Source organism: Leptosomus discolor, chromosome 12, assembly GCF_034619465.1.
Source record: "Leptosomus discolor isolate bLepDis1 chromosome 12, bLepDis1.hap2, whole genome shotgun sequence".
Taxonomy (NCBI): Eukaryota; Metazoa; Chordata; class Aves; order Leptosomiformes; family Leptosomidae; genus Leptosomus; species Leptosomus discolor.
This window is the reverse complement of record NC_141402.1, coordinates 23513312-23584258: the sequence shown is the minus strand read 5'-3', so window position 1 is coordinate 23584258 and position 70947 is coordinate 23513312.

Here is a 70947-nt window from a genome sequence, read left to right as displayed (position 1 = left end):
GGGAGCAGCAGGGCTGCGGCCAGGGACTCTCCCGGGGGCTGGGACATGCCCGAGGACGCTGCCCGGGGCTGAGGGCCCTCACCCCCCGGGGGCCTTGGGTGAGTGGAGACCCCGCAGATTCTGTCCGTGAGCAAGCCCTCGCCCGTCGGTGAGTGGTTGCAGGGTCGGGGCACCGGGCGTGGGCCGGTTCCCCCTCTGTGAGTGGGGTCATCGTGCCAAAAGGATCGATGGTGAAACTTGGGCATTCTTGGGCCAAGCCGCGGAGTGTGATATTCCCAGCTGACCCCGAGCTGTACTGCACTCTGGTGGAGTGCTGGCTGCGTGGGGTGGGAATAAATCCCCGTTCTGAGCGGCTGCTCCGTCCGGTTTGTAGGTACCTCCAGGACACGGGGATGCTGGGTCCCCCTTGTGCTCCCCAAACTCCTGACACACCCCCCCCCCCAAGCAAGCGCTCGGCTGGGGCTGTCGCTGCCCCAGGCACAAGCACCTTGTAAAGAGCTGAATTAGTTCTGTGATTCCTTGCTGTAGGCAGCATTCAGGCTTTGTGAACCTTCATCCATTGCCTCACACCTTGGCATGGGTGACTCAAGGCAGTCGAGCACCGCGCTACAACACAGTGTTAATCGATCGGAGCCTTTTCTAATCTTTTTCCCATTTCCACTTTCAAGCAGCAGTTTATTAGTTCAGTGCTCTGTAGTTTAGAGGGGGGTTTCAAATCCTCAGCTGTCAGTGAAAAATCCATCAAACAGCTGAGGTAGATTACCTTATTTTAGTCATCTAAGAAAAAAGAATCTTCAAGGTAAAAGGTTGTGCTGTTGGAATCCCTGCCGTGGTGAAACACAGCAGAGGGCTGGCTTTAAGAGTGCGGCTGTCGGTTTACTTGGTGCTTGACTTCCTCTGCAGTTCGCCTCAGGCCATTCTTCTTCCCTCCTCATCTGATTTTCTCTCCCCCTCGGAGTTCAGAGGCAGCAGCATTAGCAGCCCCCAAAGTCTGCTCTGCCAACCGCTCTTCTATGTTCATGAGCCAGGACAGGAGAGACGGGAGGACAGGTTCATGCTCCGAGCTTCTCAGCAACGGGGGAGGAAGCACAGCACAGCTCAGCTCAGACCCTTCTTCCACCTCACGGGCACTTTGAAGCTGACCTGTCTTCCGAACTCCCGCAGTACCTGCAAGCTCAGTGCTGCTGCCAGTGTCTGCTCCAGCTCTCCAGTGCAGTGGGTGCTGGGAAATGCCACGCTCTCGCCCGGCAGAAGGCACTGGCTTCCTTCCCCTTGTCCCCCTGCTCCTCCTCAGGGCAAGCGAGCTCTGCCCTCACTGGGCCCGTGCATTGTTACCCCAGGGGCACCCCAGCTTGCAGCAGTGAGACCTGCGCTCACTCACAGCTGGGAGGGGCTTGGGGGGGCAGTTCCTGGCAGTCCTGAACGGCAGCTCGTAGCCAGTGCCGGGCTAAGTCCCTTTCATGATCATCAATAAGCAAGTCCTGTTTGTGTTTGTTTTTTTTTTTAAATGATAATAAGGAAAGTGACACATGACGTGCGGAAAAGACTCTACAACCTGCAAGGTTACACAGGAGGTGTGTTTATTGCGCGCAGATGCATGGGGGATCGCTCCTCCACACACGGGCATACCCACCGTGGCCGCTTGTCAAGGATTTATACAGTTAAAACATCACCTATTTCGAAACGCCTGTACATATTCATGATCTACCCCTGAAAAGGCAGTTCCTTCTGGTCACTCCATTTCCATAATCTCTGCCTCGGGCTCCTCCTCGGGGCGCTTGCACAGTTCCTCCTGGTGGTTCTGGGCAGGGGTCTTCAGGGATGAAGGCCGTAGGTCTTCCTCGCTGTGTACTCCTCACCTCTCCCCTGGAATCTCTAATTTGGCTGAGCTTGCAGTCCCAAACTGGTTTCAGCCTGGTCTGTCCCTGTGTGCACACCTGGCTATCTCCTCTTTGTTCTTGTTTAGAGATGGATGTTAGCGAGCCCTCCTTAGCCCTTAGCTCCTCCTGCCTTTGACGCCTTTGAGCCATGAATTATGTCCTTGTTTCTGTCTTTTCTGTTTCCCTTATCAGCTTCTTTCTCAAGCAATTTGCAGGGGTTAGTGACTAATTGCTTACTTGCCTGCATGTTAGTTCTGAGAAGCAAATTTTAATAGTTTTAGCTTTTTCTATGTAGCTCCCTATTAATATTTTTGATATATCTTCGGTTATAAAATATATTTTCTATATGGCCCCCTATTAATTCCCCCCTTTTCTATTGAGTTAAGTAAATTCTTTTACTTGCCTGTTCTATCTGATCAATACAATGCTTTGTACATTGAAGTTATTCTTCTAACTATACGCCAAACCCACATATATAGGGTCACTACTAGAATAATAAAACAGCGGTAGCTATCAACAACACTACTATTGGATGCATTAGGAAGTTGAAAAATCCGGTGGCTGATGGTGACCACCCGAAACGTGTATCCCACTGCGGGAGCTGCGTGAGGACACTGACACGATCAATGTGATCTAACAAGTGAACCTTTATTTCCGTGTTTCCAGTGCAATTTATAACCCTCGACCACACCCAATAAATACTGATTGGCTTCATCGCAAATAACAGCCCATAGTCCAACCCGATTGGCCACATTGCGAGTCGTGTTCAAGTCACGTTCACAGATGTTCACACCCATCTTCTTCAAGAAATTAAAACTGCGTCATTAATGGTGGCTGTCTCTTCTTCTGCACCTGCAAGATATTGATGCCCCCTGCACCGGAAGTTGTTTATGCTTTCCGCAGTTCCGGTACGTCCCAGCTCGGATTCTCTGGAAAGGCTGGATTGTTCACATGTCCCTTATTTCATAAATGTCCTCCCACACCCGTTAGTCCCCCATGAGGCAAAAACCCAGCCGCATCAGCTGGAACCAGTTCCCCCATGGCCCGCTTCTAAAGCTGTCACTGCAGCACAGCAGCATCTCCTGTAGCTTTGGTGATGTCAAGGGAATGACCTCCAAAGAGAAGTGACTTGTAGCCAGGTCAGAGATGTACCAACTCTGCCTTCAACTGGGCTTGAAATACCTTGTATGCTTTTTGAAATCTCTTTGAGCTGTATCTCTGAGTGACAGCGATTTTTCAGCGGCAAGTTTCTCCAGTTGGGGAATTTTTCTGAAAAGCATTCCGGCTGTGTCTGCAGGCAGAGAAGTCTTTTCAAACTCAGATCAGTGCCGATGGCTCACCTGAGCCTTTCAGGAAGTGTCGCTGCTTGTAGAAATGCCATAATTACTCATTAGCAAATGACTTTCTAAAAATGGGTTTTAGCACAGAAACTTGTAGTAAACTAATGTATTTTTAATGGTTTGAAGTTTTCCGTTTCAGCCTCATTCCTTAAAATGAAACGACCAGCTCTTATCCCAAATGAGTGTGTGATAGTGAAGGCACATATACCAAGGTAAAACCTCATGACTGGTAGCTGGAACAAAGTTAGGTGCTGCACAGTTAATTCCTGATAGGGATGCAGGAATGTATGAGGAAATGAATTGTGACCATGTGTATAGATAGATCGTTTGTGTTAAGGCTGGAATTGAAATAGAGCATGACGTGTAGCTTTTCCCATAGCAATAAGGCTGTGCTCTCTCTGGTCTATGGCACCCAGACTGTGTGCTGCAGGCCGAGAGAAGAAATAGCAGAAGGGTCAGGACATACCCCCAGGCAGGCTACTTAAGAAAGGAATACAACAACTACACCAGTGTCAGTCCTCCGCTCTGCTTGAACAAAGGTTCCTGAGTTTTCTTGCAAGGCTTGTTTTGGTTTGGTAGGTGCCCGGGGTTGTTGGTTCGAGTGCACACAGGAGGAGCGGTGTGCACTGTGCCACCTCCTGAGGGGGGAGAAGAAGTAAAGAGGTTTGGGTTCAGCCTGATGCTGAGTAAGCTGAGTGCACCGCAGCTGGCAGGGTGGCAGTAGGCCTGTGTCCCTGGTTTGCAGGCTGAAAATTCCCAGCTTCCTTAACCTCAAAGGTTGCTTAGGGCTCCTGGAGAAGCCTCAGGTCAACTGTGAGGCAGGGAACTGGATTTTTTCTCCCTGATCAAATTCACATTCAGCGATTCCTGCCCTTGCCCAGATTATTTGAGATGCTCTTTTTCTCCCTACATGCCTCGTCTGCTGCAGGAGTTGAGATCAGCTTGAGCACTCAGAGCTTCACGGTGTCTTCAGGTGTCTGAGTAAAACTGCAGGAGGTTAAAATCAGGCACCTGGAGTTGGTCCCATCTGTGTTCACTTCCTGGGCTCTTGGGCAGAGGCTGTTGCCCCTGAGCTGGGAACAGTGAACAGCTTGTGATGGACCTCCTGAAGTTCCTCAGTTCCCAGCTGGTTTTATGAAAGTGAATCAGCCCCAACAGGGACAGGATCCTTCTGCTGTTGTGTGTGGAATCACAGAGTGCAGTGAGAGCTCTCAGCTGCATCCAAACAGGAGAGCTGATAAGCAAGACCTGTGTTTGCAGGTCAGGTTTTTGGCTGATGGCACACAGTAGCTGTTGGGTTTAATAGTCACATTTAGACCCCATCCAGGGAGTTCTGCGAAGCCTGGAAACCAAAGGATGCTCTTTCACATTTTCGTGAATGCTTGTTTTAATAGTGCAAGGCACGCAGCAGCTTCCGTTCCTGACAGGAGTTGAAATACCTAAACGTACTCTAAGGGCATTAAAGGATCGTTGATCATAGAGTTAACACCAGTCTGAATGTAGATATGATTCTCGTTTTCCATGTGTGGAGCAAATGCATCCCCTGTTGCTCACGTTCTTTCCAGCCGATGCAGAACTCACAGGAATGAACCATTTTCCAGCCAAGAGTGGCCTGAATATTTCTGTGACGGTGTTTGTTTTCTCTCACTGGGATTTCCTTCCACCAGGCTTAGGCCTGGGGCCTGAGGGACAAATATTGGTGCGATAAACGTCCTTTGAAACGCTGGTTGGACCTCCCCAGTTTCAGCTTTAAAAATACCCAACAAACCAAATCCTAGGCATTTCTGTTTGCTTTTTCATTTGTTAACCAGAGTGCCTCAGTTTTCTTCAAAACTAGAGCATGTTTTCCAAATGCTGCGGATCTTCTACAGTTTCAGGCTGCTAAGTCATCTGTGTGTTGTTCCGTCATGTATGTGGGAGCCCTGGATAACTTGAGGGTCTCATTTTCACAGACTGCAGCTGCAGCTGTATGCCAAATCCCTTCTTGTTTCTGGGTACATTAAAGAAATTGAGGAGCTTATTCCCCCTTTGCAGCTACTGCAAACGCTCATTTCCTTTGGACTGTACTTGCTTTTCTCTGCCAGCTGGATCGCAGGAAAGCAAAAGAGACGTGACAAGAAGGTACTTGAGCTTCCCCTAGAGCTTTTGCTGTGGTCGTAGAACTATTTAAAAGATGCAGTACCCAGCTACAGATGTCTCTGCTGATTGGTGTTCTGTGAAGAAAGGAGCAGCTGAAAGAGCTCCCTTTGTCCCAGCACTCCTGTTTCACAGCCAGGCGAATGGAGCCAGAATAAAATTCCCAAGGCTGGCATGGGTGCTGTGTTCCTTTACCGCAGGAGAAGGGACGTCCCTGGGGCAGCACAATTTAAACGCAGTGAGGACAGGCCCTCCAGCTCACCGCTGTGCCCGCTGCCTGAGGGCAGCTGCAGATGGGTGGAACAAGGCTGATTTTGTGACACTTCTGTTGTGGGAAAAGTAGAGAAACTTCCTTTTATTGTTTTTCCTCTAGGATAGTTCATTTGCCTTTTTAGGCCTGGAAATTTTCCTCTACCTTTAAGAGGATAAGAGCAAAGTCCCTTTGGCCACCGTCTCTTTAAACGCCAGTAGCGCAGAGCTGTTCTTGTCATGGCGGACATTTGTATGGAAGACTCCTAGGCCTATTTCTATTATTATTGCTGTATATTTGGGACATATTCTGCAAGTTTAGGTTCAAACAGTTCAAAACATTTGTCTTGCCGTTCTGAAGAACGTCTTACAAAAGCAGAATGAACTCATCTGTCCAGCTTCGCAGCGTGTTAGACCTTGGTTCCAAGTGAACTGCCCCGGATAATGCTCGCCCCATGTTTTGCAAAATTACGTTCTAATTCCTTGGCCTGAGGTCTGTCAGGAAGACTTGCTGATCTGGAATTTGGAGACTGCTGAAAGACAGAGTTGCGGGTGGCTCCTGTCTGCCCAGTTATGTGTTTTCTTCATAATATATTTGTGCACGCAGCTAACATGTCTGTGTTGAAAATGAGGTTCCAAATGTTTCTGTTTAGCCAAGGAATAAGCTGATGGATCTACTTTTTTATCCTCTAGTTACCATTTTTATCTAGAACAGAGGGAAAATCTGGACTACCTTTGTTTTAAGGAAGCTGTACTTTAGGGAGCAGTGAGCACTGCAGGGATGCATTTTATGTCCGAATCCTTTGAAATAATACAGCTGGACCAAGTTCACTCTTTAAAATAGCCAGGAAAGCTGGTGTCGATGCACAGAGAAGCCAAATGTGCTTTTGCTGATGAAGTTCCTCCTAACTAGGTCAGCCACTGCAATCAGCTGTCGAGGCAAGATCACGTTGATGTTGGAGTAGCTGTGGCTGCATCAGAGGTTTTTTGTAGGTAGAGAAAAATCATCTCTAACCCTCTGCCAGGGAGGAAACTGGCACTGGAGGCCGGACCTTAAAAAATGGGCTCTCTGTGAGCAGTTCTGGGTAAGAAAGAAACAGGTGGAGTCTTGTGTTTCTTGTCACTCTAGGCGATGGATCTGATAGCGACCAACGGGACACCAGAGCTGCAGAACCCCGAGCAACTGTGCGCTGAGTTTCGGGCCTTTTGGAGCTGCTGCCTGGAGGTGGACGTGGGCAGGCGAGGGTCTGCCCAGGACCTTCTGCCGGTAAAACGCGAAGCGGCTGCAGGTGAAAGAGCTGCGCTGTGTCCTGGTTTTCTCATCAGCTGAACTCGAAGGCATCAGATGGAGCCCCCTCGTGTTAGTCTCCACTCTGGGTGCTTTTCAGCTGAAAAATCAGTGGAATCCTACAGTGGTTTGGGCTGGAAGGGACCATTAGAGGCCATCCAGTCCAGCCCCCCTGCAGTGAGCAGGGACATCTTTAGCTGCATCAGGTTGCTCAGAGCCGCATCCAGCCTGACCTTGGATGTCTCCAGGGATGGGGCTTCTGCCACCTCTCTGGGCAGCCTGTGCCTGTGTTTCACCACCCTCAGCGTAAAAAATTTCTTCCTTATATCTAGTCCGAATCTGGCCTCTTTAGTTTAAAACCGTTACCCCTTGTCCTATTGCAACAGGCCCTGCTAAAAAGTCTGTCCCCATCTTTCTTCTAGGCCCCCTTTAAGCACTGGAAGGGTGCTAGAAGGTCTTCCCGGAGCCTTCTCTTCTCCAGGCTGAACAACCCCAACTCGCTCAGCTTGTGCTCACAGGGGAGGTGTTCCATCCCTCTGGTCATTTTCGTGGCCCTCTTTTGTGTTTTGGTAGGAAGTTCAGGTTTACAGGGTGGCAAAATAACTGCAGTGGAACGATAGCAGGCGCAGAGGCCTGAAATGGGGTTGGGGACTGGTGTATGCCGAGAGATGAGCAGGGAGGAACGCAGTGAAGTCAGTCCCAGCCAAGCGGACAGAGGTTTGGCGGTGGGAAGGAAGGGGCTGCGGGTGCTCCCTGTGAGCATCAGAGGGGCCCCGGCTTGTCCCTCCTGCCCCACTTGTAGAGGTTTCTGCCAGCGAAACGGGGATGGCTGAGCAGGACTTGTCACAGCTCCTTCTGTTGCCTGGCATAGTCGAGTAGATGAAAACTGCTGCAGGTTTGGTGCTAGGTTTTGTGGCAGATAGGGGGTGGCACCGTGTGCCCCTTGGCTGTCCCTGCTGTGAAGGTGCCAGCCAGCGCAGGAGGGGCAGGACATGGGGTGGTAGACACTGCTGTCCCTGCAACCCAGATCTGAGTGCATCAGCGCTCTGTCACTTGTCTCCCTGCTCTTCTCTCGACCTCAGTGGCCTTCAGAAGAACACGTGAGCCTAAATATTGCTGGGATAAACATTTCCTAGAGGTACTGGAGTTCCTTGAGGTGTGGCTTGTGCCCCTCATCTTTTCTGAGCACTAAAAGAGCCCGTGTCTGTAGCAAACAGGAACCTAAGTGAGCATTTTGAGGTTCCTGAGAGGAACAAGGCCCTGGGACAGCAAGCAGCGTTCCCAGAGCACTGGCAGGGCAAAATTGCCAGCAAGCTGAAGACACCTTGATAAATGGATTAATCGAATGACGGGCCATGTTGGCCTGGGATAGCAAGGGACTGGAATTGCAGACGCAGGTGCAGGTGGTCCCCTATGTCCCATTTCTGCATATTGCTGGTAACCAGCAGAACACTGCTTGAGCCCGTCAGTAACTGAGTTTGGAAAGTAATGGTTCATTTCTTTTTTTTTTTTCCTTTGGGCAGCATCCATTTTTAAAGAAAGCCCAGCCTCTGCCGCTGCCAGCCACGGGGCCTGCACGCCCTCATCCCACAGGCAGAGTGTTCAGCAGGGGTTTGTCAGGGCTGTCCGATCCCAGCTTCCGCCTCCCCTCCTGCTTGGAAACCCCCCGTATTGCTGACACCCCCACCTCCACCCCCCCTTGAGAGGCCACCATGCCCCACGCCCAGAAACGGCGGCTCTGTGACATCAGCCCCAGGGCCAAGGCCATCAGAGGCAGCGAGACTGCTGCGGGCAGTACGTCGGCGGCTGCGCTGGAGGCAACAAGACCTTGTTCTTGCAGCTGACACTTGCCGCTGGCAGCGATGAAAGTGCTCGCCCTCCTCGTCCTGCTGGCCGTGTGCCGGCCTGCGCACGGCATGTGGGACAGCTGTGGGTAAGTGGGCCGAGGCTCTGGGAGGGAGCTTGAGCAGCCCTTGACGGGCTTCACTGGAGGGGGCCCACGCGGCCCCTGTGGCCACTCCACAGCTTCCCAAACTCCCTGTGGGAGCCTCAGCTCCTTGACAGCTCCCAGGCTGCTGGCACAACCCGTCTACGGGGCTACAGCGGACAGAGGGCTGGAGGCACAGCCACGGGGTTCCCTGGCCCTGCCGTCCATGCAGCCCCTCGGGGGGAGGGAAGACGGCTGACCTTCAGCCTCAACAGCAGCACAGCCGTCCAGCAGCACACTCATGAGTTTCTTCTTACACCAGGACCTGCGGGCTCCGGCCCATGGCGGCTAGCTACGGCATGTCGCGCGTCGTGGGTGGCACGGGTGCCCAGCCAGGGGCCTGGCCCTGGATCGTCAGCATCCAGAGTCCCTGGGGCCACGTGTGCGGAGGGTCCCTCATCAGCCCGCAGTGGGTCCTCACAGCAGCCCACTGCTTCAACGCGGCCAGGTAAGGAGGAGCAGGGAAGGGGGCTATCCCCACAGCACCAGCAGGCGCCCCGTCCGCAGCCCCACGAGCTCCTGCCATCCCGCTGCCTTGCAGTATGCCCGGTGCCAGGGCACTGGCGAGCCCAGCTGAGAGACTGCTCCGCAGAAGGCTGGGCTCGTGCCACCGCTTCCTAGCAGCCTCCAGCTCCACGTTCCTGGTGCCCAAGGCATGCTAGGGCAGTGGCACCCTCCGCAGCGCTGCTTTCCTCCCTGCCTTGGGAAGCAGAAGGCAGGGAACCGCGGGGCTGCTGCAGCACGTGGCTCCGCTCCCTCTGAGGCCTCTCTGCATCTGCCTTCCAGGTACCTCACCATGTGGCGTGTGGTGATCGGGGCCACCCACTTGGCTCAGCCGGGCCCTGAGACCCAAGTGCGCGGTATTTATCGGCTGATACTTCATGAACACTACAATAACGTCACGGAGAGGAACGACATCGCCTTGCTGGAACTGGACCAGCCTGTCCAGTGTGGCTACTACGTACAGCTGGCCTGCGTGCCCGACGCCTCACTGAGAGTGTCAGAGCTGACGAGCTGCTACGTCAGCGGTTGGGGTGCCACCATGGCAAGATGTGAGTTCCCAAAGAGTATTCGTGTGCCGAGGGTAAGCTCGGCACGCTGGGGAGGCGGGCTGGGCTTCTGGGCAGCGGCGGCGGCGAAAACCAGAGTCGGGCTGCGGGGACGTACGGCCACAGAGAGATGGGCCCGAGCCATTAGCCAAAGCGAGAGGGAAGGGCAAGCCCGGCACAAGGCCTCTGCAGGGGCAAAGGCAAGCCCTAGGGAAGGGCTTCGCCCACACAGGGGAGGAGAAGTGGGAACAGAAGGGCTGCTGGCTGCTAACTCCTTCCTGTGCTCACAGCTGGAGGATCGACTGCTGTCCTGCAGGAGGCCCAGGTCCACCTCATTGATGTCAAGGTCTGCAACAGCAGCCGCTGGTACAGAGGGGCCGTCCACCCCCACAACGTGTGTGCCGGCTATCCGCAGGGCGGCATCGACACCTGCCAGGTAGGAGCGTGCTCCGCGCCAGCCCCCAGCAGCACAGGCAGCCCTGTCGCCAGCGCCCAAACGTCCCCCGGCGCGTGTTGCGCCTGCCGAGTCGCCCTCCTGCCGCTGGGTCCCCACCGCTGTCGGGGCTTGCCTTCCCTTCCCCGTCTGCAGGCCCTTGCCCAGCACCCCTCTTGTCCCAGAGCCCCGGCACTCTGCCCAGAAAGGCCACCCAGTGCTCTTGCCCCAGCCCAGAGGTCTGCATCCCAGTCCTGGAACATCCCCCTTCCACACCTCCAGGATCAGTGGGCAGAGAGGAGAGAGCGCCCTACCTTGCAGGCCCACCACCCCCTCCCAGACAAGGTCCTGCAGGCTCCAGCACCTGAGCAGAGCCTTTCTGGGCACTGGGTACAGCTCTGGCAGGTGCCAGGAGAGAGAAGGAGCCAGCCACAGTGCTGACAGGGGCCACCCAACACCACCAGAACCCTCTGACTCTCCTCCGCTCCGCTGCAGGGTGACAGCGGTGGTCCTCTCGTCTGCCAAGACAAGCACGCCGACTGCTTCTGGCTCGTGGGGGTGACCAGCTGGGGGATAGGCTGCGCGAGAGCCAGGCGGCCGGGAGTCTACACCTCCACGCAGCACTTTTACGACTGGATCCTGGTACAGATGGGACTGCACCCAGCAGTCCGGGCTGCTCCAACGGCGCGGGCATGGAGTCATTTTCTCACCGCCTCCACCCCCGTGCAGAGGCCAAGGCCGATCCCAACACAGTCGGGCACGTTTAGCTCCTGCCCATTCCCACTCCAGAAGCTGGTGGAGTTCTTTACTCGGGTGCAGGAGCTCCTGCAGGTGCTAAGGGGGAAAAAGGCTTGAGCAGCAAGAGGAAGAGGATCCAGTGCAGGCTGCAGAGTAGCACCACCCTTTCCTCCTGGGGCAATGCCTGCTGAGATCCAAAGGCAGCCTCAGTGCCAGTGGCCTGCTCGGTCCTGCCCACGCTCCTCTCAGGGCACACACAACTGCTGCTCTTGACTTAGTTCTTGAAATAAAGTTGACCATTTTCACAGCTAACCAGGCTTCAGTCCAGTCTCCTGTGCAAGGCAAGGACTTCCACGCCCAGCACCTGCAGAACGAGGCTGCAGGCAGACAAGTCGGTCACACGGGCAAAGAGTCACTCCAAAAGCTGAAACCGTGCCCGGTCTGAGACGAGGGTGCTCAGAGCCACCGTGGGGTGGAGAAGACTGGCTAGAGGGAGGCTAGCAAGAGGAGAGGAGGAAATGATGTGACACGCAGCCAGCGTTGGGGGTATGCCTTAAGGCATGCAAGCTGAAGATTAGGGCCTGCCGGGAGCCTTCGCTTACTGAAGACACCGTGGGAAATGCCTGAGCATGCCAAGAGCTATTGCTGCCTGTAGCAAAGCGAGTGCGAAGCTGACGGGAGTCAGAGTGCCATGAGGAAGAGCCGGATTTCACAGGTGGTTAAGGGGGATTGGTGTGGGAGGTGGCCACACTTGACAGATAACTGAAGGAAGAGCTGGGGTGGTTTTGGGGAGAGCAGTCTGGCAGGGACAGCAGTACCCAGGAAAAAACTGCATCGGTAATGCCGTGGAAGTGTGAGGTGACCCAGCTAACAGCGCCTGAAACACCAAACCTGTGGACGGCTGTGGCAAACCTGGGAGCAAGGGGGAAAAAATACCCGCGGGGAGGTCCCTTGCTTGGGAGGAGACGGGCGGAGAAAGAGGGGAGTCAAGGCATTTGAGGGGCATGTATAGGCATGGAAAAAGGAGGGGAGGGGGGGATCAAGGAGCCAACCACACAGAGGCAAACTGCTGGTTGGTGTGCTTGTTTGACTGAGCCCTGCAGGTGATCACCGCAGTGCGTCCTACCTCCTCTTGGAGAGCGATTCCCACTCCTTCGTGTGCGGCCCCACTCTGCACCCAGGGCACGGGTGGCTCCAGAGGGCTGGCGGCCAGCAAGGGCAGAAGGGAACACAGGCCACAGCGCCCCAGCGGTGGGCAAGAGCGAGTGTCTCGGGCCAGCTACTGTTCGGAGCGCTGTGTGTTTGTGCAATTCACTAGGGAAACCAGAAGCTGGACTAGCTCACGAGCAAAGGAGAGAGACCCTTGCAGTCGTGCAGATGGCGTGTGGTTGCAGCCCACCCGGTTTGTTGAGCTGCCCGGTGGTGCCGATCCTGGGGAAGGCTCAAGAAACGGCGGCTGCCTGTACCTGCAGGCGGGCAGTGGAGTGTGCACATCGGGAGCCAGCGGTGGTTTGTGCGGCTGTTGAACGGGTTTGGGCTTTCAATGTGCCCAGCCCGGTACGCCTGGTTCCTTTCTCCTTGCAGGTTGTATTCAGAGCTGTAATGCTATTTTTTAAAAAAAGCAAAAGCAACCAGCAAACAAAAAAAAAGCTGGGCAATTCCACCCTGCAACTGGTTGTCTCCCCCAGGCCCTGGCCACCCTGCCAGGCGACATTCACCACCACCAGCAGGGTGCAGGAGCGGGCCCGGGGCAGGGCTTTCACAGGCCACCCCTATTTTGAGCCTCCTGGCCGTGCAGTTCCTGGGCAGTGCTCAAGCAATGGCAGCAGTGCCCACAGCCGGTATTTTTGATCTTTCTCCCTTTCTCCCAGGCTCTGGCTCCCTGGTTTCCAGCTGTTCTCTTTCTGCCTTAAAGCCTGTTGTGCTGCTTCTCTTCCCCTTCCTCACTCTGGCTCCTTGTCCCCATCTTTTTTAGCCTCCTCCCTGCCTGCCCCGGCCCCTCGTGCTCCCCCTGCTCCCCCACCCCGGCGGCCACCGTTGCTCGGTCCCTCTCTGCCGCCCTGCCCCACACTCCCCCTCCCGCTGGCCCTCAGGCTCTGGGGGCTGTTTCCCGCCCTGCTCTTGGCTTGGGGGAGGGGCCATGGGGCCCGCGGGGGCGGGGCAGGGCCGGGGGAAGTGTCCCTGCAGGGGCAGGCAGCAGGAAGAGGCCCCGGGGCATGCTGGGAGCTGTAGTCCTGGGGCAGGGGCTGCCGGGCGGCCATGCTGGTGCCGGGAGGTGCAGGCTCTGCTCCAGCCATGGCCCGTCTGAGGTGAGGGCTGGGCTGCCCCTGAGGTGAGCCAGGCCCTTGCACGGGGGAGGGGGTGTCTCCTGCCTGCTGGCTGCCCGGGGGTGGTGGGTGGGAGCTCCAAGCCGGAGCCGGGTCAGTTGGGGCATCCCCGGGGGTGACCTGAGAGCTGGGGAGGGGAAGGAGAAGGGAGACAGACCCCCCAGCACAGGCACTGGACACGCCGACTCTCAGAGCCCCCCTGAGCCCCCCCAGCCCCGCTCCCCCCCTGCAGCTGCCCCGTCCCCAGCCCCTCCCCTGAGGCCTGTCCCGCAGCCCCAGGCTGCCCCACGGCCTGTCCTGGCAGCGGCGAGCGGGGCCTCGGGCAGGCCCAGGGCTCTGTTAACCCAGGGGCCTTCAGCAGCCGTGCGGGGAAGGAGCGGGGTCTGCAGGAGCGGCTGCAGCAGGAGGGGCTCCGGCCTGGGGCCGGCTGTGACAGTCAGGGTTCTTTCCCTCTGCCAGAGGCCGTGCCAGGGGCTCGGTGGTCTGTTCCTGCCCTGGGGATGTCGTCAGCTGCATCCAGCTCAGGCTGAAGCTGAGGAGATGGGCAAAAGGAAAAGCAGCCGGAGAAGGACACGAAGGGGATCCGGCTGCGAGCTGCCCCCAGCTGCAGACAAGAGACAGCCGGCCTCTCGGCGTGAGGAAGGGTCCCTGTGAGTAGTCCTGAGCAGAGCTGGTCACCAACATGCACCGCGGGGTCTGTGTGTGTAACCAAAGCACGGTATAGCCGTGGGGGCGGGGGGTGTGTGTGTGTGTGCGCAGTGAGGCTGTGTATGTAGGAAGCCTCATATTGTAAGAGCTGAGAGAGGCAGAGACAGAAGTGTCTCAACAGTAAAATGCTCCCAGCAGCACCAAGAGCGGGAGCGGCAGTGAGTCCTGGGCCCTTGTGTTATAATCAGATCTGAATTTTGAATTTCATTGATAATTAATTGTTTTGAATAAACAACTAATTTCTTATAGTTAATTATTTCCTGATTCAAATAATTTACATTATGGTAAGGAGTAGACAAAACCCCACTTATGCTAAGAGACAGCAGATGCAGGCCTTAGGAAGATGGCCAAAGCTGAAGCTGCTGTGGATTGGGAAACTGTACAGAACACAGAACGAGGAGGGAGGGAGGCAGGTACAAGGGGTGAAATTGTACGTTCTCAGCTAGTTCTCTTATGTGATGAAACCATCGAAACAAAGGAATGTTGCTGTGAAGACTCTCCCGTCCTCCCCATCCTAATTTGTATATCAGAGATTTTGATCAGTAAAATAACCAATGATTAGGTTAGGATAGGACTATTAAGAAAGTTATAGAATAGGGCGGACCAATCATTGTAACTGTCAAAATTAATAGCGGGCATAAGATGCATGCTTATGTTAAAATCTGTTAAAGATCCTGACTTTGCAGAAAAAGGGTATAAGATGTTGAATTTTTGATGTAACTTTGAAGCCCGTCGGGTGGAGCTGTCCCCGTGCTTCCCAGCGCTGCAATAAAGATGTGCCGGCTTATCTGCAAGTGTGTAGATAAATTTGTCGTGATTGCGACCCTCCGTCCACACTTGGGGCCGTGTCACCCCTCTTGTGCTCCGGGTGCCTCCCTGTGCCTGTGCCCTCCCACCTTCCATCACTGGCGTCACTCTTTTGCTTCCCTGTACCTTTCTTCTTCTGTCTGTTCTTGTCCCCTGCTCCCTGTTCGTCCCTCTCTGCTTTCCAAGCCCCTCTCTTGTTCTGCTATTCTACCTGCCCCTTTGGTTTTCCTTGCTCTCCCTCTGTCCTGCTCCCTGCCCCTCTTTTTTCCTTCCTCTGTCTCTGTCCTGCAGCGCATGGCTGGTTTTTCATTCACTGCCTCTTTCTCCCAATCTGCATTCCTCCTTGATGTTCCCAATCTCTCTGGCTTCTTGCCTGAGATGCTTTTTCTCTCTTGTTTGTAACAGGAGACGCTGTTCTGTAAAAACATGACGGCATTCTTTTGGCAAGCCGCTGAAACATTGAGAAGATCCCTCCTGGGAACACTCTGCAATATTCTTCCTGTCTGCAAGTGGCACCTGTTCATCAGAATGGATTCCAGAACCCAAGGGGCAGTTAACCTCCAGAAGTCTTAAACCTTCTGGGGAATCGCACAGAATATTTCTTGCTAAGAAGATGAAGGCTCTGTTGTTCCAGCTGTCCTTAGTGTTTCGAGACAACAAGCACTTGCACTGGTACTTGTTCTTTTCTGATCTGCGGCTCCTGTGAATGTTTCTCCAAGTTCTTGGTTTCCTGTCCAGGTGACTCTCCAGAGGACTGTAAAAATCAGTCTTGGTGGAGACTCTCTGTGCTGCGGAGCTGCCTGTATCGTTGTTGTCACCCAGCTGCCTACAAACGGCTCCCAACCCCAGACAGTGGGGCGGCATTTCTGATCTGCTGGAAGGGGGTGTCTCCATTTTTAATGTTGTTTCTTTCAGGGAGCACTGTGAGCGTGGCAGATCCTAAGCAGAAATACACTCGATTTGAACAAGTCGGGCAAGGGTAAGTCCCGTCACAGTTACTTCTACAAAATCACGGGCCAGGTATTTTGCTGGTGTGATATCAAGCGTGAAGTCGGGCAAGCTCCAAACGTGTTCAGACCCTGGGCTTAGATTCTCCTGTCTCTCAGTACTGATCAGAATTGGTGCCTGTGGTCAGAAGGTGTCGTCAAAGAGCACTTGATGCTGGCAACGTCTTGTCTGCAGCGAGGGGCAGGACCTGGAAGATCTACTGTCCCTCAAGTTTGTAGCACCCGTTTGCTTGTTTTCTTAGGGGAAATCATTTTTGTGTGTCTCAGAATAATACGGCCACGCTAAAGAAAGGAGAAAAATCTTTATTGCCTGAAAGAGCAACTTAGAACCTGATAGCTGTCAGGTAAATGACACTTCTCAAGAACATTTCTTGCCACTCTTTTGCTTTAAAAAAGTATTTAGTGATCAGGATTATATCTTTTCTGGCAGAGGTAGTGAAAACCAACCATTCAGTAATACATGCAGTGTCAATGCACTGTCCTTTCCTCAGATGGCTGGCATGTGTGTTCAGGGCTCTCAGAATGACTGCATGGTGTTGCCGGAGTTTTGCAGATAGATCCAAAGAAGAGGTCTAAGAAGGCACAGCTAGACTGTGCGTGTGTTACATTCTCTGGAAAAACACCACACACACCCCCGCAAGAAAAAAAAAAAAAAAAAAGAAAAAGGAAAAAACTAAACCTCAACAGAGCAAAACTGGAGAAAAGGGGAAAAGAATGAAATCTATTATTTTCCAGTCTCTGTAGGCACCCTGCCCTTCAGTTTTGGACTGAAAGAATTTAGTATGAACTCTGGAGATTTGCACCAGCCCTTTTTCTTCCTCTTGGACCTAAGTTTTCACTTGGATAGCCTGCATGGCAGGGGGCTTCTGGGCTGCTGCGCTGTGCGCTGCTGGCTGAAGGAGTGGAGGAACCAAGGTGTTTTAGAAACACTACAGGCAGCAGAGAGCTCCTGTCAGGGCTTTCACTTCCAGGGTCTAAACCACTTCTCATGTCTCTGCTGCTCTTTTGTTTCTAGGGCGTCTGCAACTGTCTATACAGCACTCGACATCACCACAGGACAAGAGGTGGGTGTCAGCAGCCCCAGCAGATTTGGCAGGGGTTCAGCGCTTTCCCCCCTGGTGCGAACAGCGGATGGGCTTTCGGATCGCCAGGAGATCTTTACTGCAAAGACTTCCACATGGCTGGGGGCTTGTGGCTGGGGGTGGGGACAGTGTCCGAACACTGGGCTCCCCCCTGGGCTGCACAATCACTGACGGACACCCACCCCTCATCCTGCCCAGCCGCACGCCCGACGTGCAGCCCCCCAGTGATGTCTCCCCACCCACGCACCATTCCGTGCCCCCCCAGCCGTATGCCCCCCAAGACCCCAACTACGCACCCCTCCATTTCCATTTACCCCCTCAGCCGTGCCCCCCCCATGCCCCTCACCCACTTTGGGCCGAGCTCTCCTGTGCTCCCCAGCCATGTCCCCCCACCCAGCCATGCCCCCCCCCATTTTGGGCGATGCCCCCTGAGCCCCTCCAGCCATGCCCCTGCACCCCTGCTGGCCCCTCCCCCCGTGCTTTGCCCGCACCCCCGGGCTCCGCTCCCCTGCCCGCGCGCCCCCGACCCGGCCGTGGCCCCGCCCCCCGCCCCTCCCCATTGGCTCCCGCCGCGCCGCTCCCCTGGTAGTTTTCGAATATAAATAGGGGCGGCCGCGGGCGCGCGCCCCCCCCCCCCTCGCGCACCGGACGGCGGAGCATCGGCGCGGCCCCGCTCCGCTCCGCCGGGGCCGGGAACGGTCGCTCCAACGGGTGTCATTAACGCCTCCCTTCCTTTCCTGCACTCGCCATGGCGGCGCAGGGCGGCCCCGGTGGCCGTGGGCTAGCCGGAGTGGCCAGGAGGCGAGCGGGCATGTCGCCGGTCACCCCGCTGACGCTGGATACGGACAAGCTGGTGGGACTGGGAAGGTGAGTGGAGACGGGGGGGCTGCCCCGCACCGCACCCCCCTCCCCCCCACGCGTGAATGCTGCCGGCTCAGGGCAGTGCTGAGCGTGGAGGGGGGGGACACCACCCACCGCCCCACCCGAGGGGGGCACCCCGAGGGGTACCGGTGGGTCCCCACGGGCTGATCGCCGCCCCCGCCCTGCCCGCAGCCACTGGGACACCCCGAAGCGGCGGGTGGCGGGGCTGTCCTTGCAGAGGCGCCGGGCCAGCCCGTGCCGGGGGTCGGCAGCCTTGGGCTCCCCCCGCAGCTCCGTCTCCTCCGAGTCCTCGGACGCGGGTGAGCGATGGGTGCTGTTGCCACACCCACCCCTGCCCCGACCCCCCTCCTCCCCGGGGCTGGGGGTGTGCAGGGGGAGCTGTGCCGAGCGGGTGGGCGTTGGGCAGGGGGTCACTGCATGCAGGAGTGGGGTTTGAGGGTAGGGAAGGGTCTTTCTGGGGGTGCACGTGGGAGCCGGGTCCCCCGCTCTGTCTCAGCTCCTGGTCATGCTCTGGGTCAAACTGGGATTTTAAACGGGGATTTCCTCCCCAGCGCTTCCTTCCCTGTGCTGGATGATGGGTGGGAGCCCCCCCACCCGCCCAGCCCTGCACCCCGGGGGGGGGCTCGGCTGTGGACCACCCCAGTGGGGGTCCCTGGACAGGGTGATGTGGGACATCTTGGCCAGGATGGGTGGTTCCAGGGTCATCCCTTTGCTATGCTGGGGGACGGGAGAAGCTTTGGGTGAGGGTCCCGCCTGAGCACACAGCAGATCCCACCCTGTGGCCCCCTCCCCAGCGCTAGAAGGGAACACAGCTGGGGTGGGGGGGGCTCCCCTGCACCCTGCCAGCGCCCCACAGGAGCGGGGGGGCACCTGTGCTGGAGCAGGGTCCCGGGGGCACGGCGTGCCTCCCACCCGCCTCCCCCGGTGCTATCCCTGCCCCTTGTTCCCGCAGGAGTGGGGCTGGACTCCCCCACGCAGGAGGACCCCGCGGCACTGGAGGAAGTGTGAGTGTTCCTCGCCCCGCGTCCCCCCACTCCGGGAGGTCTCCACCCTTGCCCACTGTGTCCCCCCGCTCACCCTCCCCGGGCTGCCTGCAGTGCCCACGCTCAGCCTGTCCCAGCCTTGCTGGGGGGCTGTGCTTCCAGCTGTGCCCTCCATCCCAAAATTGATTTTTGGTGGGGGGTGGTGTGAGAAACCACCTCTAGTGGGGGTGTCAGTGCTGGTGCGCGGCCCAGCCCTGCTGCAGGCAGGGGTCTGGCAGCGGGTGCAGGCAGGAAGCCTCTGCGGTGCTGCCGTGCCAAGTCCTCCTCTGGCAGGGACGGCCGGCAGATGGCTCGCTGCCTCACCACGCAGTGGGGTGAGGGTGCTGAGCACCTCCCTGGGCTCCCAGCACCCCCGCCTCAGCCTCCTTGGGGTGCTGCTGCCCAGGCCTCGCAGATTTGGGTTGCAGGGATCAGCTGAGAGCCGAGCTCTGCGGGGCTGAGGGGCTCTGGGTGCCACGCCGGTGGCTTCGCCCACTCCCAGGGCCGTTGGCAGAGCCCCTCTCTGGCAGATGTCGGGTGACTGAGTAACTGGGGGCAGATGGTGATGCTGGGGCAGCCTTGGGGCTGGGTGGGCTGGGCTGCAGGGGACATGCCAGTGCCCCCTTCGTCCTGTAGCAGTGTGCAGCTGCATGGCCATATGGCCGACGGCCAGCATCCCCAGCATCCCCGCTGCCGGATTTACATACAGGTGGAGAGCGGGCGCCACTGCCACCAGCTACATCTGGGCCCCGAGCGGGGTCAGCGGGGTGCCCTGAACTACCCCAGGGTGCTGCTTAACCCCCCAGCCCAGATTGGGGTCCCCCCATCTGAAACCAGTGATTTCCAGATGGGGTTTTAACCCTTTGTGGGGCTGAAAGCCGCTCAGCTGTTCTCCCCTTGGGGGGGCTGATGACCCCTGCGTGGGGTGGGGGCCTTGTAAGGGCTGCGGCTGCCCATCCCAGGGGCTTCTGGGCTGCTCAGGCTGGGGCACGGGGTGCCATCCCCCCTAACCTTGGCTCCTCTCTTCCCGCAGCTTCGAGACAGCGATCCTAGAATCCAGGAGAGCTCTCAAAGAGTAAGTGAAGGGGCTCTGTCCCGGTGCCCAGACCCGAAAGCCAGGCTGTCTGTCTGCCCTTCCCTGGGGTTTGGATCAAGCTGTTGGTGTTGCTCAGTGGCTGGAGGAATTGCTGCCCTGGGGTCCTGTCCGGGGAGGTCTCACCCCACTGTGGGGACCCAGGGGACAAGGGGGTCCATGCCAGCTTCAGGGCAGGGGGGGTGGGACGCTGCTGGTCCAGGGCATCTTCTCACTCATTCAATCCTTTTCTTTTTGCAGCAATAAGCTCCTTATCCGGAGGATCCACTCACTGCTGGTAAGTCCCGGGGGCTCTACAGGGCTGAGCTGAGGGCAGCTGGATCCTGCTGTGCCCCTGGCTGAGCTGGGAGGAGGAGGAGGAGAAGGAGGAGGATGGAGCTGGGGAGCGCAGGGGCTGTGCAGCACCTCTCACCCCTCCCAACCCGCCCCGCAGCCACAGCTCCTGGGGGCCAGCCCGGTCCTGAAGAACATCACCCACTGCCGGGAGTTCAACAGCCACGGGGCCAGGGAGCAGAGGGGCCCAAGGAAGCCTGAGGACAAGGTGAGGGGGGGCAGCAAGGCTGGGGAGAGGGAGGCAGGACCGGGGAAGGGGCAGGGGGATGCCGTGCCCACCCCCCCCTCTCCCCCACTGCTGCAGGAGGGGTTTGTCTTCAAGAAGCTGCAGAGGCCAAGTCAGCACAGCCGGCTGCCCGCCGTCGATGGGGCTGCGGGGAGGGACCCCCTCAGCCAGAGACTCGGCTCTGCACCCGGCCTGCTGGTGAGAGGGGCTGGGGGCGCTGAGAGGGGGGCACCGGGGGTGGGTGGTCCTGCTGCAGGGGCTGCTGAGCCGGGACCTGCTGCTCCAGCCACCCTGTTTGCACTGGAGACCTGTGGGTGTCGGATCTGGGGGGATTGGGGTCACTGTGTCTGCAAACAGGGCTGGTGTGGGGCTGGCCCCACTCCTGAGCCATGGGCTGTGTCGTGTCCCCTCCCCAGTTCGACACCCCCAAGAAGGAAAACGCCGCCCAGGGCGAGAGCCCCATCATCCTGCGCCGGTGCTCCTTGACCTCCTCCATGTCTGAAGAGGAAGATGATGGCTTTGTGGAGATCCTGGATGAGGAGGAGATGAAAGTAGGGAGGGCTCCTCCATCTGCGCAGCTGGATGGACCCTGGGCAGGGGCTCCGTCCCTGCCCAGGGGGGTGCGAAGCAGCAGTGGGACTCGTTCCCTTCATGCTCTCCTCTGTCTCTCCCCTGTGGCCCCCCCAGGTGCCCCCCCAGAAGAGCGATACCGACAGGCCACAGGGGATGGAGAACCTACTGACTGCGCCCCTGGTGAGGAAGGAGGAGGCCGAGCCGGTACGTTGGGTGTCTCGGGGGGTGGATGGGGCCCCAGGCTCCCCCTTCCTGGGGTCTCCAGGGTGGGGTCTGGGGGTGAGGGTCACTGGTTGGCGAACAGCACACACCCCCCAGGGCTTTGGGCTTGTCCTGGGTGGTGTGCAGCCACTAGAGAGGGACCCTTTTGCCTTTGTTCTCGTGGTGCTGGGGGGGGGTGTGTATGTGGGGGGAAAGCCGGACCCTTGGGCACCAACACGGGCTCTCTCCCCACACAGTGTCCGGTGAAGCGCGGCAAGTGCCGGCAGCTCTTCCGCTCGCCCTCGATGCCCAGCAGCGTCATCAGGCCCATCCTGAAGCGGATAGACCGACCCCAGGACCGGGACACCCCCGTCAAGACCAAGCGACGGAGGAGCGTGGCCGGTAGCCCTGGCGAGGAGGCGGCAGCGGCGGAGCCGGTGGGTGATGGGGAATCCTCGGGGTGAGGCGTCCTTGCCCGTCCCTGGTGGGACTGCCCGGTGCCACGGCTCTGCTGGCGCCCTCGCTAATGCCGAGGGGGGTGTCTCTGGTTCGTGTCCCCGCAGAAAGCGCGGCTGCTGTGCTCCAGGTCCTTCTGCCACGAGGAGATGGAGAACCTGCTGGCCAACGACCACCGGGAGCTCATCGGGGACTTCTCCAAGGTAGGGCTGCTGGGGGTGCTGCAGGCTTGGGGGTGCCGCCTGCCCCCCTCTCCTGAAACAAAGGGGGACCATCAGTGGAGCCCTGCGCTGGTGCCAGAGCCCCAATACAGCTGGTGGCCCTTGTTTGGGACCAAGGGGACTTGGGGCTGAGACTTTCCAGCCTGAAGAGCCTGACCCGCTGCTCTTCCAGTGCCGCAGCGCCATCCCTCTTGGGAGGGAGCAAACCTCGCAGGTGGGGGGTCTTCTGGGCTGGGGGGAGCGGGTGGCAGCCAGGACGTCTCCCCGGGGACAGATCCTGACCCAGCACCCGCCTCTCCTCCAGCCTTACCTTCTGCAGACGGTAGAGGGGAAGCACCTGGACCTGAAGTACATTTCTCCCGAAATGGTAAGGGAGCAGTGACCTCTTCCCCAAAAAAAACACCCCCACAGGGCTGCCTCCCTGCTCCACCCACCCCCCCCTCCCCCCTCGGTGACGGGCTCCCCCCACAGATGGTGGCAGTGCTGACGGGGCAGTTCAGCAGCCTCATCGAGAGCTGCGTGATCGTGGACTGCAGGTACCCCTACGAGTACGAGGGAGGCCACATCAAGGTCAGAACCGCCGCTGCGCCCCTCGGGGCTGGGGACAGGGTGGTCATGGGTGGGGGAGACACAAACCTGTCAAACCTCAGAGGGGCTGATGCCCCCCCCAAAGGTGCTGAACCCCCTGGAGGGGTTGAGAGCCTCCCCAAAGGTGCTGAGCACCCCCGGAGGTGCTGAGCCCCAGCTGGAAGGAGGAGGGGGGTGAAGGCATTCCCAGCAGATGGGGCAGAAGGGGGGCAGGGTATGAAGGCCCCCCCCTGCTCCCCGAGATGAAATGGGAGGAGGGGGGGGCTGAAAGGGGCCCCTCTCCCTCGCCAGGGCGCCGTCAACCTGCCGCTGGAGCAGGACGTGGAGGAGTTCCTGCTGAAGAAGCCCATCGTGCCCTTCGACACCAGCAAGAGGGTGATTGTCATCTTCCACTGTGAGTTCTCCTCTGAGAGGGGGCCCAGGATGTGAGTTTGGGGGGTTGGGGGGGGTGGGGTGGGCGCTGGGTTCTGCCGGACCCCCTGGACATGTCAGGATCCTATCTGGGTGCCAATCCTGTCCCCTGTCCCGCAGGTGCCGGTTCATCAGGGAGAAGGACCGAGCCTGTAACGAGTACCCCCACCTCCACTACCCCGAGCTCTATGTCCTGAAGGGGGGGTACCAGGAGTTCTTCCCCCAGTACCAGGTAAGCCCCCCTACCTTTCACCCCCTGTGTGGGAGGGGGGGCGGTCCCTGGCAGGAGGGTGAGAGTGCTGGGTGGGAGGAAAACACCCTCTCCGCTCCCCAAAACCCTGCCCTGTGAGGGGAAAGGGTCTGGCTCTGAGCATCCTCCATGAGGGTGGTACCTCCAGGGGAAGGGGGTTGTGCTGGGGGTCCTGGGGGGTGCTGGATTTGCCCCAGGGGGTGGGGAGAGGGGCCTGCAGGTGCTGACAGAGCTATGGGTGCCCAGATGCACTGCGAGCCCCAGGACTACCAGCCGATGGACCACGAGGACTTCAAGGAGGACCTGCGCAAGTTCTGCCAGAAGAGCCGCAGCTGGGTGGGCGAGCGCAGCAAGCGGGAGCTCTACAGCCGCCTCAAGAACTTCTGAGGGACCCCCGCAGCCCCCTGCCCACCCCCTACCCAGGGCTGCCGGTGCTCACGGTTGCCCAGCCCAAAACCTGGTTGCCCCCCTCCCCCCACCCCCCCCAGCCTTCCCAGCTCTGTGCTGGGTGCCCTGCCCAGCATCGCCCCCCTCAGCAGCGTGAGAACCGGGGGGTATGGTTGTGGGTTTTTACCCCTTTTTTAACCTAAACAGGGTTTAGGTTTTACCCCAAATGGTGGCTGGGGGCTGTAGCATGTGAGTGGGGAATGCCTAGGGGGGCTCAATCCCTGCCAGGTTCAAACTTCCTCTGGGAGTGGGGGTCAGGCTACCTCCCCTCCCCAGCATCAGGGATGGGGCTCGGGGGCTGTGGGGCAGCCCCCCAAGCCAGTGCCCCCCTTCCCCTTGCACCCTGGGCTGGGTGGGGGGTGGCTTTGCCAGCTTTGGGCAAGCCACGGGGCTGCAGCACATCACCCCCCCCCCCCCCCCCCGCAGGGTGATCCTGTGTCCCCAGACCCTGTCACACACACCACCACCACCACCCCGTCCATAAGGGCCGCGACCCCCCGTCAGCCAAGCTTTATTGGCAGAACTCTTATAGAAAAGCACTTAAACCTCCTTTGCAGCCAGGGGGTGCTGCAGGGGGTGGGGCTGGGGGGTGCCCCTTGTACTGCTCACTGACTATTTGGGGAGTTCCTTGTTGTTGTGGTGTTTTGCCACCCTGTTGGTTAACTTGGGGGGGGCAGGAGGGGCTTCACCCCCACCCCAGAGTGGCTGCTGCCAGAGCACCACATGCTGGGGAGGGGGGAATGGCCCCTGTGCCCCCATGTCTTGTCTGTTTTTATTGGTTTTTTTTAACATTTCTGTTTAATAACTTTGTGATGAGGGAAAGCCTTGGCTCTGGTCTGTGACTGCGCTGCGAATCTGAGGGGGGTCATGGGTCCCCCCCTGCTTTGAGGGTGGGGTTGGGGCGCTTGGGGGAACGGGAGAGCTGTTTAAAGGGGTGATGGCTGCCCTGTGGGGCTGGGGTCACAGCTGGACCGACCCCCTCAGGGCTGTGTGTGGGGCAGGAGGAGGGGTGGGGATGGTGGGGTGACCGTGGGGTCCCACAACTGGGACAGTGGTGTGTGGTGGGGGGGCACCCCCAGCTCCGTTGTTGTGCCCCTCATGCTCGCCCTGCCACCTGCTGCCCCCCCCCCCCCCCCCCCCAGGGTGATCCTGTGTCCCCAGGCCCTGTCACACACACCACCACCACCCCCCCGCCCCCGGGGTGATCCTGTGTCCCCCAGGCCTGTGACACCCTGACGTGCGGAAAAGACTTTACAACCCGAAAGGTTACACAGTAGGTGTGTTTATTGCGCGCAGATGCACGGGGGATCGCTCCACCACAAACGTGCATCCCCACCGTGGCCGCTTGTCCAGTATTTACCCAGTTAAAACATCACCTATTTCGAAATGCCTAGACATATTCATGACCTGTCCCCAAAAAGGCCATTCCTTCCTGTCACTTGTCATTTCCATAATCTCTGCCTCGGGCTCCTCCTCGGGGCGCTTGTGCAGTTCCTCCTGGTGGTCCTGGGCAGGGGTCTTCAGGGATGAAGGCCGTAGGTCTTCCTCGCTCTGGTCTCCTCCCCTCTCCCCTGGAATCTCTAATTTGGCTGAGCTTGCAGTCCCAGACTGGTTTCAGCCTGGTCTGTCCTTGTGTGCACACCTGGCTGTCTCCTCTTTGTTCTTGTTTAGAGATGGATGTTAGCGAGCCCTCCTTAGCCCTTATCTCCTCCTGCCTTTGACGCCTTTGAGCCATGAATTAGGTCCTTGTTTCTGTCTTTTCTGTTTCCCTTATCAGATTCTTTCTCAAGCAATTTGCAGGGGGTAGTGACTAATTGCCTACTTGCATGCATGTTAGGTCTGGGAAGCAAGTTTTAATAGGTTTAGCTTTTTTCTATGTAGCTCCCTATTAATATTTTCGATATATCTTGGGTTATAAAATATATTTTCTATATGTCCCCCTACCAATTCCCCCCTTTTCTATTGAGTTAAGTGAATTCTTTTACTTGGCTATTCTGGTTGGTATAATGCTTCGTACATTGAAGTTATTCTTCTAACTATACGCCAAACCCACATATATAGGGTCCCTACTAGAAATAATAAAATAGCGGTAGCTATCAACAACACTACTATCGGATGCATTAGGACGTTGAAAAAGTCCAGTGTCTGAAGGTGACCACCCCAAAAGTGTATCCCACCATTTGTGTTCTGCATCCTTTTTTTACCCTTTTCAAGACCCTACTTGTCTCATTTGCCTCATGATGAACAGTTATTAGAGTTTCCTGTCCGTTATTCTTGGCTTCCTCTAATATCTGCATTAAGTCTGGGTGTTTCAACAACCTTTTTGTCACTGCTAAATCCATCCCTGTAGGTGTGGGTTCTAGTTCAGAAATCAGTGTATAGTTTGATCTCAGGATTTGATGAGAAACCACAGGAGCAAAGTAGCTAAAGTCACATCCTGTGATGGTGGTAAAATTACAAATACAGAAGTTCGAGTGATTCCTGTTGTCTATTTCTACTCCTTCTACAGACACAAAGCGACATGTTGTTCTTAAACAAGCACAACCTTTTCCTGCATAGACAACAAGATTTCAATGGTAAACCTATTTCACCAGGTGCCCAGACCCAGGTTACAAAGACAGGTTGTGTTAGAGTAAAATTATGCCAACAATCCAGGATACTGCAAGGCTTTCTATTTGTTGTGTTTGTTATTATATTGGATACCCCTATCTAGTTTGCCCTTTTGTAGGAAGTTCCATTAATTCCTCGGCATCCTACGCTTATGTTTTGACCCAGCATTCCCTGCAGTTGAGGCATCATTCTCTGAAGGTCTGTGCTCCAATAATTTTTGGGGTACACTTCATTTTTATGCACAACCACGGCGGCAAGGCTTAAGCTTTTTCTATCAGAGAGCGATCCCATATCCCCAGTATATTCAATATGAGCTTGGGTCCACGGCCATTCTGGGGTGTTACTGTTCGACCCTTGGGTTACGATAACTACAAATACAACAATTTTCCTGACTAAATCTTGGCAGGCCGAGTTACTAAACACTTCTGGGTGCAATATACTCATTTCGCTCGGCAAAGCTTTAGTTTCAGTTCATCCTCACCCTGTGTTACTTTCCAAGGAGTTTTAGGAGCTTTCTTCACTCAGGAGTGGTGAATCCAGGCGCTTTGTTCCCTGATCTTGATTGCCGTGAAAGAGGTAAGAAGCACTTGGTATGGTCCTTCCCACTGTGGCTCCACAGTTTTCTCTGTAAGAGACTTAACATACACCTAGTCTCCAGGTTCTATGTTATGCACTGACCCATCCAAACCCCTGCATCGGGTTCCAAACACCTGTTTTTCAATTTTACGAAGCTGTTTCTCTAATGCCACCATATAGGAAGTCATCAATTCTTCACCAATTTGTGAAGAGGTTCCCTTTTGTACCGCATAGGGTCGTCCATATAGGATTTCAAATGGGCTTAGCCCTTCTTTAGCTCGGGGTCTAGTTCGTATCCGTAGCATTGCTAGGGGTAGAGACTGTGGCCAGGCCCAATTGGTTTCTTGTCCTAATTTAACAATCTGTTGTTTAATCTGGTGATTCATTTTCTCCACCTGGCCACTGGATTGTGGCCGGTATGGAGTGTGTAGTTGCCAGTCTGTCCCTAGATGGTGGCTTGTTTTTGGCACAACTTTGGAGATGAAGTGCGGCCCTCTATCTGAGGACATCACCGCTGGGACTCCAAACCTGGGTATGATTTCTTGTAGCAACACCTTGGTCACCTCTCGAGCTTTAGCTGTTCTGCATGGGAAGGCTTCTGGCCAGCCTGAAAAGGTATCAGTTGGTACAAGCAAGTATTTACACCCTCCTTTTCTAGGAAGTTCCGCAAAATCAATTTGCCAGTGTTGTCCCGGACAATTCCCTTTCCCAATTTGGCCCATTTCTGGTTTGGGGACAATTTTTGGATTAGTCTGGAGGCAAAGGTCACATTGCTGAGTCACTTGTCTGACAGTGGTGTATAAATATCGAGCTGTCCCATGTCTGATAAGGTATTTGTGTAATGCCTCCGCCCCCCAGTGTCCCTTCTTGTGTTCCTCCCGGACCAATGGCCAAACCGTATAAGAGGGGACTATGAGTTTCCCATGTGATGTTATGGCCCACCCGTCCTCATTGTACGTTCCTTCCAAAGCTGTGATTAACTTTCGATCCTCCTTAGTGTATTCTGGCTTACCTTCTAGGGTTATCTGTCCATCTGGGACTAGTGCTCCCTCTACCTGTACTGTTTCTTTAGCTGCCTGTTCTGCCTCTCTGTCCGCCAGTTCGTTTCCTCTTTCCAATTCAGTGCTCACTTTCTGGTGTGCCCTGATGTGCATAATTGCCACTTTTTCAGGAAGTTGGATTGCATTCAAAAGTCTTAAAATTTCCTTTGCGTGCTTGATAGTCTTTCCTTGGGAGTTCAACAGTCCTCGCTCCTTCCAAATTGCTCCGTGGGCATCTACCACTCCAAAGGTGTATTTAGAATCAGTCCAAATATTCACAGCCTTTCCTTCGGCCCTCTCCAGGGCCCGAGTGAGGGCTATGATCTCGGCCTTTTGCGCTGAAGTGTCAGCCGGTAGTGGTCCAGATTCTATTACCTTTTCAGCAGTGGTGATGGCGTACCCAGAATGTCGTTTTTCCGCCCAGGATATAGCCGCTCCCATCTGTGAACCAGTGCTCTGCCCCATCCATGGGGGTATCCTTTAGGTCCATGCGGCTAGAGTACGTGGCCTCAATCGTCTCGAGGCAGTTGTGGTCCACTGGTTCTCCAGCCTTCCCACTAAGAAATGAAGCTGGGTTGACAATGTTAGTGGTCACAATCTCAACATCATCCTGCTCGACCATGATAGCTTGATATTTCAGGAATCTCTGTGGGGAGAGCCAATGTCCCCCTTTCACTTCAAGGACTGTAGACACTGTGTGAGATAGGAAACCAGTCATTTTCTGACCCAGGGTAGACTTCTGAGGTTCCTGGACATTCAGGATGACTGCTGCTACCGCCCTTAGGCAGCCAGGCCACCCTTTGGCAGCAGCGTCCAGTTGTTTGGAGAAGTACGCCACAGCTCGTCTGTATGGTCCCAGGTCTTGTGCCAGTACTCCTAACGCTATTCCCTGCTTTTCATGGGAAAACAGGAGAAATGGTCTACTCACATCAGGGAGTCCCAGTGCAGGTGCTGACATCAGGGCCTTCTTCAGCTGATGGAATGCCCGATCTGACTCAGCATCCCATTGGAGGTGACTTTAACTGGATTTTATCAGGGAATACAGTGGTTTGGCCAGCAGGCCATAGTCATGTATCCAGAGCCGGCACCACGCCGTCATTCCCAGGAAGGTCCGCAGTTCTTTTACAGTCTGTGGCTGAGGGGTCTGGCATATGGCTTCTTTCCAGGTTTGCCCCAAGGACCGTTGCCCTGCACCGATCTTATACCCTAAGTATGTAACCTGCTGCAAAGTCACTTGTGCCTTGTTTGGGACACTCAGTACCCCTGAAGCCCAAGAAAAGTTAATAAACTTACAGTCCAGGTGACACAGGCTTCTCTGGGTTTAGTTGCAATGAGGATGTCATCCACGTATTGTAGTATTTTTCCTTCTTCCAATGGTGGTTCCCATAATCCCAAATCTTTTGATAGTTGGTTCCCAAAGATGGTAGGGCTGTTCTTGAAACCTTGTGGCAACACCGTCCTTGTGAGCTGGGTCTTCCGACCGCTCTTAGGGTTTTCCCACTTGAATGCAAAACTTTTCTGACTGGCTTCATGGAGAGGGAGGCAAAAGAAGGCATCTTTTACTTCTATAAACTGTATACCAAATTAAATCAGGAGTTAAGGTGATTAGCAAGGTATGTGGATTGGCAACCCCGGGGTATAGAACCTCTGTTATTTTGTTAATGGCCCTCAGATCTTGGACTATTTGATAGGACCCATCTGGTTTTCGGACCAGGAGAATGGGGGTATTGAACTCCAATTCACATTCCCTCAATAAGCCCAATTCTAGGAATCGCTCTATTTTCAGGTGAATCCCTTGCCTGTCTTCTTCCTTTAGTGGGTATTGTTTGATTCTTACCGCTCTCTGTCCATCCTTCAAATTTATTATTATTGGCTGGGCATTCTTGGCACGTCCTGGGGCATCAGTCACCCAAACCCCGGGGCAGACCTGATTAATGATCTCCTCGTCGATTTGTCCTTCTATGGGAATATTCACCAAAGACAAGCTCATTATTTGTACATATTGATCATCATTTACCTCCAGAGTAATCTCACCCTTTTTGAATTTTATCGTGGCCTCCAGCTGTTCCAATAGGTCTTTTCCCAACAGGGAATTCTGTGAATTTGGCATAGACAAAAATTTATGGATGCCTACCTGCTTGCCCAGTTTATATTTTAATGGTTCCAAAAAACAAGCTTTTTCACTCTGGCCAGTTGCTCCCTTTACCATGACATAGTCATTTCCTAAAGGCATTAAAGCTTGATTCAAAACTGAGTATGTTGCCCCCGTATCAACTAGAAACTCCTTTTTTTTTTTTTTTTTCTTTGTTTTTCTCCTCATTTCGTTGTAATCAATGGATCCTCTAATCAGTCCATTACATGTGCGATCGTTTTTCTTGGGTTATCCCGCCACCTATTGTTCCCCTGACGCTGTCGCTCCAGACATTCCCTTTTCCAGAGACCCGTTTTTTTACATATAGCACATTGATCCCTGCTCAGGGGCGCTGGTCCACGTCTCATCCTGGATTTAGGTTTCCATTCTCTCTCTTCTCTAACTACTGCCACCAATTTGCCTAGACTCTGCTTATAATTGTCCTCTCTGTTGCTAAACACCCTCCAAGCCTCTTCCAATAACACTTCCAAGTTTCGACTATTTGGTGGACGTAATTTTTGTCATTTACGTCTGATATCATTCTGAGATTGTCCTAGAAATAGGGATACCAGATGTTGTATTCCCACTGCTGACCCGGGGTCCAGTGGTGTATGACAACACATCGTGTCCCTTAGTCTATCCAGAAATTTGGAAGGGGACTCAGAGGGACCTTGTTTCACTGCATATAGCACTGCTCGATTTATAGGGTTTGGAATTGCCTTCTCCATTCCTTCCTTAGGCCGTTTTGCCCCATCTTCCAGCTTATAAAGCGGCCACCATTGATTGCAATACTTAATCAACTTTTTCTTCTTTTCTGTGCCCCCTTGTCCTGCTCTGTCTTTCCAATGTGTCAGAACACATCCTAAAGGGGATTTTTCATGAGATTTACTCTTTCCTCCCCCCATCTTTTGTTTTTCAAACCCGAACCCTTCGCTTATCTTTTCCTTCCTTCTCCGCACAACTCTACTTTCCACGGACCAACATTACTACTTATCAATATCCACGTGTTACACAGACGTATCAAGGATGGGCACGGCACTCCTTATTCATACTTCAAGTTATTACACTTGCTTCGCTCTTCTCCGGCCGCCTCAGTCGCCCCAGCTCGGAACCGCGGATAGAGCTCCTCACTCACTTCGTACGTCTCACTCACTCATACGCTCAGAATGTCCGGACAGTTTTGATAGTAACGACAGGAATTGTAATTGCAGGAAGCTTCAACTAACATATAAAGCCATTCACAAACGACTCATGTTGATCCCCAGGCAAATCATACAATTACCTCCCCTTTTGTTGCCAGGTGATGGAGTCCACCTACTCATCCAGGGCACGGGCAAACCGACTTCCCTGGACAAGAGTCATAACCAAATCCCCTGGCAAGATTGTGGGGTTTAAGTTTAGTTATTTAGCCTTCCCAGTGAACACCCTTCTAAGCAGCTGCAAATATTGGAAAGATGACATGATCGTGAGAGGCCCGCTTACCCTTCTCCTGCTTCTTATGTACCAGTCATTAGCAGGTCCGTCCTGGCTCCCGATGTTGGGATGCAGCGGCAACCTCGGATTTGCTCGATCTACTGCCAAGATCGCTAGCAGCCGCCCTATCAGTCAGCAAATCCCCCTGTTACCATGGAGGGTACCCTCCTCCCATACGGGGACTATGCTGCACGCCAGATGTCTCTGCTCGATTTACCAGCTGCCCCGGCCACGCGTACGACTTACAGGCCCCTCTCACAAAACATACCGTTTGATCCGCGGCTTCAGGAGGTTGTTGTCTGCTCCCGCGGTGAGCGGCTGGCAGCGGAGGCTCCTCCGAGGAAAGTGCTTGGGGTGCGCCCAGGGGCGTCCGCTCCCCAGGCGATCCCACAGCCGAGCAGAGAGCCTTCTGGCTGGCTCGCCAAAACTGACGTAGGGAAAAGACTTTACAACCCGAAAGGTTACACAGTAGGTGTGTTTATTGCGTGCAGATGCACGGGGGATCGCTCCACCACAAACGTGCATCCCCACTGTGGCCGCTTCTCCAGTATTTATCCAGTTAAAACATCACCTATTTCGAAACGCCTAGACATATTCATGACCTGTCCCCAAAGAGACCATTCCTTCCTGTCACTCCATTTCCATAATCTCCGCCTCAGGCTCCTCCTCGGGGCGCTTGCGCAGTTCCTCCTGGTGGTCCTGGGCAGGGGTCTTCAGGGATGAAGGCCGTAGGTCTTCCTCGCTCTGTACTCCTCCCCTCTCCCTTGGAATCTCTAATTTGGCTGAGCTTGCAGTACCAGGCTGGTTTCAGCCTGGTCTGTCCCTGTGTGCACATCTGGCTGTCTCCTTTTTGTTCTTGGTTAGAGATGGATGTTAGCGAGCCCTCCTTAGCCCTTATCTCCTCCTGCCTTTGACGCCTTTGAGCCATGAATTAGGTCCTTGTTTCTGTCTTTTCTGTTTCCCTTATCAGCTTCTTTCTTGAGCAGTTTGCAGGGGTTAGTGACTAATTGCCTACTTGCATGCGTGTTAGTTCTGGGATGCAAGTTTTAATAGTTTTAGCTTTGTTTTCCTATGTAGCTCCCTATTAATATTTTCGATGTATCTTTGGTTATACAATATATTTTCTATGTGGCCCCCTATCACCAGCTGTCTTTTCCATGAGGTAATTTAGCTGTGCCTGTTCATCTCAGTGCCCTTGTTTTCTTCTTTCAGCTACCTGGTCGGTGATGAGCTCCGGGTGGTGATGGAATACATGGCCGGAGGCGCTTTAACCGAAGATGTTACCCAGTTTTGTATGGAGGAAGGGCAGATGGCAGCTGTCTGTAGGGAGGTGAGGGATCCCGCATGTGCTTCCTCTCCCTTGGACGGGATGGTACTGGTGAACAGGTGGCAAGAACAGGAGGGATTTCATCTTGAGAGCTTTGTTTCTGCCTTGCTTTATGATATGGAGAAGAAAGGGCACCTTAAGTGAACTGCCTGACAGTGTCACTGCACTTTCTGTACTCTGTGATTACACTCTTAAACACCGTTATTGCATTACATTTTTTTACTTTTTTTTTTTAAGTTTGACTCTTCTCAACTTTTCCTCTTTAAACACGTGCCTGGAGCATGTCTGTACTGCATTCCTTGCCTGTAAAAGCAAACATGCTGGTGGCAGAATTTTAAAAGAACAGCAAGGCAAAGGAGAGACTCATTTGTCAGAGTCTCAGCTTAAAAGGATAGCATTCCACCCAAAATGGTGTTTGCTCCTGAAAAATGACTAAGGTGCTATTTCCAAATCTGCTGTAGAGCCTGACAATAAAGTCTTTGTCCTGCAGCCTCCCACCCAACAGTGATCTACTTCACACGGAAGGAAGGGACTTTCTCATTTCTGGCAAACAATGCTTTGTCATATGGATGGACATAGCACACTGATTGCGGCAGCAGCCATCCTGCCTGTGCTTTCAGGGGCTAGTCTGTGACAGTAATGGACATTTCTCTTCCCAAACCTGATATGCCTTCGTTTGGAAAGTTGTTACTTTAATAGTGTTGAAGCAGCAAGCTATTCCTCTTGACAGTGCAATATTCAGGCATTGCTCACAATTCATCTGGAAATTAAATGTTTTAGAGGCGTTTCATTCTTGAGTGATGAAATCTGGTCATTAATTTTTACCCTCACGTTTCCTTTTTACCTATCAGTGCCTGCAAGCCCTGGATTTCCTTCATTCAAAGCAAGTGATTCACAGGGACATCAAAAGCGACAACATTCTGCTTGCAGTGGATGGGACTGTCAAATTGGGTAGGTATTCTTGGTCAGGCACAGCCTTCCCAGACTGTGGCATGGGGCTGCTTTTGACTGACAGCCAGTTCCCCAGAAGGGATTCCTGTGGCAGTGCGCTGACCACTGCTGCCAGCTCCGAGCACAGTTCCAACCTACAGAGAGGCACAGAAAGGAGAAAGGTGTGAAGAGTGTCTTGGGTTTGTGTGTGGCCCTTCCAGAGGGAGGGACTTACAGTCTAACGGTTCAAGTCAACAAAAGCCACTGCAGGGAACTTGAGGGGTGGGTTTTAGAGGCCAATTCAACAATATTTCCGTGGCTACAGCACTGAGCAAACAGAGCACGGCCGCTTTTCCAGATAGATTCCACACCGTGTTCTCGGGCATAGAGTGGGGATTTCTTTTGCTCGCTTTCCTAATTCGAGCTGCCTTTAACACCTCTTGTTTTCCTCCTCAGCTGATTTTGGCGTCTGTGCTCGGCTCAGCCCTGAGCAGAGTCGACGGAGCACAGTGGTCGGGTCTCCATACTGGCTGGCACCAGAAGTGGTGAGGAAAGAAGCCTACGGCCCCAAGGTGGACATCTGGTCCCTTGGGGTCGTGGCAATAGAGATGGCGGAAGGACAGCCTCCTTTTATTGATGAAGATCCTCTCAGGGTAGGGTGTACATAAAATCAGATACCAGTGTCTTTCAAATCTATCCCGTTAATCCCCCGTGAGGCAAAACCCCAGCCGCATCAGCTGGAACCAGTTCCCCCATGGCCCGCTTCTAAAGCTGTCACTGCAGCACAGCAGCATCTCCTGTAGCTTTGGTGACGTCAAGGGGAAGACTTCCAAAGAGACGTGACTTGTAGCCAGGTCAGAGATGTGCCATCTGTGCCTTCAGCTGGGCTTGAAATACCTTGTATGCTTTTTGAAATCTCTTTGAGCTGTATCTCTGAGTGACAGCGATTTTTCAGCGGCGAGTTTCTCCAGTTGGCGACTTTTTCTGAAAAGCATTCCGGCTGTGTCTGCAGGCAGAGAAGTCTTTTCAAACTCGGATCAGTGCCGATGGCTCACCTGAGCCTTTCAGGCAAGCAGTGTCGCTGCTTGTAGAAATGCCATAATTACTCATTAGCAAATGACTTTCTAAAAATGGGTTTTAGCACAGAAACTTGGAGTAAACAAATGTATTTTTAATGTTTTGAGGTTTTCCGTTTAATCCTCATTCCTTAAAATGAAATGACCAGCTCTTATCCCAAATGAGTGTGTGATAGTGAAGGCGTGTATACCAAGATAAAACCTCATGACTGGTAGCTGGAACAAAGTTAGGTGCTGCACAGTTAATTCCTGATAGGGATGCAGGAATGTATGAGGAAATTAATTGTGACCATGTGTATAGATAGATCGTTTGTGTTAAGGCTGGAATTGAAATAGAGCATGACGTGTAGCTTTTCCCATAGCAATAAGGCTGTGCTCTCTCTGGTCTATGGCACCCAGACTGTGTGCTGCAGGCTGAGAGAAGAAACAGCAGAAGGGTCAAGACATACCCCCAGGCAGGCTACTTAAGAAAGGAATACAACAACTACACCAGTGTCAGTCCTCCGCTCTGCTTGAACAAAGATTCCTGAGTTTTCTTGGAAGGCTTGTTTTGGTTTGGTAGGTGCCCGGGGTTGTTGGTTCGAGTGCACACAGGAGGAGCGGTGTGCACTGTGCCACCTCCTGAGGGGGGAGAAGAAGTAAAGAGGTTTGGGTTCAGCCCGATACTGAGTCAGCTGAGTGCACCGCAGCTGGCAGGGTGGCAGTAGGCCTGTGTCCCTGGTTTGCAGGCTGAAAATTCCCAGCTTCCTTAACCTCAAAGGTTGCTTAGGGCTCCTGGAGAAGCCTCGGGTCAACTGTGAGGCAGGGAACTGGACTTTTTCTCTCTGATCAAATTCACATTCAGCCATTCCTGCCCTTGCCCAGATTATTTGAGATGCTCTTTTTCTCCCTACATGCCTCGTCTGCTGTGGGAGTTGAGATCAGCTTGAGCACTCAGAGCTTCACGGTGTCTTCAGGTGCCTGAGTAAAACTGCAGGAGGTTAAAATCAGGCACCTGGAGTTGGTCCCACCTGTGTTCACTTCCTGGGCTCTTGGGCAGGGGCTGTTGCCACTGAGCTGGGAACAGTGAACAGCTTGTGATGGACTGCCTGAAGTTCCCCAGTTCCCAGCTGGTTTTATGAAAGTGAATCAGCCCCAACAGGGACAGGATCCTTCTGCTCTTGTGTGTGGAATCACAGAGTGCAGCGAGAGCTCTCAGCTGCATCCAAACAGGAGAGCTGATAAGCAAGACCCGTCTTTACAGGTCAGGTTTTTAGCTGATGGCACACAGTAGCTGTTGGGTTTAATAGTCACATTTAGACCCCATCCAGGGAGTTCTGCGAAGCCTGGAAACTAAAGGATGTTCTTTCACATTTTTGTGAATGCTTGTTTTAACAGTGCAAGGCACGCAGCAGCTTCCGTTCCTGACAGGAGTTGAAATACCTAAATGTACTCTAAGGGCATTAAAGTATCATTGATCAAAGAGTTAACACCAGTCTGAATGTAGATATGATTGTTGTTTTCCATGTGTAGAGCAAATGCATCCCCTGTTGCTCATGTTCTTTCCAGCTGATGCAGAACTCACAGGAATGAACTATTTTCCAGCCAAGAGTGGCCTGGATATTTCTGTGACAGTGTTTGTTTTCTCTCACTGGGATTTCCTTCCACCAGGCATATGCCTGGGGCCTGAGGGACAAATATTGGTGCGATAAGCGTCCTTTGAAACGCTGGTTGGACCTCCCCAGTTTCAGTTTCAAAAATATCCAACAAACCAAATCCTAGGCATTCCTGTTTCACAGCCAGGCGAATGTAGCCGGAACAAAATTCCCAAGGCTGACATGGGTGCTGTGTTCCTTTATCGCAGGAGAAGGGACGTCCCTGGGGCAGCACAATTTAACCGCAGTGAGGACAGGCCCTCCGGCTCACCGCTGTGCCCGCTGCCTGAGGTCAGCTGCACATGGGTGGGACAAGGCTGATTTTGTGACACTTCTCTTGCGGGAAAAGTAGAGAAACTTCCTTTTATTGTTTTTCCTCTAGGATAGTTCATTTGCCTTTTTAGGCCTGGAAATCTTCCTCTACCTTTAAGAGGATAAGAGCAAAGTCCCTTTGGCCACCGTCTCTTTAAACGCCAGTAGCGCAGAGCTGTTCTTGTCATGGCGGACATTTGTATGGAAGACTCCTAGGCCTATTTCTATTATTATTGCTGTATATTTGGGACATATTCTGCGGAAGAATGTACAGGAAGCTGTACTTTAGGGAGCAGTGAGCACTGCAGGGATGCATTTTATGTCCGAATACTTTGAAATAATACAGCTGGACCAAGTTCACTCTTTAAAATAGCCAGGAAAGCTGGTGTCGATGCACAGAGAAGCCAAATGTGCTTTTGCTGATGGAGTTCCTCCTAACTAGGTCAGCCACTACAATCAGCTGTCGAGGTAAGATCACGTTGATGTTGAAGTAGCTGTGGCTGCATCAGAGGTTTTTTGTAGGTAGAGAAAAATCATCTCTAACCCTCTGCCAGGGAGGAAACTGGCACTGGAGGCTGGGCCTTAAAAAATGGGCTCTCTGTGAGCAGTTCTGGGTAAGAAAGAAACAGGTGGAGTCTTGTGTTTCTTGTTACTCTAGGCGATGGATCTGATAGCGACCAACGGGACACCAGAGCTGCAGAACCCCGAGCAACTATCCGCTGAGTTTCAGGCCTTTTGGAGCTGCTGCCTGGAGGTGGACGTGGGCAGGCGAGGGTCTGCCCAGGACCTTCTGCCGGTAAAACGCAAAGCGGCTGCAGGTGAAACAGCTGCGCTGTGTCCTGGTTTTGTCATCAGCTGAACTCGAAGGCATCAGATGGAGCCCCCTCGTGTTAGTCTCCACTCTGGGTGCTTTTCAGCTGAAAAATCAGTGGAATCCTACAGTGGTTTGGGCTGGAAGGGACCATTAGAGGCCATCCAGTCCAGCCCCCCTGCAGCGAGCAGGGACATCTTTAGCTGCATCAGGTTGCTCAGAGCCGCATCCAGCCTGACCTTGGATGTCTCCAGGGATGGGGCTTCTGCCACCTCTCTGGGCAGCCTGTGCCTGTGTTTCACCACCCTCAGCGTAAAAAATTTCTTCCTTATATTTAGTCCGAATCTGGCCTCTTTAGTTTAAAACCGTTACCCCTTGTCCTATTGCAACAGGCCCTGCTAAAAAGTCTGTCCCCATCTTTCTTCTAGTCCCCCTTTAAGCACTGGAAGGGTGCTAGAAGGTCTTCCCGGAGCCTTCTCTTCTCCAGGCTGAACAACCCCAACTCGCTCAGCTTGTGCTCACAGGGGAGGTGTTCCATCCCTCTGGTCATTTTCGTGGCCCTCTTTTGTGTTTTGGTAGGAAGTTCAGGTTTACAGGGTGGCAAAATAACTGCAGTGGAACGATAGCAGGCGCAGAGGCCTGAAATGGGGTTGGGGACTGGTGTATGCCGAGAGATGAGCAGGGAGGAACGCGGTGAAGTCAGTCCCAGCCAAGCGGACAGAGGTTTGGCGGTGGGAAGGAAGGTGCTGCGGGTGCTCCCTGTGAGCATCAGAGGGGCCCCCGCTTGTCCCTCCTGCCCCACTTTTAGAGGTTTCTGCCAGCGAAACGGGGATGGCTGAGCAGGACTTGTCACAACTCCTTCTGTTGCCTGGCATAGTCGAGTAGATGAAAACTGCTGCAGGTTTGGTGCTAGGTTTTGTGGCAGATAGGGGGTGGCACCGTGTGCCCCTTGGCTGTCCCTGCTGTGAAGGTGCCAGCCAGCGCAGGAGGGGCAGGACATGGGGTGGTAGACACTGCTGTCCCTGCAACCCAGATCTGAGTGCATCAGCGCTCTGTCACTTGTCTCCCTGCTCTTCTCTCGACCTCAGTGGCCTTCAGAAGAACACGTGAGCCTAAATATTGCTGGGATAAACATTTCCTAGAGGTACTGGAGTTCCTTGAGGTGTGGCTTGTGCCCCTCACCTTTTCTGAGCACTAAAAGAGCCCGTGTCTGTAGCAAACAGGAACCTAAGTGAGCATTTTGAGGTTCCTGAGAGGAACAAGGCCCTGGGACAGCAAGCAGCATTCCCAGAGCACTGGCAGGGCAAAATTGCCAGCAAGCTGAAGACACCTTGATAAATGGATTAATGGAATGACGGGCCATGTTGGCCTGGGATAGCAAGGGACTGGAATTGCAGACGCAGGTGCAGGTGGTCCCCTATGTCCCATTTCTGCATATTGCTGGTAACCAGCAGAACACTGCTTGAGCCCGTCAGTAACTGAGTTTGGAAAGTAATGGTTCATTTCTTTTTTTTTTTTCCTTTGGGCAGCATCCATTTTTAAAGAAAGCCCAGCCTCTGCCGCTGCCAGCCACGGGGCCTGCACGCCCTCATCCCACAGGCAGAGTGTTCAGCAGGGGTTTGTCAGGGCTGTCCGATCCCAGCTTCCGCCTCCCCTCCTGCTTGGAAACCCCCCGTATTGCTGACACCCCCACCTCCACCCCCCCTTGAGAGGCCACCGTGCCCCACGCCCAGAAACGGCGGCTCTGTGACATCAGCCCCAGGGCCAAGGCCATCAGAGGCAGCGAGACTGCTGCGGGCAGTACGTCGGCGGCTGCGCTGGAGGCAACAAGACCTCGTTCTTGCAGCTGACGCGTGCCGCTGGCAGCGATGAAAGTGCTCGCCCTCCTCGTCCTGCTGGCCGTGTGCCGGCCTGCGCACGGCATGTGGGACAGCTGTGGGTAAGTGGGCCGAGGCTCTGGGAGGGAGCTCGGGCAGCCCTTGGCGGGCTTCACTGGAGGGGGCCCACGCGGCCCCTGTGGCCACTCCACAGCTTCCCAAACTCCCTGTGGGAGCCTCAGCTCCTTGCCAGCACCCAGGCTGCTGGCACAACCCGTCTACGGGGCTACAGCGGACAGAGGGCTGGAGGCACAGCCACGGGGTTCCCTGGCCCTGCCGTCCGTGCAGCCCCTCGGGGGGAGGGAAGACGGCTGACCTTCAGCCTCAACAGCAGCACAGCCATCCAGCAGCACACTCATGAGTTTCTTCTTACACCAGGACCTGCGGGCTCCGGCCCATGGCGGCTAGCTACGGCATGTCGCGTGTCGTGGGTGGCACGGGTGCCCAGCCAGGGGCCTGGCCCTGGATCGTCAGCATCCAGAGCCCCTGGGGCCACGTGTGCGGAGGGTCCCTCATCAGCCCGCAGTGGGTCCTCACAGCAGCCCACTGCTTCAACGCGGCCAGGTAAGGAGGAGCAGGGAAGGGGGCTATCCCCACAGCACCAGCAGGCGCCCCGTCCGCAGCCCCACGAGCTCCTGCCATCCCGCTGCCTTGCAGTATGCCCGGTGCCAGGGCACTGGCGAGCTCAGCTGAGAGACTGCTCCGCAGAAGGCTGGGCTCGTGCCACCGCTTCCTAGCAGCCTCCAGCTCCACATTCCTGGTGCCCAAGGCATGCTAGGGCAGTGGCGCCCTCCGCAGTGCTGCTTTCCTCCCTGCCTTGGGAAGCAGAAGGCAGGGAACCGCGGGGCTGCTGCAGCACGTGGCTCCGCTCCCTCTGAGGCCTCTCTGCATCTGCCTTCCAGGTACCTCACCATGTGGCGTGTGGTGATCGGGGCCACCCACTTGGCTCAGCTGGGCCCTGAGACCCAAGTGCGCGGTATTTATCGGCTGATACTTCATGAACACTACAATAACGTCACGGAGAGGAACGACATCGCCTTGCTGGAACTGGACCAGCCTGTCCAGTGCGGCTACTACGTACAGCTGGCCTGCGTGCCCGACGCCTCGCTGAGAGTGTCAGAGCTGACGAGCTGCTACGTCAGCGGTTGGGGTGCCACCATGGCAAGATGTGAGTTCCCAAAGAGTATTCGTGTGCCGAGGGTAAGCTCGGCACGCTGGGGAGGCGGGCTGGGCTTCTGGGCAGCAGCGAAAACCAGAGTCGGGCTGCGGGGACGTACGGCCACGGAGAGATGGGCCCGAGCCATTAGCCAAAGCGAGATGGAAGGGCAAGCCCGGCACAAGGCCTCTGCAGGGGCAAAGGCGAGCCCTAGGGAAGGGCTTCGCCCACACAGGGGAGGAGAAGTGGGAACAGAAGGGCTGCTGGCTGCTAACTCCTTCCTGTGCTCACAGCTGGAGGATCGACTGCTGTCCTGCAGGAGGCCCAGGTCCACCTCATTGATGTCAAGGTCTGCAACAGCAGCCGCTGGTACAGAGGGGCCGTCCACCCCCACAACGTGTGTGCCGGCTATCCGCAGGGCGGCATCGACACCTGCCAGGTAGGAGCGTGCTCCGCGCCAGCCCCCAGCAGCACAGGCAGCCCTGTCGCCAGCGCCCAAACGTCCCCCGGCGCGTGCTGCGCCTGCCGAGTCGCCCTCCTGCCGCTGGGTCCCCACCGCTGTCAGGGCTTGCCTTCCCTTCCCCGTCTGCAGGCCCTTGCCCAGCACCCCTCTTGTCCCAGAGCCCCGGCACTCTGCCCAGAAAGGCCACCCAGTGCTCTTGCCCCAGCCCAGAGGTCTGCATCCCAGTCCTGGAACGTCCCCCTTCCACACCTCCAGGATCAGCGGGCAGAGAGGAGAGAGCGCCCTACCTTGCAGGCCCACCACCCCCTCCCAGACAAGGTCCTGCAGGCTCCAGCACCTGAACAGAGCCTTGCTGGGCACTGGGTACAGCTCTGGCAGGTGCCAGGAGAGAGAAGGAGCCAGCCACAGTGCTGACAGGGGCCACCCAACACCACCAGAACCCTCTGACTCTCCTCCGCTCCGCTGCAGGGTGACAGCGGTGGTCCTCTGGTCTGCCAAGACAAGCACGCCGACTACTTCTGGCTCGTGGGGGTGACCAGCTGGGGGATAGGCTGCGCGAGAGCCAGGCGGCCCGGAGTCTACACCTCCACGCAGCACTTTTACGACTGGATCCTGGTACAGATGGGACTGCACCCAGCAGTCCGGGCTGCTCCAACGGCGCGGGCATGGAGTCATTTTCTCACCGCCTCCACCCCCGTGCAGAGGCCAAGGCCGATCCCAACACAGTCGGGCACGTTTAGCTCCTGCCCATTCCCACTCCAGAAGCTGGTGGAGTTCTTTACTCGGGTGCAGGAGCTCCTGCAGGTGCTAAGGGGGAAAAAGGCTTGAGCAGCAAGAGGAAGAGGATCCAGTGCAGGCTGCAGAGTAGCACCACCCTTTCCTCCTGGGGCAATGCCCGCTGAGATCCAAAGGCAGCCTCAGTGCCAGTGGCCTGCTCGGTCCTGCCCACGCTCCTCTCAGGGCACACACAACTGCTGCTCTTGACTTAGTTCTTGAAATAAAGTTGACCATTTTCACAGCTAACCATGCTTCAGTCCAGTCTCCTGTGCAAGGCAAGGACTTCCATGCCCAGCACCTGCAGAACGAGGCTGCAGGCAGACAAGTCGGTCACACGGGTAAAGAGTCACTCCAAAAGCTGAAACCGTGCCCGGTCTGAGACGAGGGTGCTCAGAGCCACCGTGGGGTGGAGAAGACTGGCTAGAGGGAGGCTAGCAAGAGGAGAGGAGGAAATGATGTGACACGCAGCCAGCGTTGGGGGTATGCCTTAAGGCACGCAAGCTGAAGATTAGGGCCTGCCGGGAGCCTTCGCTTACTGAAGACACCGTGGGAAACGCCTGAGCATGCCAAGAGCTATTGCTGCCTGTAGCAAAGCAAGTGCGAAGCTGACGGGAGTCAGAGTGCCATGAGGAAGAGCCGGATTTCACAGGTAGTTAAGGGGGATTGGTGTGGGAGGTGGCCACACTTGACAGATAACTGAAGGAAGAGCTGGGGTGGTTTTGGGGAGAGCAGTCTGGCAGGGACAGCAGTACCCAGGAAAAAACTGCATCGGTAATGCCGTGGAAGTCCGAGGTGACCCAGCTAACAGCGCCTGAAACACCAAACCTGTGGACGGCTGTGGCAAACCTGGGAGCAAGGGGGAAAAAATACCCGCGGGGAGGTCCCTTGCTTGGGAGGAGACAGGGGCGGAGAAAGAGGGGAGTCAAGGCATTTGAGGGGCATGTATAGGCATGGAAAAAGGAGGGGAGGGGGGGATCAAGGAGCCAACCCCACAGAGACAAACTGCTGGTTGGTGTACTTGTTTGACTGAGCCCTGCAGGTGATCACCGCAGTGCGTCCTACCTCCTCTTGGAGAGCGATTCCCACTCCTTCGTGTGCGGCCCCACTCTGCACCCAGGGCACGGGTGGGTCCAGAGGGCTGGCGGCCAGCAAGGGCAGAAGGGAACACAGGCCACGGCGACCCAGTGGTGGGCAAGAGCGAGTGTCTCGGGCCAGCTACTGTTCGGAGCGCTGTGTGTTTGTGCAATTCACTAGGGAAACCAGAAGCTGGACTAGCTCACGAGCAAAGGAGAGAGACCCTTGCAGTTGTGCAGATGGCCTGTGGTTGCAGCCCACCCGGTTTGTTGAGCTGCCCGGTGGTGCCGATCCTGGGGAAGGCTCAAGAAACGGCGGCTGCCTGTACCTGCAGGCGGGCAGTGGAGTGTGCACAGCGGGAGCCAGCGGTGGTTTGTGCGGCTGTTGAACGGGTTTGGGCTTTCAGTGTGCCCAGCCCGGTACGCCTGGTTCCTTTCTCCTTGCAGGTTGTATTCAGAGCTGTAATGCTATTTTTTAAAAAAAGCAAAAGCAACCAGCAAACAAAAAAAAAGCTGGGCAATTCCACCCTGCAACGGGTTGTCTCCCCCAGGCCCTGGCCTCCCTGCCAGGCGACATTCACCACCACCAGCAGGGTGCAGGAGCGGGCCCGGGGCAGGGCTTCCACAGGCCACCCCTATTTTGAGGCTCCTGGCCGTGCAGTTCCTGGGCAGTGCTCAAGCAATGGCAGCAGTGCCCACAGCCGGTATTTTTGATCTTTCTCCCTTTCTCCCAGGCTCTGGCTCCCTGGTTTCCAGCTGTTCTCTTTCTGCCTTAAAGCCTGTTGTGCTGCTTCTCTTCCCCTTCCTCACTCTGGCTCCTTGTCCCCATCTTTTTTAGCCTCCTCCCTGCCTGCCCCAGCCCCTCGTGCTCCCCCTGCTCCGCCACCCCGGCGGCCACCGTTGCTCGGTCCCTCTCTGCCGCCCTGCCCCACACTCCCCCTCCCGCTGGCCCTCAGGCTCTGGGGGCTGTTTCCCGCCCTGCTCTTGGCTTGGGGGAGGGGCCATGGGGCCCGCGGGGGCGGGGCAGGGCCGGGGGAAGTGTCCCTGCAGGGGCAGGCAGCAGGAAGAGGCCCCGGGGCATGCTGGGAGCTGTAGTCCTGGGGCAGGGGCTGCCGGGCGGCCATGTTGGTGCCGGGAGGTGCAGGCTCTGCTCCAGTCGGGGCCCGTCTGAGGTGAAGGCTGGGGCTGCCCCTGAGGTGAGCGAGGCCCTTGCACGGGGGAGGGGGTGTCTCCTGCCTGCTGGCTGCCCGGGGGTGGTGGGTGGGAGCTCCAAGCCGGAGCCGGGTCAGTTGGGGCATCCCCGGGGGTGACCTGAGAGCTGGGCAGGGGAAGGAGAAGGGAGACAGACCCCCCAGCACAGGCACTGGACACGCCGACTCTCAGAGCCCCCCTGATCCCCCCCAGCCCCGCTCCCCCCCTGCAGCTGCCCCGTCCCCAGCCCCTCCCCTGAGGCCTGTCCCGCAGCCCCAGGCTGCCCCACGGCCTGTCCTGGCAGCGGCGAGCGGGGCCTCGGGCAGGCCCAGGGCTCTGTTAACCCAGGGGCCTTCAGCAGCAGTGCGGGGAAGGAGCGGGGTCTGCAGGAGCTGCTGCAGCAGGAGGGGCTCCGGCCTGGGGCCGGCTGTGACAGTCAGGGTTCTTTCCCTCTGCCAGAGGCCGTGCCAGGGCTCGGTGGTCTGTTCCTGCCCTGGGGATGTCGTCAGCTGCATCCAGCTCAGGCTGAAGCTGAGGAGATGGGCAAAAGGAAAAGCAGCCGAAGAAGGACACGAAGGGGATCCGGCTGCGAGCTGCCCCCAGCTGCAGACAAGAGACAGCCGGCCTCTCCGCATGAGGAAGGGTCCCTGTGAGTAGTCCTGAGCAGAGCTGGTCACCAATATGCACTGCGGGGTCTGTGTGCGTAACCAAAGCACGGTATAGCCGTGGGGGCGGGGTGTGTGTGTGTGTGTGCGCAGTGAGGCTGTGTATGTAGGAAGCCTCATATTGTAAGAGCTGAGAGAGGCAGAGACAGAAGTGTCTCAACAGTAAAATCCTCCCAGCAGCACCAAGAGCGGGAGCGGCAGTGAGTCCTGGGCCCTTGTGTTATAATCAGATCTGAATTTTGAATTTCACTGATAATTAATTGTTTTGAATAAACAACTAATTTCTTATAGTTAATTATTTCCTGATTCAATTAATTTACATTATGGTAAGGAGTAGACAAAACCTCACTTATGCTAAGAGACAGCAGATGCAGGCCTTAGGAAGATGGCCAAAGCTGAAGCTGCTGTGGATTGGGAAACTGTACAGAACACAGAACGAGGAGGGAGGGAGGCAGGTACAAGGGGTGAAATTGTACGTTCTCAGCTAGTTCTCTTATGTGATGAAACCATCGAAACAAAGGAATGTTGCTGTGAAGACTCTCCCGTCCTCCCCATCCTAATTTGTATATCAGAGATTTTGATCAGTAAAATAACCAATGATTAGATTAGGATAGGACTATTAAGAAAGTTATAGAATAGGGCGGACCAATCATTGTAACTGTCAAAATTAATAGCGGGCATAACATGCATGCTTATGTTAAAATCTGTTAAAGATCCTGACTTTGCAGAAAAAGGGTGTAAGATGTTGAACATTTGATGTAACTTTGAAGCCCGTCAGGTGGAGCTGTCCCCGTGCTTCCCAGCGCTGCAATAAAGATGTGCCGACTTATCTGCAGTTGTGTAGATAAATTTGTAGCGATTGCGACCCTCCGTCCACACTTGGGGCCGTGTCACCCCTCTTCTGCTCCAGGTGCCTCCCTGTGCCTGTGCCCTCCCACCTTCCATCACTGGCGTCACTCTTTTGCTTCCCTGTACCTTTCTTCTTCTGTCTGTTCTTGTCCCCTGCTCCCTGTTCGTCCCTCTCTGCTTTCCAAGCCCCTCTCTTCTGCTATTCTACTTGCCCCTTTGGTTTTCCTTGCTCTCCCTCTGTCCTGCTCCCTGCCCCTCTTTTTTCCTTCCTCTGTCTCTGTCCTGCAGCGCATGGCTGGTTTTTCATTCACTGCCTCTTTGTCCCAATATGCATTCCTCCTTGATGTTCCCAATCTCTCTGGCTTCTTGCCTGAGATGCTTTTTCTCTCTTGTTTGTAACAGGAGACGCTGTTCTCTAAAAACATAACGGCATTCTTTTGGCAAGCCGCTGAAACGTTGAGAAGATCCCTCCTGGGAACACTCTGCAATATTCTTCCTGTCTGCAAGTGGCACCTGTTCATCAGAATGGATTCCAGAACCCAAGGGGCAGTTAACCTCCAGAAGTCTTAAACCTTCTGGGGAATCGCACAGACTATTTCTTGTTAAGAAGATGAAGGCTCTGTTGTTCCAGCTGTCCTTAGTGTTTCGAGACAACAAGCACTTGCACTGGTACTTGTTCTTTTCTGATCTGCGGCTCCTGTGAATGTTTCTCCAAGTTCTTGGTTTCCTGTCCAGGTGACTCTCCAGAGGACTGTAAAAATCAGTCTTGGTGGAGACTCTCTGTGCTGCGGAGCTGCCTGTATCGTTGTTGTCACCCAGCTGCCTACAAACGGCTCCCAACCCCAGACAGTGGGGCGGCATTTCTGATCTGCTGGAAGGGGGTGTCTCCATTTTTAATGTTGTTTCTTTCAGGGAGCACTGTGAGCGTGGCAGATCCTAAGCAGAAATACACTCGATTTGAACAAGTCGGGCAAGGGTAAGTCCAGTCACAGTTACTGCTACAAAATCACGGGCCAGGTATTTTGCTGGTGTGATATCAAGCGTGAAGTCGGGCAAGCTCCAAACGTGTTCAGACCTTGGGCTTAGATTCTCCTGTCTCTCAGTACTGATCAGAATTGGTGCCTGTGGTCAGAAGGCGTCGTCAAAGAGCACTTGATGCTGGCAACGTCTTGTCTGCAGCGAGGGGCAGGACCTGGAAGATCTACTGTCCCTCAAGTTTGTAGCACCCGTTTGCTTGTTTTCTTAGGGGAAATCATTTTTGTGTGTCTCAAAATAATACGGCCACGCTAAAGAAAGGAGAAAAATCTTTATTGCCTGAAAGAGCAACTTAGAACCTGATAGCTGTCAGGTAAATAACACTTCTCAAGAACATTTCTTGCCACTCTTTTGCTTTAAAAAAGTATTTAGTGATCAGGATTATATCTTTTCTGGCAGAGGTAGTGAAAACCAACCATTCAGTAATACATGCAGTGTCAACGCACTGTCCTTTCCTCAGATGGCTGGCACGTGTGTTCAGGGCTCTCAGAATGACTGCATGGTGTTGCCGGAGTTTTGCAGATAGATCCAAAGAAGAGGTCTAAGAAGGCACAGCTAGACTGTGCGTGTGTTACATTCTCTGGAAAAAAATCCACACACACCCCCGCAAGAAAAAAAAAAAAAAAAGAAAAAGGAAAAAACTAAACCCCAACAGAGCAAAACTGGAGAAAAGGGGAAAAGAATGAAATCTATTATTTTCCAGTCTCTGTAGGCACCCTGCCCTTCAGTTTTGGACTGAAAGAATTTAGTATGAACTCTGGAGATTTGCACCAGCCCTTTTTCTTCCTCTTGGACCTAAGTTTTCACTTGGATAGCCTGCATGGCAGGGGGCTTCTGGGCTGCTGCGCTGTGCGCTGCTGGCTGAAGGAGTGGAGGAACCAAGGTGTTTTAGAAACACTACAGGCAGCAGAGAGCTCCTGTCAGGGCTTTCACTTCCAGGGTCTAAACCACTTCTCGTGTCTCTGCTGCTCTTTTGTTTCTGGGGCGTCTGGAACTGTCTATACAGCACTCGACATCAGCACGGGACAAGAGGTGGGTGTCAGCAGCCCCAGCAGATTTGGCAGGGGTTCAGCGCTTTCCCCCCTGGTGCGAACAGCGGATGGGCTTTCGGATCGCCAGGAGATCTTTACTGCAAAGACTTCCACATGGCTGGGGGCTTGTGGCTGGGGGTGGGGGCAGTGTCCGAACACTGGGCTCCCCCCTGGGCTGCACATTCACTGACGGACACCCACCCCTCATCCTGCCCAGCTGCATGCCCGACGTGCAGCCCCCCAGCGATGTCTCCCCACCCACGCACCATTCCGTGCCCCCCCAGCCGTATGCCCCCCAAGACCCCAACTACGCACCCCTCCATTTCCATTTACCCCCTCAGCCGTGCCCCCCCCATGCCCCTCACCCACTTTGGGCCGAGCTCTCCTGTGCTCCCCAGCCATGTCCCCCCACCCAGCCATGCCCCCCCCCCCCATTTTGGGCGATGCCCCCTGAGCCCCTCCAGCCATGCCCCTGCACCCCTGCTGGCCCCTCCCCCCGTGCTTTGCCCGCACCCCCGGGCTCCGCTCCCCTGCCCGCGCGCCCCCGCCCCGGCCGTGGCCCCGCCCCCCGCCCCTCCCCATTGGCTCCCGCCGCGCCGCTCCCCTGTTAGGTTTCGAATATAAATAGGGGCGGCCGCGGGCGCGCGCCCCCCCCCCCCTCGCGCACCGGACGGCGGAGCATCGGCGCGGCCCCGCTCCGCTCCGCCGGGGCCGGGAACGGTCGCTCCAACGGGTGTCATTAACGCCTCCCTTCCTTTCCTGCACTCGCCATGGCGGCGCAGGGCGGCCCCGGTGGCCGTGGGCTAGCCGGAGTGGCCAGGAGGCGAGCGGGCATGTCGCAGGTCACCCCGCTGACGCTGGATACGGACAAGCTGGTGGGACTGGGAAGGTGAGTGGAGACAGGGCGGGGGGGGGGGGCTGCCCCGCACCGCACCGCACCCCCCTCCCCCCCACGCGTGAATGCTGCCGGCTCAGGGCAGTGCTGAGCGTGGAGGGGGGGGACACCACCCACCGCCCCACCCGAGGGGGGCACCCCGAGGGGTACCGGTGGGTCCCCACGGGCTGATCGCCGCCCCCGCCCTGCCCGCAGCCACTGGGACACCCCGAAGCGGCGGGTGGCGGGGCTGTCCTTGCAGAGGCGCCGGGCCAGCCCGTGCCGGGGGTCGGCAGCCTTGGGCTCCCCCCGCAGCTCCGTCTCCTCCGAGTCCTCGGACGCGGGTGAGCGATGGGTGCTGTTGCCACACCCGCCCCTGCCCCGACCCCCCTCCTCCCCGGGGCTGGGGGTGTGCAGGGGGAGCTGTGCCAGGGGGGTGGGCGTTGGGCAGGGGGGTCACTGCATGCAGGGAGGGGGCTGGGAAGGCAGGGGAGGGGTTTGAGGGTGGGGAAGGGTCTTTCTGGAGGTGCACGTGGGAGCCGGGTCCCCCACTCTGTCTCGGCTCCTGGCCATGCTCTGAGTCAAACTGGGATTTTAAACGGGGATTTCCTCCCCAGCGCTTCCTTCCCTGTGCTGGATGATGGGTGGGAGCCCCCCCACCCGCCCAGCCCGGCACCCCGGGGGGGGGCTCGGCTGTGGACCACCCCAGTGGGGGTCCCTGGGCAGGGTGATGTGGGACATGTTGGCCAGGATGGGTGGTCCCAGGGTCGTCCCTTTGCCATGCTGGGGGACGGGAGAAGCTTTGGGTGAGGGTCCCACCTGAGCACACAGCAGATCCCACCCTGTGGCCCCCTCCCCAGCACTAGAAGGGAACATAGCTTGGGTGGGGGGGCTCCCCTGCACCCTGCCAGCGCCCCACAGGAGCGGGGGGGGACCTGTGCTGGAGCAGGGTCCCGGGGGCACGGCGTGCCTCCCACCCGCCCCCCCCGATGCTACCCCTGCCCCTTGTTCCCGCAGGAGTGGGGCTGGACTCCCCCACGCAGGAGGACCCTGCGGCACTGGAGGAAGTGTGAGTGTCCCTCGCCCCGCGTCCCCCCACTCCGGGAGGTCTCCACCCTTGCCCACTGTGTCCCCCCTGCTCACCCTCCCCAGGCTGCCTGCAGTGCCCACGCTCAACCTGTCCCAGCCTTGCTGGGGGGCTGTGCTTCCAGCTGTGCCCTCCACCCCAAAATTGATTTTTGGTGGGGGGTGGTGTGAGAAACCACCTCTAGTGGGGGTGTCGGTGCTGGTGCTCGGCCCAGCCCTGCTGCAGGCAGGGGTCTGGCAGCGGGTGCAGGCAAGAAGCCTCTGCGGTGCTGCCGTGCCAAGTCCTCCTCTGGCAGGGACGGCCGGCAGACGGCTCGCTGCCTCACCACGCAGTGGGGTGAGGGTGCTGAGCACCTCCCTGGGCTCCCAGCACCCCCGCCTCAGCCTCCTTGGGGTGCTGCTGCCCAGGCCTCGCAGATTTGGGGTGCAGGGATCAGCTGAGAGCCGAGCTCTGCGGGGCTGAGGGACTCTGGGTGCCACGCCGGTGCCACGCCGGTGGCTTCGCCCACTCCTGGGGCCGTTGGCAGAGCCCCTCTCTGGCAGATGTTGGTGACTGAGTAACTGGGGGCAGGTGGTGATGCTGGGGCAGCCTTGGGGCTGGGTGGGCTGGGCTGCAGGGGACACGCCAGTGCCCCCTTCGTCCTGTCGCAGTGTGCAGCTGCATGGCCATATGGCCGACGGCCAGCATCCCCAGCATCCCCGCTGCCGGATTTACATACAGGTGGAGAGCGGGCGCCACTGCCACCAGCTACATCTGGGCCCCGAGTGGGGTCAGCGGGGTGCCCTGGACCACCTCAGCGTGCTGCTTAACCCCCCAGCCCAGATTGGGGTCCCCCCGTCTGAAACCAGTGATTTCCAGATGGGGTTTTAACCCTTTGTGGGGCTGAAAGCCGCTCAGCTGCTCTCCCCTTGGGGGGGCTGATGACCCCTGCGTGGGGTGGGGTCCCTGTAAGGGCTGCGGCTGCCCATCCCTGGGGCTCCTGGGCTGCTCAGGCTGGGGCACGGGGTGCCATCCCCCCTAACCCTGGCTCCTCTCTTCCCGCAGCTTTGAGACAGCGATCCTAGAATCCAGGAGAGCTCTCAAAGAGTAAGTGAAGGGGCTCTGTCCCTGTGCCCAGACCCGAAAGCCAGGCTGTGCGTCTGCCCTTCCCTGGGGTTTGGATCAAGCTGTCGGTGTTGCTCAGTGGCTGGAGGAATTGCTGCCCTGGGGTCCTGTCCGGGGAGGTCTCACCCCACTGTGGGGACCCAGGGGACAAGGGGGTCCATGCCAGCTTCGGGGCGGTGGGGGGGGTGGGATGCTGCTGGTCCAGGGCATCTTCTCTCCTCATTCAATCCTTTTCTTTTTGCAGCAATAAGCTCCTTATCCGGAGGATCCACTCACTGCCGGTAAGTCCCGGGGGCTCTGCAGGGCTGAGCTGAGGGCGGCTGGATCCTGCTGTGCGCCTGGCTGAGCTGGGAGGAGGAGGAGGAGGAGGAGGAGGAGGATGGAGCTGGGGAGCGCAGGGGCTGTGCAGCGCCTCTCACCCCTCCCAACCCGCCCCGCAGCCACAGCTCCTGGGGGCCAGCCCGGTCCTGAAGAACATCACCCACTGCCGGGAGTTCAACAGCCACGGGGCCAGGGAGCAGAGGGGCCCAAGGAAGCCTGAGGACAAGGTGAGGGGGGGCAGCAAGGCTGGGGAGAGGGAGGCAGGACCGGGGAAGGGGCAGGGGGATGCCGTGCCCACCCCCCCCTCCCCCACTGCTGCAGGAGGGGTTTGTCTTCAAGAAGCTGCAGAGGCCAAGTCAGCGCAGCCGGCTGCCCGCCGGCGATGGGGCTGCGGGGAGGGACCCCCTCAGCCAGAGACTCGGCTCTGCACCCGGCCTGCTGGTGAGAGGGGCTGGGGGCGCTGAGAGGGGGGCACCGGGGGTGGGTGGTCCTGCTGCAGGGGCTGCTGAGCCGGGACCTGCTGCTCCAGCCTCCCTGTTTGCACTGGAGACCTGTGGGTGTGGGAGCTGGGGGGATTGGGGTCACTGTGTCTGCAAACAGGGCTGGTGTGGGGCTGGCCCCACTCCTGAGCCATGGGCTGTTCCCAGTCGGGTAGAACTTCCGACACCAACCATTGGTGAGCTCCTAGAGCTAATAGGGAGGATTGTGATGGCTGTTGTAATTTGGACAGATCAGCGGTAGAGGCAGCTAATTTGTTCATTATCACTTCTGAATCTGTGGTATTTAGAACCCCAAGTCCTGTCCCTAACACCCCAGCTACATCCCTCGGTATTCGCCTTTGAAAAATACCCGTTCTCCTGCGTAGCCAAGTGGTCCACCCTTCATAGGAAGTCCGTAAGAAAGGGGAACACAATGGTTGTATTTCTGAAACCTTAATTTGCATCATCAGTTCCACCCTTTTTAGAGACCACTCTGGGTTAAATAATACTTGTTGCTGACCTGTATCTCTGATGACATACGGACCAATCTCATAAATCTTAGATTCAAGTTTAGTTTGGGTTCGGACTGTTTGAGTGCTAGTATCAGCTGTATAGGTTGTGCAGGGCCCCGTTGTCGTAGACGGTACAGCATCTATCTTCAATTTCAATGGTAATCCTATTTCACCATGTGCCCAGACCCAGGTTACAAAGACAGGTTGTGTTAGAGTAAAATTATGCCAACAATCCAAGATACTGCAAGGCTTTCTATTTGTTGTGTTTGTTATTATATTGGATACAGCTATCTGGTTTGCCCTTTTGTAGGAAGTTCCATTAATTCCTCGGCTTCCTACGCTTATGTTTTGACCCCGCATTCCCTGCAGTTGAGGCATCATTCTCTGAAGGTCTGTGCTCCAATAATTTTTGGGCTACACTTCATTTTTATGCATAACCACGGTGGCAAGGCTTAAGCTTTTTCTATCAGAGAGCGATCCCATATCCCCAGTATATTCAATATGAGCTTGGGTCCATGGCCATTCTGGGGTGTTACTGTTCGACCCTTGGGTTACGATAACTACAAATACAACAATTTTCCTGACTAAATCTTGGCAGGCCGAGTTACTAAACACTTCTGGGTGCAATATACTCATTTCGCTCGGCAAAGCTTTAGTTTCAGTTCATCCTCACCCTGTGTTACTTTCCAAGGAGTTTTAGGAGCTTTCTTCACTCAGGAGTGGTGAATCCAGGCGCTTTGTTCCCTGATCTTGATTGCCGTGAAAGAGGTAAGAAGCACTTGGTATGGTCCTTCCCACTGTGGCTCCACAGTTTTCTCTGTAAGAGACTTAACATACACCTAGTCTCCAGGTTGTATGTTATGCACTGACCCATCCAAACCCCTGCATCGGGTTCCAAACACCTGTTTTTCAATTTTACGAAGCTGTTTCTCTAATGCCACCATATAGGAAGTCATCAATTCTTCACCAATTTGTGAAGAGGTTCCCTTTTGTACCCCATAGGGTCGCCCATATAGGATTTCGAATGGGCTTAGCCCTTCTTTAGCTCGGGGTCTAGTTCGTATCCATAGCATTGCTAGGGGTAGAGATTGTGGCCAGGCCCAATTGGTTTCTTGTCCTAATTTAACAATCTGTTGTTTAATCAAGTGATTCATTTTCTCCACCTGGCCACTGGATTGTGGCCGGTATGGAGTGTATAGTTGCCAATCTGTCCCTAGATGGTGGCTTATTTTTGGCACAACTTTGGAGATGAAGTGCGGCCCTCTATCTGAGGACGTCACCGCTGGGACTCCAAACCTGGGTATGATTTCTTGTAGCAACACCTTGGTCACCTCTCGAGCTTTAGCTGTTCTGCATGGGAAGGCTTCTGGCCAGCCTGAAAAGGTATCAGTTGGTACAAGCAAGTATTTATACCCCCCTTTTCTAGGAAGTTCTGAGAAATCAGTTTGCCAATGTTGTCCCGGACAATTCCCTTTCCCAATTTGGCCCATTTCTGGTTTGGGGACAATTTTTGGATTAGTCTGGAGGCAAAGGTCACATTGCTGAGTCACTTGTCTGAGAGCGATGTGTAAGTTTCGAGCTGTCCCGTGTCTGATAAGGTATTTGTGTAATGCCTCCGCCCCCCAGTGTCCCTTCTTGTGTTCCTCCCGGACCAATGGCCAAACCGTATAAGAGGGGACTATGAGTTTCCCATGTGATGTTATAACCCACCTGTCCTCATTGTCTGTTCCTTCCAAATCTGTGATTAACTTTCGATCCTCCTTAGTGTATTCTGGCTTACCTTCTAGGGTTATCTGTCCGTCTGGGACTAGTGCTCCCTCTACCTTTACCATTTCTTTAACTTCCTGTTTTGCCTCTCTGTCCGCCAGTTCATTTCCCCTTTCCAATTCAGTGCTCACTTTCTGGTGTGCCCTGATGTGCATAATTGCCACTTTTTCAGGAAGTTGGATTGCATTCAAAAGTCTTAAAATTTCCTTCACGTGCTTGATAGTCTTTCCTTGGGAGTTCAACAGTCCTCGCTCCTTCCAAATTGTTCCGTGGGCATGTACCACTCCAAAGGCGTATCTAGAATCAGTCCAAATATTCACAGCCTTTCCTTCGGCCCTCTCCAGGGCCCGAGTGAGGGCTATGATCTCGGCCTTTTGTGCTGAGGTGTCAGCCGGTAGTGGTCCAGATTCTATTACCTTTTCAGCAGTGGTGATGGCGTACCCAGAATGTCGTTTTCCGCCCAGGATATAGCTGCTCCCATCTGTGAACCAGTGCTCTACCCCATCCATGGGGGTATCCTTTAGGTCCATGCGGCTAGAGTACGTGGCCTCAATTGTCGTGAAGCTGTCTTGGTCCACTGGTTCTCCAGCCTTCCCACTAAGAAATGAAGCTGGGTTGACAATGTTAGTGGTCACAATCTCAACATCATCCTGCTCGACCATGATAGCTTGATATTTCAGGAATCTCTGTGGGGAGAGCCAATGTCCCCCTTTCACTTCAAGGACTGTAGACACTGTGTGAGATAGGAAACCAGTCATTTTCTGACCCAGGGTAGACTTCTGAGGTTCCTGAACATTCAGGATGACTGCTGCTACCGCCCTTAGGCAGCCAGGCCACCCTTTGGCAGCAGCGTCCAGTTGTTTGGAGAAGTACGCCACGGCTCGTCTGTATGGTCCCAGGTCTTGTGCCAGTACTCCTAACGCTATTCCCTGCTTTTCATGGGAAAACAGGAGAAATGGTCTACTCACATCAGGGAGTCCCAGTGCTGGTGCTGACATCAGGGCCTTCTTCAGCTGATGGAATGCCCGATCTGACTCAGCATCCCATTGGAGGTGACTTTAACTGGATTTTATCAGGGAATACAGTGGTTTGGCCAGCAGGCCATAGTCATGTATCCAGAGCCGGCACCACGCCGTCATTCCCAGGAAGGTCCGCAGTTCTTTTACAGTCTGTGGCCGAGGGGTCTGGCATACGGCTTCTTTCCGGGCTTGCCCCAAGGACCGTTGCCCTGCACTGATCTCATACCCTAAGTATGTAACCTGCTGCAAAGTCACTTGTGCCTTGTTTCGGGACACTCAGTACCCCTGAAGCCCAAGAAAAGTTAATAAACTTACAGTCCAGGTGACACAGGCTTCTCTGGGTTTAGTTGCAATGAGGATGTCATCCACGTATTGTAGTATTTTTCCTTCTTCCGATGGTGGTTCCCGTAATTCCAAATCTTTCGCTAGTTGGTTCCCAAAGATGGTAGGGCTGTTCTTGAAACCTTGTGGCAACACCGTCCCTGTGAGCTGGGTCTTCAAACCACTCTTAAGGATTTCCCACTTGAATGCAAAACTTTTCTGACTGGCTTCATGGAGAGGAAGGCAAAAGAAGGCATCTTTTACTTCTAAAACTGTAAACCAAATTTGTGGGAGGACATTTATGAAATAAGGGACATGTGAACAATCCAGCCTTTTCAGAGAGCCTGGGCTGGGACGTACCGGAACTGCTGAAAGCATAAACAACTTCCGGTGCAGGGAGCATGAACATCTTGCAGGTGCAGGAGAAGAGACAGCCGCCAGTAATGACGCAGTTTTAATTCTTGAAGAAGATGGATGTGAACATCTGTGAACGTGACTTGAACATGACTCGCAATGTGGCCAGTCGGGTTGGACTATGGGCTGTTATTTGCGATGAAGCCAATCAGTATTTATTGGGTGTGGTCGAGGGTTATAAATTGCACTGGAAACACAGAAATAAAGGTTCACTTGTTAGATCACATTGATCGTGTCAATGTCCTCACGCAGCTCCCGCAAGTGGCGCCCGAACAGGGACCCTCAGATTCCTCAGAACAAAGTTGCAAGACTTGGAGAGGAAGAGGGTGGAAGGCCGACCGAAAGAGATCCGCTGCCCCGGCGGAGTAATAAAGAAAAAAGAGATAAAAAGAGTATCAGCGATCCACCCAGTCGCTAAGCGGTGACTCACATAGTTACCAGGAAGGAGGAGAGAAAAGGAAGGTGCGCACCTCATCGTGAAACGATTACGGAATCTCACCCTGATCAGGTGAGCGGTCGGGGAGACAGATGGGGTTGGACAAGCAACAGGAGGCTGTCCTAAATCTGCTCCAGCACATACTCTCAGTGAGAGGACTGAATCCTCAGCTCTTAAAGTGCTGTTATTATGGGCATGGAATAGAAGTTTAATCTCTTCCGTGGGAGTTGCTTTTGAACTCGCTACGTGGGAGGCCATAGATAAAGAGTTATTGGAAGATATAAGTTCGGGGGGAGCGAGAGCAAAAGAAGCAGGCAAGTACACCACGTTATGGAAATTGCTTATGGAGATGTTGCATAGTATGAATGCTGAAAGAGCTGCTGCAGCTTCTGCCTTTGCTGCCTTTACCCCCTCCTCTGGCGATTCCTCGCCAACAACTACTACTTCTATTTTTTCTACGCAAATTTCTGTTCCTGTTCCACCTCCCTTTACCCCTGCTAATCAGACACAGACCACGAGTTCGGGGGCTGGTGGGGCCACCGCGGGGACCGCACCCTCGGAGGAGGAGGTGCGCCATAATGGTGCCGACCCGATAGCATTAAGAAGGGACTCGGAAGAGAATGCGGAAAAACTACAAGGGGGTGTGGGCAAAGAAAAGGGGGAAGTACGTGAACCAGCAGACCCACCCAAATCCCACCCCTATCCTGAATACACAGCGACCCACCCAACATCCCGCCCTTATGGCAACGTCACAACAACCCGCCCAAAATCCCGCCCTTATCCCACCGTCACAACGGCCCGCCTACAGGAAGACTCTCTTTCTCCAGGGATCATGTTGAAACAAAAGCAGAAAAAGGAGCTGCTTGATGAAGTCCTACAGCAACTCATAAACAAACTATCGGTACTCAATACGGCAGCGGACAGCAACAAGAAGACTCCAGAAAACGCTGCGACTCATAATCCTTTTGCTGTACCGTCATCACTACCAGTGCCTTTGTCGCAAATGCCTGTGCCAACTACTTCATTGTCAAATACGCTATTAAGTGAACAAGAAGCAGGACGAAGATGGAAAGGAGTTATTCGTGGTGCCCTAATTGAAGGAAATTTTCTTCCTTCTGCCTTTCCTATCATTACAGATGAGGCAGGAGGTGGAAAATGGGAACCGTTGGATTGGAAAATCCTTGAAACATTCAGCAGTATCACAATATGGGCTTCAATCTAGTTATACTCAACAATTATTACAATTTATTTTTACAGCAGATGTTCTGTTACCATATGATTCACAACAGGTTGCTAACATTCTTTTGTCCCCTTCTCAACAGCTTATGTTTACCAAGGCATGGCAACAGCTCTGCGACTGCGAAGCTGCACGACCTCGGCAGCAGGGAGATCCATTGTATGGTATACAAGCCCAAATGTTAATGGGCCAAGGTCCTTTTGCAAATACAGGCTTACAACATGGTTTTATAGGAGAGGTATTACAATTGTCACAGCAGTTAGCTTACCAAGCAATGATTTCAATCAGGGAACCAGGAAAGATATATACCTTTGCCAATATTAAGCAGGGTCCACAAGAAAGTTTTCCTTCTTTTATTGATCATTTAGATCAGGTTATTAAAAGTCATCCAGATTTGGATGAGGGAATGAAGAAAAAGGTTTTTAAAATGTTTGCCTTTGAGAATGCTAATGATACAACAAAAAGAGCTTTAAGTACCCTACCCAGAGATGCACAAGTAGCTGATATGCTTAAAGTTATAGAACGCACCAATGGTACCGCGTCCTTACTTGCTGCTGCTGTATACAGTGCTGTTCGACCCCTCATAGATAGAAAGAAGGGAGGCAAGCAAAAGAGATGCTTCAATTGCAGGACAATGGGTCACTTTATCAGCCAAGGTAAACTCATTTCAGTCCCTCTGTAAATCAAACTTCCGCAGTTACACGGCGTACCAAATTCTAATCGCGCTGTAGGTTTGTGCTTGCCAGGCAGGTTTAAAAAGTGCTTAATTTTTCAGTCATTGCAATAGGGTCAAAGCAGGTCCTTGTTTTAAAACTATTTTTTTTTGAACTGTCTTATGATCTGTATGTATCTGGTCAAAGATAAAGCTTCATAATGCTATTTTTATTCATGATGTTAACTGGCTGTAAAATATGACACATTTTATCTAAAGCAGGCAAAGAAATTCAGGATTCATTTACAGGTTGCCTATAAAGTTGTGTAATTTGAAAAGCAGTGTTCATTATGAAAGAGCTCAAGTTGCTTGTAAAGATAATCTAATTAAAAAAGATGATGGAAAAAGGAGGATCTGCATAAAACATATAAAAGCCTTTGACAGATTTCTTGAAGTGCAATAGAGAATGGAAAATACCTGCTTGATAACACATAGTTGTTATTGAGTTTTCTCAGATTCAGTTGACAACCCAGAGGCGACAATCTCTGTCCGGCTGCAGGAGCCGCTGAGGACTGGGACTCCCTGGGCACGCCCCGGGACCCTTTCTCGGAGGGACTCCTTGACTCATCTGGCTCGCTGCAGGGGCAGACACGGTCCATCTACGGAAAAAGGTATTCTTTCTGGTCTGTTTCTGTAATTTGCTAAATGTTCACACTGTGCACCGATCGGCATTGATGTCAACGTGTATTTTCACCCCTCGCACTGATATTTAACTATGTGAATGGGGTTAGTCTGCTTAATGCTATAGTTGCTACTGTAGTGATCATATTTGCAAGCGTCTTCTGATGTCTTTTGTGTGAATGGTGTAAAGGAGCTCCTTGTGTGATAGTGTAAAACTGGTTATCAATATTTGAATGTGTGAGTGAGTGAGACACAGTGTTACTGTTATCATTATATATAAGATATTTTGTTAACCTCACTTTGCCGCTTTTCACAAAAAAAAAAAAAAAAAAGACACGTGGGACAGGTACTGCACAGACTGGTGAAACTACATGACATGTTGAGCGACAGCTTTATGCATGCTTTGCTGTTTTAGGCATTCCACTTGAAATTAAGACAAACAACGCACCTGCTTATGCTTCGCTTCGCTTTGCACGTTTTTGAAATCTTTGGGGTATTAACCATCGTACAGGTACACCTCACTCTCCTACTGTCAGGCAATTGTTGAGCGCTCTCACCAGACACTAAAAGCAACATTGTTAAAATAAAAAGGGGGAACCCAGGGTTGGTTGCCTAATGATCAACTGATGAAAGCATTGTATGTTTTGAATTTTTTAAGTCTAGCAGGTAACAGTGAGGAGCCACCAATGTTAATACACAGCAAAGGAATGGGTTCATTCTGGGAAGGGCTTCTAGAATTGCTTTATCATTATTTTTGCCAGGAGCTGCTGGAGGCAATGCCTTGCGAGAACTATCGCATTTAGCATGCTGGACTGCTAAGAAAATTAATCTGACTTCAAGCATACTAACAGAATTGCTGGAAGATGTAGATAGTGTTAGACGTGCAGTATTACAGAATAGAGCTGCTATAGATTTTTTGTTATTGGTATTAGGTCATGGGTGTGAAGATTTTGAGGGATTGTGTTACATGATTCTTTCTGATCATTTCACAAGCATATACAAAATCTGCAAAAGAATATTAAAAAGATTGGCATTGATCATTCTCCGCTGGACGTGGGGTTGAGTTCTTGGGGTATAAGTGAATGGTTACTACACTGGGTAAAGTATGGTATCCTTATTGTTATCATGATATGAATTGTACTGCTGATGCTACCTTGTATCCTACGGTACATAAGCTCAATGATCGAGCAGGCTGTAAAACAAGTCTGGATTGTGCAAAAAAAAAAAGAAGGGGGATGTGTGGGAGGACATTTATGAAATAAGGGACATGTGAACAATCCAGCCTTTCCAGAGAATCCGAGCTGGGATGTACCAGAACTGCGGAAAGCATAAACAACTTCCGGTGCAGGGGGCATGAACATCTTACAGGTGCAGGAGAAGAGACAGCCGCCAGTAATGACGCAGTTTTAATTCCTGAAGAAGATGGGTGTGAACATTTGTGAGCATGACTTGAACATGACTCGCAATGTGGCCAATCAGGTTGGACTATGGGCTGTTATTTGCGATGAAGCCAATCAGTATTTATTGGGTGTGGTCGAGGGTTATAAATTGCACTGGAAACACGGAAATAAAGGTTCACTTGTTAGATCACATTGATCGTGTCAGTGTCCTCACGCAGCTCCCGCAACTCTCATTTGCAATGTGTTTCCATGACATTCCATTAGAATTAGAAGTTCTGGATCATTCCATTGCATTCCGTGGCAATGAGGAGTTCCAAAGCATTACATGGCATTCCATGGAAACTAGAATTTTGAGAGAGTTTCTGTGGCATTCATCAGCAACTGTTGTTTTTGATGTGTTTCCATGGCATTCTAAGGCAAGTAGAATTTCTGCAGCATTCCATGGCATTCCATGGCAACTAGTAGTTCCACAGGGTTTCTATGGCATTCCATGGAACCTAGGAGTTCCAGTGCATTTCTATCACATACCATGGCAACTAGAAGTTCCGAAGTGTTCCTTTCAATTCCATGGCAACTAGAAATTCCAGACCGTTCCGTACCATTCAATGGAAAGTAGTAGTTACAGAGCTTTTTATAGTATTAGGTTGCAACTAGAAGTTCCAGAGAATTTCTATGGCATTAAATGGTAAACAGAATTTCTTCAGCATCCCATGGCATTCCATGGCAACTAGTAGTGCCAGAGCATTTCTATGTCATTCCATGGCAGCTAGAATTGTGAGAGGGTTTCTCTGGCACTCATCAGCAACTATTATTTGTGATGTGTTTCTATGGCATTCCATGGCAACTAGAATTTCTGCAGCCTTGCAATGCATTCCATAAAAACACGAAGTTCAAGAGTGTTCCATTTCATTCCGTGGCAACTAGAAGTTCCAGAGCGTTTCTACGGCATTCGATGGCCTCTGGTAGTTCCAGAGGGTTTATTTGGCATTGCATTGCAACTCGAAGTAGCGGAGCATTCCATGGTATTCCATGGCAACTAGTAGTTCCAGAGAGTTTCTATGGCGTTCCATGGCAACTAAGAGTTCCAGACCGTTTCTATCGCATACCATGGTAACTAGAAGTTTCGGAGCATTCCATTGCATTCCATGGCAACTAGAAATTCCAGAGCGTTCCACACCATTGAATGGCAAGTAGTAGTTCCTAATCTTTATACAGTATTAGGTGGTAAACTAGAAGTTCCAGGGAGTTTCTATGGCATTCCATGGCTACTGGAAGTTCTGCCGCATTCCCTGGCATTTCATGACAGCTAGACGATCCAGGGCGTTCCATTGCATTCCATGGCAACTAGAAATTCCAGAGCGTTTAATACCAATCAAGGGCAAGTCGTAGTTCCAGAGCTTTTTATGGTATTAGATAGCAACTAGAAGTTCCAGAGAGTTTTATGGCATTGCATGGCAATTAGAATTTCTGGAGCATTCCAATGCATTCCATGGCAATTAGAAGTCTTTCATAGCGTTCCGTGGCAACTTGTATTTCCAGAGCGTTTCTATGCCATTACATGGCAACTATTATTTGATATGTGTTTCCATGACATTCCATTGCAACCAGAAGATCCGCAGCGTTCCATGGCATTCCATACCAACTAGTATTTCCAGAGCATTTCTATGGCATTTTGATGTCAACGAGGAGTTCCGCAGCGTTTCATGGCATTCCATGGCAATTAGTAGTACTATACAGTTTATATGGCATTCTATGGCTACTAGAAATTCCGGGGGGTTCCGTGGCAAGTAGAAGTTTCAGTGTGTAACATAACATTCCATGGCAACTAGTAGTTCCAGAGTGTTTCTATGACACTCCATGGCAACCAGGAGTTCCAGAGTGTTCCATGGCATTCCATGGCAACTAGAAGTTGCAGAGCGTTTGTATGGCATTCCATGTCAACTAGACTTTCTGCAGCATCTAATGGCATTCCATGACAAATATTATTTGCGATGTGTCTCCATGGCATTCCATTAGAATTAGAAGTTCTGGATCGTTCCATTGCATTCCATGGCAACTACAATTTTGAGAGGGTTTCTGTGGCATTCATCGGCAACTGTTATTTGCAATGTGTTTCCATGACATTCCATGCAAACTAGAAGATCCGCAGCGTTCCATGGCATTCCATGCCAACTAGTATTTCCAGAGTATTTCTATAGCATTTTGATGGCAATGAAGAGGTCCGCAGCGTTCCATGGCATTCCATGTCAACTAGAAGGTCCTGAGCGTTCCATAGCATTCCATGGCAACTCGTCGTTCCAGAGCGTTTCTATGGCATTCCATGGCAACTAGAAGATCCAGAGCGTTTCTATGGCATTTCATGGCAACTGTTATTTGCGATGTGTTTCCCTGACAATCCGTTAGAATTAGAAGTTCTGGATCATTCCATTGCATTCCATGGTAAGTAGGAGTACCAAAGCATTCCATGGCATTCTATGGCACCTAGAATTTTGAGAGGCTTTCTGTGGCATTCATCGGCATCTATTGTTTGCGATGTGTTTCCTTGGCATTCCATGGCAACTCATAGTTTTGCAGCGTTCCATGGCATATCATGGCACTAGAAGTTCCGGAGAGTTCCATTGCATTCTATGGAAGCAAATAGTTCCAGAGCGTTTCTATGCCATTCCATGGCAACTAGGAGTTCCAGTGCATTTCTATCGCATACCATGGCAATTAGAGGTTCCAGAGCGTTCCATTGCATTCCACGGGAACTAGAAATTCCACAGCGCTCCATACCAATCAAGGGCAAGTAGTAGTTCCGTAGCTTTTTATGGTGTTAGGTGGCAACTAGAACTTCCAGAGAGTTTCGATGGCTTTCGATGGCAACTAGAAGTTCCGGATCATTCCATTGCATTCCATGGCAACTAGAAGTTCCAGAGCATTCCATAGCGTTTCGTGACAACTTGTAGTTCCAGAAAGTTTCTATGGCATTTGATGGCGACCAAGAGTTCCAGAGTGTTCCATGGCATTCCATGGCAACTGGAAGTTCCAGAGCATTTCTTTGGCATTCCATGGCAAATCGTAGTTCGAGGGAGTTCCTATGGCATTCCATGACAACTGTTATTTCCGAAGTTTCCATGACATTCCATTAGAATTAGAAGTTCTGGATCGTTCCATTGCAATCCACGGGAAGTAGGAGTTCCAAAGCATTTCATGGCATTCCATGGCAACAACAATTTTGAGAGGGTTTATGTGGTATTCTTCGGCAACTATTATTTGCAATGTGTTTCAATGGAATTCCCTGGAAACTAGGATTTCTGCAGCGTTCCATGACATTCTATAGCAACTAGTAGTTCCAGAGCGTTTCTATGGCATTCCATGGCAACTAGGACTTCCAATGCTTATCTAACGCATACCATGGTAACTAGAATTCCAGAGCATCCCATTGCCTTCCATGACAACTAGAAATTCCAGAGCGTTCCATACCAATCAAGGGCAAGTAGTAGTTACACAGCTTTTTATGGTATTAGGTGGCAACTGGAAGTTCCAGAGAGTTTCTATGGCATTCCGTGGCAACTAGAAGTTCCAGTGTCTTCCATAGTGTTCCGTGGCAACTTGTATTTCCAGAGCGTTTCTATGGCATTTCATGGTAACTTGTATTTGCGATGTGTTTCCATGGCATTCCATGGCAACTAGTAGTTCCAGAACCTTTCTATGGCATTCCCTGGAAATTAGGACTTCCGGAGCGTTCCATCGCATTCCATGGCAACTAGTAATTACAGAGAGTTTCCATGACATTCCGTGGCAACCAGAAGATCCGCAGCGTTCCGTGGCATTCCATGCCAACTAGTATTTCCAGAGCATTTCTATGGCATTTTGATGGCAACGAGGAGTTCCGCAGCGTTTCATGTCATACCATGGGAACTAGTAGTTCTAGACAGATTATATCGCATTCCATGGCTACTAGAAATTCCAGAGCATTCCACAGCGATTCGTGGCAACATGTAGTTACAGAGCGTTCCTACGGCATTTGATGGCAACCAGAAGTTCCAGAGTGTTCCATGGCATTCCATGGAACTAGAAGTTCCAGAGAGTTTCTAAGGCATTCCATGGCAACTAGGAGTTCCAGTGCGTTTCATTCCATTCAATGGCAACTACTAGTTCTGGACAGTTTATATGGCATTCCACGGCTTCTAAAAATGCCAGAGGGTTCTGTGGCAAGTAGAAGTTGCAATCTATTCCATAACATTCCATGGCAACTAGTAGTTCCAGAGCGTTTCTATGGCACTTCATGGCAACCAGGAGTTCCAGAACCTTTTTATGGTATTCCATGGAAATTAGGTGTTCCGGAGCGTTCCATAGCATTCCATGGCAACTAGTAATCACAGAGCGTTTCCATGACATTCCATGGCAACCAGAAGATCCACAGCGTTCCGTGGCATTCCATGCCAACGAGTATTTCCAGAGCATTTCTATGTCATTTTGATGGTAATGAGGAGTTCCGCAGCGTTTCATGTCATTCCATGGTAACTAGTAGTTCTAGACAGATTATATCGCATTCCATGGCTACTTGAAATTCCAGAGGGTTCCGTGGCAAGTAGAAGTTCAAGTGTATTCCATAACATACCATGGCAACTAGTAGTTCCAGAGGGTTTCTATGCCACTCCATGGCAACCAGGAGTTCCAGAGTGTTCCATGGCATTCCATGGCAACTAGAAGTTCTGGAGCGTTCCATTGCATTCAATGGCAACTAGGAGTTCGAGCACATTTCTATGGCATTCCATGGCAACTAGTAGTTCAGGAGCATTTCTATTGCATACCATGGAATCCAGAAATTCTGGAGCTTTCAATTGCATTCCACGGCAACTAGGATTTCCAGAGCATTTCTATCGTATACCATGGGATCTAGAATTTCCAGAGCGTTCCGTTGCATTGCACGGCAACTAGAAATTCCAGACCGTTCTATACCAATCAATGGCAAGCAGTAGTTCCAGAGCTTTTTATGGTATTCCATGGCAACTAGAATTTCCAGAGAGTTTCTATGTCATTTGACGGCAGCCAGAAGTTCCAGAGCATTCCATGGCATTCCATGGCAACTAGAAGTTCCAGAGAGTTTCTACGGCATTCCATGGCAACACTTATTTGCGTTGTGTTTCCATGACATTCCATTAGAATTAGAAGTTCTGGATCGTTCCATTGCATTCCATGGTAAGTAGGAGTTCCAAAGCATTACATGGCATTCCACGGCAACTACAATTTTGAGAGGGTTTCTGTGGCATTCATCGGCAATTATTATTTGTGATGGGTTTGATGGCATTCCATGGCACCTAGGAGTTCCAGAGAGTTTCTATGGCCTTCCGTGGCAACTAAAATTTCCAGAGCGTTCCATGGCATTCCATGGTAACTAGTAGTTCTGGACAGTTTATATGGCATTCCATGGCATCTAGAAATGCCAGAGGGTTCTATGACAAGTAGAAGTTTCAGTGTGTTCCACAGCATTCCATAGCAACTAGTAGTTCCAGAGCGTTTCTATGGCACTCCATGGCAACTAGGAGTTCCAGTGCATTTCGATCGCATACCATGGGAACTAGAACTTCCGGTGCGTTCCATTGCATTCCATGGCAACTAGAAATTCCAGACCATTCCATACCAATCAAGGGCAACTAGTAGTTCCAGACCTTTGATGGAATTAGATAGCAACTTGAAGTTCCAGAGAGTTTCTATGGCATTCCATGGCAACTAGAAGTTCCAGAGCATTCCATATTGTTTCGTGGAAACTTGTAGTTCCAGAGTGTTTCTATGGTATTTGATGGCAACTACTAGTTTCAGAGCGTTTCTATGGCACTCCATGGAAACCAGGAGTTCCAGAGCGTTCCATGGCAGTCCATGGCAAATAGTAGTTCCAGACATTGCATATCTTTCCATGGAAAATAGTAGTTCCAGAGCGTTTCTATGGCATTCCATGGCAACTAGTAGTTCGAGGGAGTTCCTATGGCATTCCATGTCAGCTCTTATTTGTGATGTGTTTCCATGACATTCCATTAGAAGTAGAAGTTCTGGATCGTTCCATTGCATTCCATGGTAAGTAGGAGTTTCAAAGAATTACATGTCATTCCATGGCAACTACAATTTTGAGAGCGTTTCTGTGTCATTCATCGACAACTATTATTTTCGATGTGCTTCATGGCATTACATGGCAACGAGTAGTTCCAGAGCCTTACTATGACATTGCATGGTAACTAGAAATTACAGAGCGTTTTTATGGCATTCCACAGCAACTATTACTTGCCATGTGCTTCCATGATATTCCATGGCAACTAGAATATCCGCAGCGTTCCGTGCCATTCCATGCCATCTAGTGTTTCCAGAGCATTTCTATGGCATTTTGATGGCAACGAGGAGTTCCGCAGCATTTCACGGCATTCCATGGCATCTAAAAGTTTCAGAGCGTTGCATGGCCTTCCATGGAAACTAGTAGTTCCAGAGCGTTTTTATGGCATTCCATGGCAACTAGAAGTTCCAGAGCGTTCCATGGCATTCCATGGCAACTAGTATTACAGAGCGTTTCTATGCCATTACATGGCAACTATTTTTTGCGATGTGTTTCCATGGCATTCCATGGCAACTAATAGTTCTGGAGAGTCTATATGGCATTCCATGGCTACTAGAAATTCCAGAGGTTTCCGTGGCAAGTAAAAGTTCCAATGTTTTCCATAGCAATCCATGGCAACTAGTAGTTCTGGAGAGTTTCTATGGCACTCCATGGCAACCAGGAGTTCCAGAGCGTTCAATGGCATTCCACGGCAACTAGAAATTCCAGAGTGTTCCATACCAATCAAGGGCAAGTAGTAGTTCCAGAGCTTTTGATGGTATAAGTGGGCAACTAGAAGTTCCAGAGAGTTTATATGGCATTCCATGGCAACTAGAAATTCCAGAGCATTCCATATCGTTTCGTGGCAACCTGTAGTTCCAGAGCGTTCCTATGGCACTCCATGGGAACCAGGAGTTCCAGAGCATTCCATGGCATTCCATGACAACTAGAATTTCCAGAGCGCTCCATAGACTTCCACGGAAACTAGTATTTCCAGAGCGTTCCACGGTGTTCTATGGCAACTAGTAGTTCTGGAGAGTTTTTATGGCATTCCTTGGCTTCTAGAAATGCCAGAGTGTTCCGTGGCAAGTAGAAGTTCCATTGTGTTCCATAGCATTCCATGGCAACTATTAGTTCTAGACAGTTTATATGGTATTCCATGGCTACTAGAAATTCCAGAGGGTTCCGAGGCAAGTAGAAGTTCTAGTGTGTTCCATAGAATTCCATGGTAACTTGTAGTTCCAGAGCGTTTCTATGGTACTCCATGGCAACCAGTATTTCCAGAGCGTTCCATGGCATTCCATGGCAAGTAGAAATTCCAGAGCGTTTCTGTGGCATACCATGGCAACTCTTATTTCCGATGTGTTTCCATAACATTCCGTTAAAATTAGAAGTTCTGGATCGTTCCATTGCATTCCATGGTAAGTAGGAGTTCCAAAACATTACATGGCATTACATGGCAAGTAGAATTTTGAGAGGATTTCTGTGGCATTCATCGGCAACGATTGTTTCTGATGTGTTTCGATGACATTCCATGGCAACTAGAAGTTTTGCAGTGTTCCATGGCATTTCATGGCAAGTAGAAGTTGCGGAGCATTCCATAGCATTCCATGGCAAGTAGAAGTTCCAGAGCGTTTCTATGGCATTCCATGGCAACTAGAAGTTCCAGTGTCTTCCAGAGCGTTCCGTGGCAATTTCTAGTTTCAGAGCATTTCTATGGCATTCCATGGCAACTGGAATTTCTGCAGCATCCCATGGCATTCCATGGCAACTAGTAGTTCCAGAGCCTTTCTATGGCATTCCATGGCAACTAGTAATTACAGAGCGTTTCTACTGCATTACATGGCAACTTTTATTTGCGATGTGTTTCCATGACATTCCATAGCAACTACAAGATCTGTAGCGTTCCATGGCATCCCATGCCAACCAGTATTTCCAGAGCATTTCTATGGCATTTTCACGGTAAAGAAATGTTCTGCAGCGTTTCATGGCATTCCTTGGCAACTAAAAGTTCCAGAGCGTTGCATAGCTTCCCATGGAAACTAGTAGTTCCAGAGCGTTTCTATGGCATTCCATGGCAACTAGAAGTTTCGGTGCATTCCGCGGCATTGCATGGCAACTAGTAATTCTGGACAGTTTATATGGCATTCCATGGCTACTAGAAATGCCAGAGGGTTCCGTGGCAAGTAGAAGTTCTAGTGTGTTGCATAGCATTCCTTGGCAACTAGTAGTTCCAGAGCGTTTCTATGGCACTCCATGGCAACCAGGAGCTCCAGAGCGTTCCATGGCATTCCATGACAACTAGAAGTTCTGGAGCGCTCCATTGATTCCATGGCAAATAGTAGTTCGGAGACTTTCTATGACATTCCATGGCAACTAGGAGTTTCAGTGCACTTCTATCGCATACTATGGGAAGTAGAAGTTTTGGAGCGTTCCATTGCATTCCATGGCAACTAGAAATTCCAGAGCGTTCCATACCAATCCAGGGCAAGCAGTAGTTCCAGAGCTTGTGATGGCATTACGTGGCAACTAGAAGTTCCAGAGAGTTTCTATGGCACTCCATGGAAACCAGGTGTTCCAGAGCGTTCCATGGCATTCCATGGCAACTAGTAATTACAGAGCGTTTCTACTGCATTACATGGCAACTTTTATTTGCGATGTGTTTCCATGACTTTCCATGGCAACTGGAAGACCTGCAGAGTTCCTTGACATTCCATGCCAACTAGTGTTTCCAGACCATTTCTGTGGCATTTTGATGGCAACGAGGAATTCCACAGCGTTTCTATGGCATTCCATGGCAACTAGTAGTTCTGGAGTGTTCCATTGCATTCCATGGCAACTAGTAGTTCCAGAGCGTTCCTATGGCATTTAAGGCAACTAGAAGTTCAGAGCATTCCATAGCGTTTCATGGCAACTTGTAGTTCCAGAGCGTTACTATGGCATTTGATGGAAACTAATAGTTCCAGAGCATTTCTATAGCACTCCATGGCAACCAGGAGTTCCAGAGCGTTCCATGGCATTCCATGGCAACTAGAAGTTCCAGAGCGTTTCTATGGCATTCCATGGCAACTCTTATTTGCTATGTGTTTCTATGACATTCCATGGCAACTAGAAGATCCGCAGAGTTCCTTGTCATTCCATGCCAACTAGTGTTTCCAGACCATTTCTATGGCATTTTGATCTCAACGAGGATTTTCGCAGCCTTTCATGAAGTTCCATGGCAAGTAGAATTTCCAGAGAGTTCAATGGCATTCCATCTCAAATAGTAGTTCTGGAGTGTTCCATTGCATTCCATGGCAACTAGTAGTTCCAGAGCATTTCTATGGCATTCCATGGCAACTAGAAGTTCAGAGCATTCCATAGTGTTTCATGGCAACTTGTAATTCCAGAGCGTTACTATGGCATTGGATGGAAACTAATAGTTCCAGAGCATTTCTATAGCACTCCATGGCAACCAGGAGTTCCAGAGCGTTCCATGGCATTCCATGGCAACTAGAAGTTCCAGAGCGTTTCTATGGCATTCCATGTCAACTCTTATTTGCGATGTGTTTCCATGACATTCCATTAGAATTAGAAGCTCTGGATCGTTCCATTCCATTCCATGGTAAGTAGGAGTTCCAAAGCATTACATAGCATTCCATGGCACCTAGAATTTTGAGAGGGTTTCTGTGGCATTCATCAGCAACTATTATTTGCGATGTGTTTCATGGCACTCCATGGCAACTAGTAGTTCCAGAGAGTTTCTATGACATTCCATGGCAACTAGTAGTTACAGAGCGTTTCTACGGTATTACATGGTAACTATTATTTGCGATGTGTTTCCATTACATTCCAAGGCATTTATAAGATCCGCAGCATTCCATGGCATTCCATGCCAAATAGTGTTTCTAGACCATTTCTATGGAATTCTTATGGTAACGAGGAGTTCCGCAGCGTTTCATGGCATTCTATGGCAACGAGAATTTCCAGAGCGTTCCATAGTCTTCCATTGAAACTACTAGTTCTGGACAGTTTATATGGCATTCCATGGCTTCTAGAAATGCCAGAGGGTTCCGTGGCAAGTAGAAGTTCCAGTGTGTTCCATGCATTCCATGGCAACTAGTAGTTCCAGAGCATTTCTATGGCATTCCATGGCAACTAGGAGTTACAGTGCACTTCTATCGCATTGCATCGGAAACGAGAGTTTCCGGAGCGTTCCATTGCATTCCATGGCAACTTGAAATTCCAGAGCGTTCCATACCAATCAAGGGCAAGGAGTAACTCCAGATCTTTTTATGGTATTAGGTGGCAACTTCAAGTTCCAAAGGGTTTCTATGACATTCCATGGCAACTTGAATTTCCAGAGCATTCTATTGCATTCCATGGCAACTAGAAATTCCAGAGTGTTCCATACCAATCAAGGGCAAGAAGTAGTTCCAGAGCTTTTGATGGTATTAGGTGGCAACTAGAAGTTCCAGAGAGTTTCTATGGCGTTCCATGGCAAGTAGAAGTTCCAAAGCATTCCATAGCGTTTCAAGGCAACTTGTCGTTTGTCCTGGGTTACAGTGTAAAATGTGCCAAAAGAAAAAATATATTCTATTACCATCTTCAGGAGCTGTTGAGACCAGGTGGGGCGGTGCTCCCTGCCTCCCCCCTCTGGACTATCTCCTGTTACTGGGCACAACAATGCCTTATCGCCTGACCCATCGGTAACTCGCTCCTGGGCTATCTCCTGTTAATGGCCCATCAAGGAACTGCCTCACGACTCCCCATCCCATTGTGAGATGCTCCGCCCGGGGAGGGGGGGGAAGGAGCCAAGCAGT